Genomic DNA, 72,089 nt, shown 5'->3' on the forward strand with positions numbered 1-72,089 from the left:
CTGATAGTTCTACTTTCAGTCTTTTGAGGAACCTCCATGCAGTTGTCCACAGTGGCTGCACCATTTTACTTTCCCACCAACAGGGCACGAGGGTTCCCTTTTTACCACACTCTTGCCAACACATGCTGTCTCTTGTCCTTTTGATAATAGCCATCCTAATATGTGTGATGTCTTAATTGCAGCTTTGATTTGCATTTCCCTGATGGTTAGTGATGTTGAACACCTCTTCATATACCTATTTGCCAGTTGTATGTCTTCTTTGGGAAAATGTTTATTCGAACCGTGTGCCCTTTTATTAATTATTGGTTGATGTTTTTTTTTTGTTTTTTTTTTCTTTTGCTGTTGAGTTGATTGAATTCCTTTTATATTTTGCATATTATCCCTTCAACAGATAACATGATTTGCAAATATTTTCTTCTGCTTCATAGGTCAGTTGCCTTTTCATTTTGTTGATTGTTTCCTTTGCTGTGCAGAAGCTTTTGAGTTTGATGTAGTCCACTTGTTTATTTTTGATTTTGTTGCCTTTGTTTTGGTGTCATTTCAAAAAAATATCAAAGCCATAACCTATGTCAAGGAGCTTACCCCTGTGTCTTCCTCTAGGAGTTTCACAGATTCAGGCCTTACGTTTAAGTCTTTAATCCATTTTGAGTTCATTTTGAGGTATGGTGTAAGATAAGGCTCCAGTATAGTATCTTTGCACGTGGATATGCAGTGTTCCCAGCAGCATTTATTGAAGAGACTATCCTGTCCTCATTGTGTGTTCTTGGAGTTCTTGTCAAATAGTTGAACATATATGTGTGGGTTTATTTCTGGGCTCTATATTTTGATCCGTTGGTCTATATATATATATATCTGTTCTTATGCCACTACCATACTGTTTTCATTACTGTACCTTTGTCATATAATGAAATCAGGAACCATGATGCCTCCAGGTTTGTTATTTGTGGGGTGGTTCATCAAAGGGTACAAATGATCAGTTATAAGATGAATACATTCTAGGGATCTAATGCACAGCATGCAGATTTAATTTAAGATATTGTATGGTATGCTGGAGACTTGCTGAGAGAGTAGATCTTAGTTTTATACCACGCACCACCCCAAAAAACCTTTAGCTATGTGAGGTTATAAATGCATAAATTAGTTTGACTGTGGTAATCATTTAACAATGTGTACGTACATCAAGCATCACATTGTTCCCCTTCAATATACAAACTTTATTTGTAAATTATACTTCCATATAGTTGGAGGGGATGGGAGGAATGTGTATCCTGTTCACATGGCAAAAATTAATTACTATAAACTGTCAGAGGTGAAGCACAGTATTTGGGTTACTAGAAAAATACACTTTTAGTCAGCTGTCTTCAATAAACTCAATGAGCAAAAGGAAACAGTGATCAAAGAACTAGGAAACAATGAGAAAGATGTATCCCAAAGAGATAGAAATTATAAATAGGGACAAAAAAAAGTTCTTCAGGGGCTTCCCTGGTGGCGCAGTGGTTGAGAGTCCGTCTGCCGATGCAGGGGGCACGGGTTCGTGCCCCGGACTGGGAAGATCCCACATGCCACGGAGCAGCGTTGCCCGTTAGTCATGGCCGTTGGGCATGCGCGTCCAGAGCCTATGCTCCGCAACGGGAGAGGCCACAACAGTGAGAGGCCCACGTACCACAAGGAAAAAAAAAAAAGTTCCTCAGCTGAAAATCACTGTAAGTGAAATGAAAATTTAATAAAAGATGTCCAACAGCAAATTTGAACAGGAGAAAAAGAATCAGCAAAGTTTAAAAGGTTAGTTGAAATATCCAGTCTCTGGAAAGGAAAAGAGGAGCAGAAAAAGCAAAGAATGAAGAATAATGAGCAAATCCTATGGGACTTATATGCATCAGCAAGCTTATCAATGTACACATAATGACAGTGGCAGAGGCAGAGGAGAGAGAGAAAGGGGCAGGAAATCTTTAAAGAAATGATGCCTGAAAACCTCCAAACTCGGAGGAAAGACATGAATCTACATACCCAGTAAGTTCTACAAACTCCAAGCAGGATAGAATCAGAGATCCCCACCTAGGCACATCATGATCAAATTATCAAAAGTCAAAGACAAAGAGTGAACCTTGAAAACAGCAATAGAAACAACTCCTCATATACAAGTAATCGTCGGTAAGATTTGTGCCCATTCCTCTACAGAAACCACAGAGGACAGGTGGCATTGGAATGGCATATTAAAAGCGTAGAACAAATGAACCAAAATACCCTTTCAACCAAGAATTCTATATGTGGGGGAAATGAAGGGGAGTTAAAGACATTCCAAAACAAACAATAACTGAGAGAGTACATAGCTAGTAAGCTTGCCCTATAGAAAGTACTGAAAGGAGTCCTTCAGGCTGAATTGAAACAATGCTGGGCACGTATTTGAAGCAATATGAAGAAATAAACCACAAAGGCCAAGGTAACTACACAGGTAAACGCAGAAGCGAGTATTGCTGCACTTTTGGTTTATATCTCCTCTTTTTGTTCTCATATATGATTTAAAATACAAATGTATAAAGCATTAACTATAAATCTCTGTTAATGGGCACCAAATATACAAACATGCCGTGTGTCACCATAATTAAATAAAGAAATGTGGCAGAGCTAGGGAAAAGCAGAGGTTTTGAATACTATGGCAACTATCTCCGTATTAATACAAACTTGATTATTATAAAGCTAAGATACTAATTGTAGCTCCCAGTGTAACCACCGACACTACCCCACAAAAAGCTCCAGCACTAAAAAAAAAACTAAAAAAGTACAGCAAAAGGGGTGATGAAGGATCACCTTGTACACTATGAAACTGAAATTAATAACAGAAAATACAGTAATTGAGGAGTGAAGGAACAAAAAACGACTGACATGTGGAAAATAAATAGGAAAATGTCAGGAAAACTCTTTCCTTGTCAGTAATCAATACAATAACCATAGATAAAACTGTTCAACGAAAAGACAGCACCAGTGAGTGAACTTCAGGCAGTCACCTTAGCACTGGATGCTCTGGCCAACAGTTAGCACCATCTGCACATTTTCATAGACAATCAGGCCGTTGTCGTCGGTCTGGCTGTCTGGTCCGGCCCATGGCGGCAGCGACGTTTCCTTGTGTAAAACTGTCCCCTTTGGGGTAAAGAGCCTTGGGAATCTCTTGGCCCGCAGACTCCCAAATTATAAATCCTGGTCACACGTGTCTCTACATATACTAAAACCACTACGCAGGGCTTCGCCAAGACCCTCCTTATGGGCTTTGGAGTTCCGGGCCTTATTGATGGTGACCGAGGCATGCATTTTACTTCTCAGGATACACCACGCTGGGCTCTTGAACGGCCTTCAGTGGACCTTTTGCCTGCCTACCCGGCCTTAGGCTGCAGGACTCAGAGTTCCAGAGTGGCTTACTTCCACAAGTTCAGATTCCATTACACAAAAATGGCACGTTTCTGTCGCCTGTCACACGCCAGAGGTGAATTATAGTATAGGGTCTGACTGCATCCTTTGATGTTTGACTGCTGAGGGCTTTTAAACGTCAACCCTCCCTCTTCCCCAGTGCCCCACCCTCCACTCTCTCCTTTGGCACGGTTGTAGGGTGGAGGGCAGGAGGAGTGGGCAGCAAACGACACTAGCTACTGCCAGCACAAGGGAACTGTCATGCTGGCCCCATCCACTAGTCACAGTAGAACTCCCAAAGCAATTTCTTCCTTTCCTGACTCTCTGAAGTCTATTTTGGAGCAGCTTGAAAAGGCTGCCCTGCTCTCCCCCCAGAAGCCTCCTCACGTAAGGAATACACTTTGCATCGCGTCTCGGTAGTGTGTGTGTGTGTGTGTGTGTGTGTGTGGTTTCAGCAGACCTATTGACCGTTGAACCCAACTTGGGATAGGAGGAGTCCATAGTGACTCAGGGTGGCAACAACAGCTCTTCTCCTGAGCCTTCCCAGGAGCGCACTGCAGGATGTGTGCTTCCCATCTGTGAAACGTTAGGATCTGTCAAATTAGATGTCCTGGATCCCAACGCGGTGTGCTTATGGAAGTAAGGGACATAGCTTATGTTCTCCTAAACGTGAAGTTACAGCTAACACCCAGTCTTGCTTCTATGCCCATCCACAGTAGTAACTGGGATTAGCATAAAATAGTTGTCGATTTCTTCCTCATTTTCAGCATTCGTTACCCTTGACCACTCAGCTAAGTGGGGCTGAGTACAACAAAAAGTCTCGGACTGTTGACCGAGAAATGATTCTAGGAAGCCTGTGCTGTTAAGGTCTGCCATGCTGTATTAGTCTGCTCAAGCTGCCCTAGTAAAACGCCATAGGCTGGGCGGCTTAAACAAGACAGTTATTTATTCTCTCACAGTTCTGGAGGCTAGGAAGCCCAAAGTCAGGGTGTCAGGATGGTGGAGTTCTTGGTGAGGGCCCTCGTTTTGGCTTGAAGATAGCCACCTTCTTCCTGTGGCTTCACGTTGGGATGGTGGGAGGAGAGTACCATCTATGGTCTCTTCCTGTAAGGGCAATAATCCCAATGTGTGGACCCCAGCCTCCTGACCTTACCAAAACTGAATGACCTACCAAAGACCCACTCTCCAAATACCATCTCCTGGGGGTGGGGTGGGGCTGGGGACGGGCTTCTCGTATGAATTTGGGAGGCAAGGGGTGTGCTCAATCCAGTGCAGAGCAGGTGTTCAGACCAGTCTTTAAAAGAAATCTCTGTCTCTGTCTCTGTCTCTCTTCCCTCTCTCTCTCCGTCTTCATTTCTTGGAGGCTGCAATGGAATTGGGGAGCCCTGATGAAACACTCTCCAGCTCCTGTCTTTACTGCTTCTTCCACTCTCCATTCTCACTGCATCCATATCGACTCTGTATGTCCTTTTCTAAGGAGCCTTAACAGCATTAAAACCTCCAAATTCTCTTGCTGTCTCTTGTGGAAGGTTTTAAGCGTTGCGGAGATTTGATCTATACACCTTCTCTCACTCTCTCGGTTTTGAACTAAGTGTGTCTGTATCAGCGTGAGCTGCCCCACGGTGGCAATTGGGGAAAACATGCAGGATCCCATACCCCACGGCGCCGCCTTTAGGGGTATTGTAGTTTTGCTCTTGCAGTTGTGGAATGAAAAGACGGGATTCCTGTGCGATCACAGAGGCTGAGGGTGAGCTGGCCCTTTAAGGCCTCCAGGGAAAGTGAAGACCTTGATCACTCATTGGACGGTGGTGCTGTCAATCCTTGGCTGCTGGCAAATGAGCTTAGAGTCGGCGCTGGAGGAAGTGGCCCTTCGTTGACCCTTGTAAGGTCCGCCTCCCATCACCAGCCAATCAAACTCTTTCCCGCCTTGTGTGCAGCAGCCGCCGCCCAGTCTCGCTGGGGCGCTCCGCGGGCAGGCCGTCTGCACTTCCCTTAGCGGGGCTCGCAGAGGAATCTTCTCCGATTCTGGTGCCCTGGGCAGCCGGCTTCTCTGCAGCCCCCACCCCGTCCCGGTGGCCCAGCTGCCAACAGCGTCCGCTCCCTCAGCGACACTCAGCGCAGCGGCCGCCATCTTCCCCACGGTCGTCACTGCCGCCCGATCCGTGTCTGGCGTGTCCCTCCAGCCATGTCTGCCACCGAGGAGCGTGGGCCGATCCCAGGTGGCCAGGATAGAGCTGGTGGCAGGGCGGGTGGTGACCCCAGTCCCCTCGGGGTCCGTGCCTCCCCTTCTGGAGGGATGGATGGAGTCGAGGGGGCCGAGGCCCTTCTGGCTTCCCTGGGGCTCTCCAGAGCCCTTGACGGGGAGGATGGTGGGCAGGAGGCCGCCCAGGCCGCAGTGGCAGAAGACTGGGATGCAGAGCTGGTGGAGGAGGAGGCGGAAGAGTTTGAATTAGACACCGAGGACCGGGAGGAGGCTGAGTACCAGTCAGAAGAAGGGGAGGAGACTGAGGAAGAGGTCGAGGAGGAGGAAGAGACAGAAGAGGAGGACGAGCATGGGCAGGGAGGCGCGGGAGTGGTCGCAGGCCATGGGGCGACCGCGGTGCAGTTTCATTCCCTGCTCCGGGATGTGGCCCATTGTCTTCTGCACCACAGCCACTACAAGGACCGTGTCCTGGTCGGGCCCCACACCAGCCGCGTGATGGTCAGGCACCGCTCCCGATGGCCCTCGGACCCTGCAGAGGATGCCGCGCTTCCTCACGGGCAGGAAGACCTGGGAGAGGCAGGTGAGGTCTGGCGGGGCGAGTGTCAGGCAGAGGGCCCCCCGTCCTGGGAGCCGTGGGAGCCTGCGGAGGGGCTGGCATCCCAGAAGGCAGAGGAACCGGTGGCGGGGGCAGGGGAGGGTGAGTTCTGGGCGGGTGAGGTCCTGGCTGATGCCTCCGAGTCCTGGGTGGCTGGGACTTGTGGACCCATCGAAGGGGCCGAGGCTGGCTAGGGGAGGCCCAGTCCCCTGTCCCTTGCAGCCCCTGCTGCGGCATCGGCCTCTATGGCAGGATGCACTCACCGCTGGCCTCTGGCGGTTAAGCAGCGGGTCAAAGCTCTCAAAAACCTTCAGGCACGATATGCACAAGTAGAAGCCCAATTCTCTAAAGACCTTTAGGATCTTGAGAAAAAGTATGCTGCCTTCTACCAACCTAGGGGCAGACAAATGGCATACCTCACTTTTGGTTGACGGGCTTCTAAAAATGTTAAGATTTTCAGTACGATGACCTGAGAAAATGATGAAATGGCACAGGGGCACATTTCAGTGGCTGAGGAATCAATGAGATTCGAGGTTGAATTTGTCTTGAAATCGGGTGAACATTTTCCAGTGAGATTCTGGCAGAAATATACAAAAATCTGCTCAGAATCAAATGATTCCGATCCCTTCTCCAAAGGGCCAGAAATAATCAGCAGCACAGTGTGTGTGAGATCTACTGGAAAGAGGGGGAAAATGTTGTGAAAACTGTCAAGCAGCAGAAGTGTGAGGGCCAAGGAAGCGCTGTATCAACCAGTAGGAACATGACCAGCGAGTCTTCTTATTTATTTATTTATTTTCTGACACATTTCTCTTCTCCAGATCCTCCTGAGAGCAGAGAACTAGATTCTGCTGCTGATTTTAAATCAGGAAATGTTTCCCACCACCTTGTGATGCCAAAGTCCGTATCATTCGACACTAAAGAAGAGAGTGAATATCATTATGAAAATGCTGAGGAAGAGAAAGAGGATGGAAATGAAAAAGCAGAAGAAGGACCGAAGCTGGATATGGTCTCAGCAGAGGGCGGCTCTGGAGAATACAAGGTATTAATGTATGGTGCAACCGGTCCTGACATATACCTGTTACTGACAGCTTTATGTTTTGTTTTGTTTACATCCTTAATCTATTTTTTGTTTATCTTTTTAACATCTTTATGGGAGTATAATTGCTTTACAGGGGTGTGTTAGTTTCTGCTTTATAACAAAGTGAATCACCTATAGTATACCTATATCCCCATTTCTCTTCCCACTTGCGTCTCCCTCCCACCCTCCCTATCCCACCCATCTAGGTGGTCACAGTGCTGCGAGCTGATCTCCCTGTGCTATGCAGCTGCTTCCCACTAGCTATCTATCATGTTTTTAATTTGTTTTGTAAAGTAAATAAGAAAAACTTGTTGCAATTTAGTTTTGGAAAAACAGTTTAATGTTAATAATGTACTTGTATTCTAGATGGTATAGAAGGAAGTGTGTTCTGAAATGTATGTCATTTACAGTCACAAGTCCTTTGTCCTGTAGTTTTAAGTCTACTGCAGATGGGAAATTTATCAGAACTGGAAATAGGGACCTATATTTTCTTAGAGGTCTAAACTATAGAGACCTATAGTTTTAGAGACTGCTCACCAGGAGAAGCAGCTAAAGCGACTAAGCTGTGCACTAGCTGTACCTTCATCACCTGGACACAGAAATGAAGTCTCTTGGAATGACAATGCCTTTGAGAAGGTGACTCCTTACAAAGTAGTAAAAAGTTAAGGATTTCAAATAAGACTGCATTTCATGAGTAATTCACAAATATTAGTTCAATTTAGATGTTTTATTCAAAAGGAAAGAAAATTAGCCATAGTATTATTATTGGCTCTCACTGAGTTGGTAATTCAATCCTAGTTTCTCTTTCCGCTACCCATTCATCTTTTCCTTTCTCATCTCTCTCTCTCTCTCTCAGTATCACACTCTTTCTTTCTCCCTTTCTTAATTTTCACACCTGTGGATGTTTGATAACAGCCTCATTCTCATTTTACAGATACGGAAACTGAAGGTCTGGGATTATAAGGGATTTATGATTTGTGTAAGGAGCATAGGCTCTTAAGGTGGAAAGACGTTTAAATCACAGACTGACCTTTCAAGAAAAAAACCTAACATATATAGTGGTTGGCAAGAGAGAGATGTGGTTGGTGTGATGAAATGATGTGCACCCTGACAACCAAGGGTCTGGGTTACAAGAAGAAACATTTTGTTTTTTCCTTGGAGAGCCAAGAGATGTACATAGAATTGACTCCTATTTAGAAAGTCCCTGGTGCATGTTATTGGTGTACAATTGTTAATTGACTCTTATCCCATCCTACAGTTGGAAGACATAAAAAGAAGTGGACAGCGAAAGAAAAGAAGAATTTGTTCTTCACGGAGATTCTAGTTTTCATTAGCCCACAACACAGATTTTGTTTCAAAGTTCAACATCCCAAAATGATATTAACTGCTATCTGACTTTATTCTTACCTTTTACATATAAGTTTGACAGTATTGATCACATTGAAAATAAAAGCTTGTTTGACATGAATAAGCTGCAGAGGTTTTTGTTTTTTTAACATAAATAACACTGACTCCAATGTATCTTTGTTCCATTTATTTCGGCCTACCTTACTGTCATTGAAAGGGATTTCTTTCAAGTATTTGGTAAGCCTGTTTGACATCCTTTTATAGCAGCCTCAAATAAATTAAAATATTAGATTATAAACAACTTGTGTGATGATAGAGATGGTGGCCCAGCCTCTAGTATATGTTATTGAAAGAAACTGATGGATGACCTAGCTTGCCTGGGGACCAGATGGTGCTATTGGCCTGCCATGGAGCAGCAGCATCAGCATCAGCTGGGAACTTGTTTGAAGTGCAAATTCTCAGACCCTGCCCCAGACCTACTGGATTGGATATTCTGAAGGTAGGCTGCTAGCCATCAGGTTTTTACAAGTCCTCCACGTGCTACTGAAGCACACTGAAGTTTGAGAACCGCTGCTTTAGGGCAGTGGGGGAAACGTTTAACTACACCTACAGTAGAACCAGCCCTAACTCACTGACTTGGTACTATTGCAGGTAAACTGAACAGGATGGTAAGATCTGGACTGAGGAAGGTACTAGAATTCTCAGGGGCCTGAGACACAAAGACCTCCCGTAGGGAGGTGTTAGTTTCCTAGGTTTACCATAACAAATTACCACAAAACAGGTGGCTTGAAACAACCGAAATTTATTCTCTCACAGTTCTGGAGGCCAGAAGTCTGAGGTTGAAATGTGGGCAGGGTTGGTTCCTTCTGGAGGCTCGGAGGAAGAATCTGTTCCATGCCTCTCTCCTAGTTTCTTGTGGTTTCTGTCAATCCTTGGCATCACTCGGCTTGTAAATGCAGAATTCCAGTCTCTTTCTTCATCTTTACATAGTGTTTTCCCCTGTGTCTCTGTTTCTGTGTTCTTTCTCTTCTTATAAGGACACCAGTCATATTGGATGAAGGGCCCACCCTAATCCAGTATGACCTCATCTGATCTTTATTACACCGGCAAATACCCTATTTCCAAATAAGGTCACACTTACAGGTTCCGGGGTCACGACATCAACATATCTTTTGCGGGGACACAATTCAGCTTATAACAAGGGGCAAAGATTCAGTAGTGGAAGGGACAAATAGATAAAGGAAGAACCTACTTCCAACACGATAAAAGCATTATGATACCATGCACATATGAAGTTTAAAGGCATGCAAAATTATTAGTTTGAATATAGATACATCTGTTTGTAGTAAAAGGCATACATAGGAGTAATGCATGCATATGTAGTATGCAGAAAGGTGTGTATGAGAACAATAAACCTATTTAAGACAGTGGTTAAATCTATGGAAAAAGATGGAGAATTCAGTTGGGGAGGGGAATACTGGGTTTCAATTTTATTTGTAAGCTTACGTTTCTTAAGACGGCTGATGGTTTCATGGGCGTAGCATTCTCTGTACCTTTGTCGAGGTCTGAAATATGTCCTAATTTAAAGAAAATTAAAAGAGGAAATGGGCGTAGTATCTGGAACTTCTTTAAGGGAAAAGAGTGAAGTGGTACTTGAGGAGAGCAGACGATCAGAGAAGGGGAGGACCAGGGGTTTGAGGGCACAAAGCCTTATTTCTATATTTAGTTAAGGCTGCTTGAGAGCTTGCTAGTTAGCATCAATACATTTTCTGTTTTCCATGCTAGTTCCTCTCGTATCCTAGAGTAGATTAACATTATTTATTTATGTGTGTATCGCCCCAGCTCCCTAAAGTGTGAGCTTCTGACGTGTTCGGAACTTAAAGGCTTTGATTGATTTCTGTCTCCTAAAGCACTGTGTTTTCTTCTTCGTAGATGCTTGATAAAGTTCTGTTAAAGTGAAGTGAGTGTAAGGTATCCACAACCCTTTCCCCTGTCAGTGGGGTTGACATTTAAAAATGCATTATCATGTAGTAACACAGAGTATTCCTCATGCCAAAACAACAACAACAAAAGGCACGAGGCTTTTTGTCACCGTTGTTTAATGAAAGAACAGTCCAAGTAGAAATTTATCCATGTAGTGTCCCTTGAAATTTCTCACATTGGTTTGGTTCCATATGGTTCATGCCATGCCAGCAGGGTGTGTGTGTGTGTATTTCTGTGTTATATAGTTAGTGTATTAACTATAGTTAATAGTTAATATTAAAGGCCTTTACCTGCGCTTAAAATTTTTCGGAGGTTCACTTTATTTATTTATTTGTTTGTTTGTTTATTTATATTTTCGGCCATGTCATGTGGCATGCAGGATATCAGATCCCCGACCAGGTTTCGAACCCGTGCCCCTTGCATTGGGAGCACAGAGTCTTAACCACTGGACTGCCAGGGACGTCCCGGGAGTTTCAGTTTAAACAAACGCATGCATACCTCTTTTTGAGATAAGCCTTTTTTGGTGCATGCTCGGAGTCCTTATCCCTGCCCCTTACCGAGCTCCAGTTACCTAGGGCCCTGAATTTACTCCCCAGGTGGCCCCATGTCCCAAGCCCCAAGAGGCATGTGTGTTCCTCTTCACTGAGTCTGTGCTTCTGAGGGGTGAGTTGCACTGACAGTGTTATGCTCTCAGGACTGAGAGGTATCTACGAGGTGATGGCCATGTATACAGGTAACAGGACAAGTGGGCTACGTTATCCACATGTATGCACCTGAAGCCTCTCATGTTGAGCGAGGAAGCTCAGGATTGCTGCTCTGAGGGTTTGCTGTAGATCTAACATATCAGGCTTCTCTGAGTCTCTGAGAGACGGTCCCTAAATCAGGTCAGGGACAAATCCTGCGTTTCCTATCTCTCTGGGTGTTTGTGGGTTTGTCTGTATCCACATGTGTAAAATATGTTTTCAGTGAGTCCTTCAGCCTTGAAAACTCTGTGCTTTTTCTAGGAAGAGACCTGTCTTGTCCCTCCCTGCCTGGTCCAGGAAAGGTTAGGATGTTCTGATATTTTCCTTGGTTATGGCTCCATCTTCTGAAAGGATTTGATCCAAAAGTTCTCCTTTTATTCCACTACCTGAGAGGTGACCATTGGGAGAAAAACAGAGGGGTAGGGTGGGTGCCGGAGTTGGAAACAGTTTTCTGTACCAGTTAGGCGTATGCTAATGACACTAAAGTTAGTGATGAAGAATCACTTTTACTCTAAGCCACCTATTTTCAGATGCTTATAACTCCAAGGAATACAAATGAGTACACATTTACAAGTCTAACAGGGCAGGATTCTCAGACAATGGTGTTTTGTGAAATGTAGTATTATCCAGTCCTGTGAATCACATCATATAGTAGGATCCGTTTTGAGGCATAAAATATACATTTCTTAGATGTCTGAGCAATGAATTATGTGTGTTTATAGATAAGGAATTGATTTCATCCCCAATTCTATGAAGAAAATGAGTTTAAAATGATTCAAAGAGGCACCTAAAGGTTGGCTCTTCCCTCTCTCTCTCTGTCTGTCTCTGTCTCTCATCCAATTAGTTATTTACTCTGTTGCCTTTCTCTCCGTTTTCCTGCATTATTTTAGACCGCATCACTTCCTGACAAATTTTATGAACTGTTTCATGTATACAGAAGATAATACTGCATATATGTAAGGTGTATCTTAATAATATGTAAGCCTGTGTACTCACCACCAAGCTTGAGAACTAGAACACGGCTAATGCCTTGATAGCCCACCTGTGCCCTTCCAGGTTCATCTCCTCATTCCTTCCCAGAGGTAACCACAATCCTGAACTTGTTAATACTTCACTTTTTTATACATTTACTGTAGAGGAATGTTCCTTTAAATAATGTTATTTCTTCTCCATTTTGGACTTCATGTAGATCTAATTATACTGGATGTATTACTTGTCTTACTCTTTCTCTCCCCCCGAAATTTGTGTTTGTGAGATTTATCCATGTTGATGTGTAAAACGGTAGTAATCAGTTTTCATTGCTGTATAGTTATCCATCATATGAAAATTCCACAATTTGTCTATTTCCTGTTGATGGACATGTGGGTTGTTTCCACTTTTATGCTTTTCCAAATTATTTTGGGATGAACTTCCTCATTCATATCCCGCTATGCCCTTATACAAGAGTTTCTCTAGTTTCTCAGTTGAGAGCAATTTTCCGCACTGCCCCATCTGCCCCAGCCAGGGTGATATGTTATAACGTCTGGAAAGGTTTTGGGTGTCATAATTGAGGGTGTGCTACTGGCATCTAGTGGGTGGAGGCCAAGGATACTGCTGAACATCCTACAATGCACAGGACAGTCCTCTACAACCCAGAATTATCTTTTCAAAATGTCAACAGTTGAGAAACCCTGATCTACGGTATAGGCCTAGACATGAAATTTCCGGGTCCTAGGTTCTGCCCAAGTTCAGTTTACTAGGTAACACCAATTATCTTTCAAAACGGTTGTACTAGTTCATATTCCCAAGAGCAGGGGATGAGATTTCTATTTGCTCCACATTCTTGCCAACTCTTAGTATCATTACCTTCATTACTTCTTGCCTGAACTTTGCCCTAGACTCCTAACCTTCTCCTACCTCCCTGTCTTTCCCCACAGATACATGCTTCATATACTTGCTAAGTTAACCTTCCTAAAACCCAACTCTGGCCATGCCAAATTCCTGTAAGACAATTTTGATGACTCTACTGCATACACAATCAACTTGGCATTTAAGACGCACACAAAAGGGCCCACTAGCTCTGTAGTACTAGTATACCAACTTATTAGGTGGTTTTCAAATAAGCCCTGCCCTTTCTCTGCTCTCTGCAGCATGTGTGTTGTTGAAGACTTACCCTTTCTTAAGTCTGTTCTACCTTCATTTCTATGTCCATTAATTCAGCCAGTTATTAATTCTTTTTAATTTACTGAGTATTTGTCTTGCTCTGTCTCACTCATTTCTCTTAACATAATACCCTCCAAGTCCATCCATGTTGCTGCCAATGGCAAAATTCTTTTTCTATGGCTGATTAGTATTTCTTTGTATATATACCTGACATCTTCTTTGTCCATTCATCCGTTGAAAGACACAGATTGCTTCCATACACTGGCAATTGTAAATGACACTGCTATGAACATTGGGGTGCATGCATCTTTTTGAATTCGTGTGTTTGTTTTTTACAGATGGATGCCCAGCAGTGGAATTGTTGGGTCGTATGGTAGTTCTATTTTTAGTTTTCTGAGAAATATCCATACTGTTTTCCACAGTGGCTGCAACAGTTTACACTCCCGCGAAACTGTGTAGGATGTTTCCCTTTTCTCCACATCCTCGCCAAAATTTGTTATGTGTGTCCTTTGGTGAGGTGATGTCTCGTGATTTTGATTTGCATTTCCCTGATGATTAGTGATGTTGAACATGTATGCATGTGCCTGTTGGCCATCTGCATTTCCCCAGAGACAGCAGTGGAGACTTCATTCTTAAGGCTACAAGAAGCCGTCAAGGGGCTCTAATTTGGGAAATAATTTGTGTTTTAGAAATGTCACTCTGAAAGCAATGTGAAGAAAGGATCAGAGAGGAGCAAGAATGGAGTGCTCATTGTAGCAGTGATTTATGTGAGAGATGCTGAAGTCCTAGACTAAGGTAGGGGTATTGAAAGCACATGAAGAAGTGTATAGAACTGAAAGTCAACAGTTGATTGGCTATGGGTGATAACTGGATGTAGAGATACAGAAGGTGTTTTAAGCATAGAAGAATAAGTGGTGGTAGATGTATTGAGAACTTAGTATGTCAGAGTGGGAGCAGGAAAAGAAGGAAAAGAGGAGAAACCACAGGGAATTCCCTGGCGGTCCAGTGGTTCGGACTCGGCAGTGGCTGGGGGCCCGGGTGCGATCCCGGGTTGGGGAACTGAGATCCCAGCAAGCTGCGTGGCTGGGCCAGAAAAAAAAAATAGGGAAAACCCCAAACCAAATCAATAGTGACAGGAGGGAGAGACAGAAGAAGGAGAGTGCAGATGGGCAGAAAATAGAGAGGCCAAGGAATAGGAGGGCTCAGTGAGATAAAAGAACACGTGTAGAGAGAGTAAAAGAATGAGAGAGCAGCATGGCCAGGGGCTTGCGGTCCAACACTGGGATATCTTCCTTTTAGATGTGAGAGGTAGAGTAGTTTAGGGTGAAGAATAAACCAGACTGTGTCTGTGAGAGGGGTTGGCTAGTATGTTGTAAAGATGTTCATTGGAAATGAGAGCGTCAAATTGTTGAGTGATAGATGGGGAAGTTGGAGTCATGTAGAAGGTGGTAGGATGGGGCAGAGAGGAGTGGATGGCTAGGGTCAGTGGATGATAGCATGAGAGCGTTATAAAAGGTGGCGTAGCAGGATAGCTTAAACCTCAACGATAAAGTTTATGACTGTAGGGACTGATAGATACGTTAACAATGAGAGCTGGAGATTTTAACCCACCACTCTCAGAACATGAAAGTCCAAGCAAACAGAAATAAGCAGTGATATCAAAGGCCTAAACACAATAATACATTTGAGCTATTAGATACTATAAAACTTTATACCCAACAAGCAGAGAACATAAATTCTGTTGAGCATATTGACCGTTTACAGAAATAGACCTTACTAAGAAAAAGGAAGCCTCAATAAATTGCAAAGGATCACTGGCATGAAATCTAGGCTCTCTGATCATAATGCTTAACGTACAGGGTAATAACACAGAGATAGCTTTAAAACACCCAAATGTTTGGAAACAAAATAGCATACTACTAACTAATCCTTGGATTGGCGGAAATCAAGAAATATGTAGAACTGAATAACGGGAATATTCAGTATCCCTCAAAGTTTAAGATATATTTACCCTGGACCCACTAATACTACCACTAGGTGCTTCGCCTAGAGAATGCCCATGCAAAGCAGATGACAAGGCCAAGGATGCACAGAGCTGCATTGTATGTAATTGTCCAGAACTGGACACAACCCAAATTCAGAAACTACTTGGGTAGGTATATGAAGTGATATATCCATCAGTGGCATGTCATACAGCAAAGAAAATGAACAAACTTGGCTACATACACGTTAGATGAATCTTACGAATCAAGATATCAAGCCAAAAAAAAAAAAAAAGAAAGAACAGACACACACAAGAATACATTCTATAGGAGGCCATTTTTACAAAGTACAAAAACAGGCATGATAAATAAATTACAAGAGCCTACAAAATACCTGGGTGTATGAGGGAAAAGCACAAGAGACTTTTTCACGGGGGGGAGGGATGGTCATGTTTGTTTTAACTCAAGTAGTAGTTATAATTTCCAGAATTGTTTTCTTGAATAATACCCCAGAACTGGGACAATCAGGAGGGTGGAAAGTGAAGAAGACATTGGACCACTCTGTTTCTGCTGAGAGCATCACAAATTTTGGCTTTGAGACCACATTGCCTCCTTCTCCATCTATACCAAGTTAATGTCCCATGCCTTGCCCTTTGATAGCCACAAAACTAGGAACTGTACCCTGGCACCTCTATTATTACTGCTGCAGGAGAAGCGAAAGTTTCTGAGCCCATGCTCACTAAGAGAAACCAGAAACCACAGAGGAAGCAGCATAGACTCCACCTTCCTGCTCCTACCAAGTCTCATGGGGGTTTATTATCTGCTTGGCAGAGGCTAAGCTATGTGTGGAATCCAGGCCATAAGGGCGGGAGTTCAGGAAATGTAGACTTGGTCTGCAACCTCGACCAAGCCTTACCTGCTGTGATTGGGATTGTAATGGAGTCAAGTGAGCTAACCTACGATATTTGCCACAGGATATAAAACTGGAAGCGGGGAAGCCAATTAGGAGGCTATTGGAGTAGTCCACCTGAGAGACGATGGGAGCTTGGACCAGAGTGATAAAAGCAAGGCGTTATAAAGTGGTTGGATTTATATTTTACTCAGAAAATAGGACTTGTCTATAAATTATGGCAGGGTTGAGGGAAAGACATAAAAGTGTGAAGATTAATACTTCCTTTCACTCCTGCCCCAGACATCCAGTTTTCTCTGCAAACCCTCAAGCCTGGTTCAGGAGCCCCTCTTATGTATATCACTGTACCATGTGTTTTGGAATTCCTTGGCTCATCATCTATATTTCTACTAAAGTGTCGTTTCCCTGGGGGCAGACCGTGTGTGTGGCTGTGCATGGCACAGGACCTGGCATATGGCTCTCTCTCAATAAATAATGCTATCATGAGGAATGGAGAAATACCGGATCACCTTGAGTTCACCAACTCAGTGACCTGGGGAATTCCTCTGTATTAAGGGGCCCTATGACTCCTTGCTTATTTCCAGTGTTGCCAGATGGGGCTACATCTTCCAGTGTGCATTGTGAACACATTTGGGTAGTCAGAAACTGGAATCCAACCCCAAGGGAGGGGCACGGGACTGAGGCTTACTCAAGTCAACACACATTATGTTCTGCTAAATTTCCCCTTTGCTCTCCATGGGAGTGATTGCCCTAAGCACACTTATCCCTCATTATAGTAAATCAGAAACACAAAGACATTCTGCATTTTGCCCTGGGCTCCATTGTGAACAAGGCTGTATCCACATGAATATCTGAGACAAAGCTGCTGACAGAAAGGTATAAATGCTGAAGCTGCTCTAGGAACTACTTGAGAGTCTTAACTGAAAAGTAAAGGGGAAGGTAGTTTGATACGGACTAAGGGCTTTGAACCAAGTAATAGTTGAAACCGTTTACATTCTGTGATGACAACGGAACACGAAGTCCAGCCATTAGAAATTATAAGGTAAGGTGATAAGGTGGTTGCGTGTCACTCAGGGGTTTGACATCCCTACTGGGTAAGCCAGAAGCTGCTTCAGGTCTCCCAAAGAAAAACTATGATGAACAATCAGTTGCTTCATACATTGCCACTTGTAAATTAAGAGGGTAAACTAGTACTTTTAAAGTGAATTTATTGTGATTCATTGAGCTTAGTAATTTGTATATTCCTTGGGGTTCTAAACGCTTCCTGGAGCCTGTGTGGGAAAGGGCCTTCTCTCATCTCTGGGATTCCAGGAGCTTCTGGCTGGGCAGACACTTTTGGGACCTATCTTAGGCACTGGCTCCCCCTGGAGTGCCTTCTCCAACCCTTGTAGACACCTCCCCCTGCCCCCAGTCAGGGTCACACAGCTCATTTCAGGAACTATGGATAATAAGGCCAGGCTGCTCCCATGACCCACGTTTCTTCTTCTAGTCGGCTTCAGTGGTGCATATTTTCCCTTCTCATTCGTCGTATTGAGCGGCCAGAGACAAATGGCCACGTAAGTGTAGAAGAAGAAGATTTTCCATTTTTGGAGCACTGATTGTATGATTGGCCATAATAATTTAGGTGCTTTCCATGAATTAACTCATTGCAGCCTCTAAAGAAGTCCTATTTTTATCTTACTCTAGAGATGATGAAACTGAGGCACAGAAAAGCTATGTAACTTGCTTAAGATGCGCCAGCTAGTGGGTAGCACAGGTGAAATTCCAACCCAGGCAGTCTGGCTTCAGAGTCGAACCTCTGACATCTACTGTATCATCTCCCCTCCTGGCTGGAAAATGGGAAGAATAATACCTACCTTACAGAGCTGAAGTGAGGATTAAATTACTGTTATTCATCCTCTGGAGGAGGGTGGCCATTTTCTGATCAGTGGGTTGGGGTAGAGAGTACATTTTGTCAATTAAGGTCTACACATAATCCTCAAGGTGAAATAAGCATCTCCATTTATTTTTAACAAATTCAAAGTGAAGTTCTGTATAAGCAAGTTGCCATAATAATGCATTTCAGTGTAAAGATGCTCTCTTAATATGTTTGCATTAAATGGAACACAAGAAAGGTCACTCTGACTTCATTTCCATAGCTCACTCCTAAATAGGATCTGCAGATCCACACAGAAGTTTTTTCAGACCTAATAGCTTCTGGAATAGATTTATGCACTTGAAAATCTTCCTTAGCCCAATCAAGATGACACATAAAATTAACCGTCATAATTCCTATGGAGAATACTCACCCCTTTCATAGCCCATGAGATGACATACTTATAAGATGACGACCTTTCATGTATGACTAAGAAAATTTGAACAGCTCCTAGGTGTCAGGTTGCTCTAACAAATAGATTTGTTAGCAAATGTATTTTATTAATGAAGAATGAAATGGAGAATGTTTATAAAATAGTCGTTCATGGTAAGTCTGAGCAAAAGGTATTCTAAAGGCAAGCGTGTAGAGGCCCATCCCCTTGTCTTTATTTCTTTTGCTCCTGCCCAAGGTCAAGATTCATTATCTCTAACTTGGATCATTAATATAGCCTTCATTCTTTCTGATTTCCTGCACTTTCATTATGATGTGTCTAGGAGTGAATATCTGTTTTTTATCCTGCTGAGAATTCACTGGGCTTCTAGAATCTGTGGATTGGTGCATTTCATCTGCTCTGGAAAATTTCTGGCCATCATCTTCTCTCCCATTTCTCACTTCTGTCCTTCTAGGCTTTAAATTAAATGTATATTAGACTTCTTCACTCTATTCATTGTGTCTCTTATCCTACTTTTTTTTCATATAATTCATTTCTCCAGGCAAAAGTTTGGATGATTTCTTTGGTCTATCTTCAAATTCAGTAATTCTCTCTTAGGTTTATATCTCTTCATTGCATTTATCATCATCTAATGATTATGTATAGCCTTCTGTTAAACTCATCCATTAAACCCTCAATCGTTACATTGTTTATTCCTAGATGTCCTATTTGATTCTTTTTCAAATTGGCTATGCCACTTTTTAGGATTTTCTGTTCCCTGAAAATATTTTAAAGCTTTTTAAAAATTTTTTGAACTATAGTAGGCCATAGTGATTATAGTCTGTGTTTCATAACTCTGATATCTGAAATATTTGTGAATTTGTTTTCATTGTCTAATTTTTATTTCAGCTGTCACTTACAATGTATTTTTTTGCTTATGTGTCCACTTATCTTTGACTATGTGCCAATATATTATTGAAAAATTATTTATCAGACTGATTTCAGGCATAGGAAGACAGAACCTTCCTGCGGAGAGCATTTTTACTTGCTGCTGCTAAATGCCTCGGTCACTACCTGTCCAAGACCACTTTAATCCAAGTTCAGGGCTTGAAGTTCCCTGGATCACTCTGGTGATGGATATCTAGACTGCAATTCCATGCCAGGGCTTGTTGCTTCTGGTTCACCATTATCCCAAAGGGGTAGCCACTTATTTTAGAGTGGCTGGAGGGCTTATCAGATGTACTCACCGGGGATGAGAAGAACTTCAAGTTTTCATCTCTTTTCCATGAGGCCACCAAAAGCACAGCTCAGTGTCACAATTCTTTCTTCTGGATTTGCTAATGCCCTCAGGCAAAAGTGGCTTTGAGTGCTGGGCTTTCCTATTTGGGTTTTTGCTTTCTTCTAGATTTTAGCCCCAGAGTTTCTTAGCGCTTAATGAAGATAATTTCTTTTTCACATTTCACCCAGTATTTTTTAGTTGTCCTCATTGGGCTGGTGAGTGCAAATGACTTAGCCTGCCATGACTGGAAGCAGAGGTGTGCACCACCCTCCTAACTTCTCTCCTTGTCCCCAGTCTCTCTTTCTTCTAGTTCTTCCTCCAAAAAGTAACTGGAAGTTTCTTCCTGATGGTGTCATTTTCCTGCACAAATCCTCCAAAAGCTTACTGTTGAATGTAAGATGAAATTCAAATTCCTTTGTTTGGATGATGAGATCTAAATCTCTCTTTCTGAGAAACTAGTATATAGCACAGGGAACTCTATTCAATACTCTGTGGTGACCTAAAAGAAAAGGAAATCTGAAAAAGAGGGGATATACATATACATAAAACTGACTCACTTTCCTGTAAAGCAGAAACTAAAAGAACATTGTAAAGCAACTATACTTCAATAAAAATTAACTTTAAAAAAAGTAGAGGGCTTCCCTGGTGGCACAGTGGTTGAGAGTCCGCCTGCCGATGAAGGGGACTCGGGTCCGTGCCCCGGTCCGGGAAGATCCCACATGCCGTGGAGCAGCTATGCCCCTTAGCCATGGCCGCTGAGCCTGCGCATCCGGAGCCTGTGCTCTGCAGTGGGAGAGGCCACAACAGTGAGAGGCCTGCATACTGCAAAAAAAAAAAAAAAAAAAAAGACAGAAAGAAAACATAAAAGAAAAATAGAGGAGATGCAGATGAAAAATGGAGTATGTGGAATAGGTTATGGAGAGAAAGGTTGAAGAAGAAAGGTTCTCTGCCAGTCAATCAGAAGACTTTGAACTTTTTAAAGTAAGAAAATGATGTGATTTTATATGGGTTTAGACATGGCACTTTGTGGGCAGTGTGGAAATTGGGTAGGTATCCTAAATAGAATGTTTGCATTTTCCCCAAATCTGTGTGTTGAAATCCTAAACCCCAAAATAACGGTATTAGAAGGTGGTGTCTCTGGGAGGTGGCTAGGTCATAAGGGTGGAGTCCTCATGAATGAGATTAGGGCCTTATTTAAGGGAGTCCAGGGAGATACTTTGACCCTTCCACCAGTGAGTACATAGTGAAAAGTTGCCACCCATGATCCAGGAAGTGGCCTTCACCAGACACCAAAGCTGCTGGTACCTTGATCTTGGACTAACCAGCTTCTAGGACTGTGACAAATAACTGTTAGCTGCTTATAAGTAAAAAAATAAAATAAAATAAAATTCTCTTTCTTAGCTTCACATATTCACTGAGTAGTTATTTTCTGTGCACTGAATGTGCGGCCCTCACTAGGCCAGGTACTACCTATTCTTTTTCTTCTTACATGTTTTACCTCTTGCCTTACCTCCCAATCCACCTCATACTCTAGACAAACTGGAATACTCGCAGTCATGGGTCAGAGCTGGGTCAGAACACAGATGGGCTAACTCCTAGGTCAGTGCTATGTCCTCTACACCATGATCCCATATTCAGGTTTAAGTGCATTCAATCTGGATATTGATGTACATTCTAATAAATGAACTAGACAAAAACTCAACAAGTATAAATTATACTGGCTTTTTCATATTCCTTGCTGCCTTCTCGGCTCTTTGTCATGTGAGTGTGGGACGTAAGCTCTGGAAGTAAATTCATTCTTGCCATCAAGTTTTTGGCCATATCCATAGTCACAAGGATGCCTAGGAGAAAAACTTGAGGCTTGCTTTTCCTGTCAGTTGAGACACTGATTGAAGAATTTGATTCCAGGAATAGGAATAACCTGCTTTCAAACAAAACAATACCCACATGCCTGTGGCTGCCTGAAATAGCAGTCAAAGCTGAGTTTCACTAGAAAAACACACTTTTCTAGAAGTAGGCCAACCTGGAAATAGGGTTCTAGTTTCGCTTTTTGCCACTGTGTAACCTTGGGCCCATCGACCCTCCTTCTCTAGGCAGTCCCCACACCTCCTCGCCCATATACAATTCAGATGCTCAGACAAACTGAACTGAAATGGCCTTTTCATTTTTAACCAGCAAGCATTGTCTGTTCGAGGATGCCTGGCTGACCAGAGACAAGGGGTGCAGGATTAAGAGCAGTAGGGCTGGGCTCAACTGACCCACTGCTGTTGTGATGGTTTGTCATAGAGGGATCCCCCACCTAAGTAAGTGGGTTAGTTCTATGCGGATCTGCCCCATAAGTGAGAAGAGAGCACTTACTGCAATAGAAGGAAAAAGAGGGGGAAAGGAGAGCGAAAACGAAAGTGTGAAGATTCTCTGCTGGTAAAGAGAAGGAAGGAAATTAAGAGACACATTTTAAACATGTGTGATTCTAAAATCGTTTAAAAAAAAGACAGAAGAAGAAAGAGGGTGCTTGAGAAGAGGTCGAGGTGGGGTAAAGAGTTAAATTTTTAGCTGTACAAAACACTCAGCCACCCCAGAGAGTTCCATGCAAATAAAGCTGTGCAATATGCTGGGCACAAGCAGTACCAACTCTTTTCACCAAATACTGAAGGAAAGGGGAAGGGGGGGAATGTTTGTTTTGAATATTCTAGTTGACCAAGAGTGAACCTGAAATCCATTTTGATTTCAACACTTTTACATGGCATGCCTCACGAGGTCCAGCGCTGGTGAATATGACTGAGGTCTATCTGTTCATTGCCCATGTGGCTTATGTGCTCTGAAGAAGCCTCTTTCTGACCTTGCTTCATCAAGGTACCTGAGATGGGAAGGATGAAGGGTAGTGAATGAGTGGAAGCATTTCCTCTTTCTCTGAGATATTTCTACTCTGTGTGGCAATGTTCAGGGTAGCGGAAAGAAGAGAAGCCCTCTAGCAAAAACGTAAGGCTTTTTTTTCCCCCACATGCGGAGCCAGAATGCTGGAGCATTAGAGTGGCCTGCTCTCCGGGGGCTCACTGCCTTGAAGATCCGATACACTGACCGTTGCCTTCTTTTCCCCTTCAATGCTGTCAGCCAAGAACCCTCACTTCAACTGTGCATCCCTTAGCTATGGGAGGGGGGCTCCTGGAGCCCAATTTCGGTCCTGATGATGGGCCAGAACCGTGTCACAAAACGCACTGGTTGAACCTCCTCCATGCCTTCCAGAGGACAGGCAGTCTGGTTCACTGGAGGCCCGAGGGTCAGGGAGTGACCACCAGTCAACTAGGTCCTGATTCCTCAAAGGTGTCCAGTATTTTCAAAACGCAGATTGAGCCTGGGTGGTCAAATTACTACTTTCACCACAAAAAGCAAACTCTTGGGCATACACTGTTCCAAGTGAAAAGCACATTTTGCGTTTTTGCAAAGGGGAGGTGCAGGGCAGGGTGCCCCACGCCGCCGACCTCCGGCCCAGCTCTCCAGCTGCCAGGGAGCTGGAACTGCGGCTGACCCAGGAATGACTGCAGACGCCAGAAGGAGCAGAGGGCTGGGCGGCACACAGGCTGCGGTAGGAGGCTGGACCATGCATCTCGTTGAAAGGCTCCCGGCGCCTGCCTGATTGGCGAAGCTCGCTTGCCATAGGGGTGGGCGGAGCCAGTTGTGCGCCGGGCCTCAGGCCCGCCCAGCGGCCGCCAGAAGGGCGTCAGACCCAGCGCTGTCTGCAGCGGCTGGGTTCGTGGTCGGGGTGCTGCGTGGAGTGAAGTTGCTGGGCTGCTGCTCTTCTTGCCGCTCCCTGGCTCAGGGCCGCTGGTCGACCCGCACCCTCCGCGCTCCCCTTGGCCTCGATGTTGTCACCTTACAGGCGGCTCTTTGCAGAAGCACGACCTCCTCGCCCCGCTCCTCTTGGTTATCCCGCGCCCCCCTCGTCTATCGGCCTCCCGCTCTGCAGCGGTCTCCAGGGTTCTCGGACGGTCGGAGCTATGGCGTCCCGACATGCGGCGGGCCGCTGTGCGCCTACTCCCCATCAGGACCCGGCCCTTGGCGGGCGACGACCCCAATCCCAGGTGGAAATTCCACTTTGGCTTCTGACCTCTCCTCGCCTGATGTTCCTGACGTCGTTCTGGACTTCTTTGATTGGTGAGCGGGGTCGCCAGGCTGCCGTGAGCTGGGCGGGCAGAGGGTGAGTGGGCGACCTCTTAGAAGGAGACGGCTGGAGCAGACGTGGGTCTGGGCTTTTGAACCGCTGCCCACGCGCGCTGCCTGCTGGCCAGTCCGTAGAGGAGTTGGTGGTGGGGCTGGGCACGTGCAGCTGCGATGGAGCCCCCTTGTTTCAGCCCCTGTTTCGCTGTGGTACCTAATAGCGCTGAAATGGCGGGGGTCGGGGAGCTACTGCTCCAGGGTCCACCCCTCCATCTCCAGGGACTGAGTTCTCCTCAGCCAGGTATACTGGCCCCTGTGTGTGTGTGCGCGGGGGGAGGGGGTGATGGTGCGGTGAGGGCTAAAGTTAGTATTCCGTGCTGAGTTGACGGCTGGTAAAACTGGGAGGGCCTCGAACGGCCTAATCCCAGATTCCGCTCCCCACTCTGCTCCGCCAGGTAGGGTCCTCTAGCAACAACCCTTATTAAATGCACCGGATGGTTTTTTTGCTTCTTACCCCTGAATAGTGTTTCCTTGTCAGCCAGCTGAACGATTCAAACAAGCCAATCACATCCTTGCTTAGGCACCAGGGCGTACCTCACCCCCTTAGTACTGCAAAGCCCGCCTGCCACAGAGCCTTCTGGTTCACGCTGTTCCAGAATGCAACCCCCACGTGTCCTGCATGGCCTGCGATGTCCTCCTCTCCTGGGCTGCCCAAGAGGTGGGTCAGTGTGCCTCCGAACCTGTCCCCATAAGCCCCGAAAAGGTCTGGACCACTCATGATTAAATGGAGATAAAACCCACAGCTGTAAATTTGCCCTGCTAGAAATCTAAAATATTCTGAGGAATATGTATAGAGAGAAAAGACAAAATAATAATAATAATAATTCCATGCAACACAAGTGGCAGCACCATAGCAGAAAATGGTTTCAGTCCACCCACCTCTGGCTTGGGGGCCCAGCAATCTTCTGCTGTGCCACTCCTTTGCGTATGCCTCTGTTGCAGTAAAAATCCTGATCATCCTAATGATAGGGAAAAGCAACCATGGCACTTTTGTGACACGGTGATGAAATTAACCCCAACTTAAGCCAGAGTCCTTAAGACTTAGTAAGCAACCATTGCCATAGGGGTGGCTTCTATCCCTAATGAAACTGGTTTGATGCTCTCTGAAGGAAGAAATCTATAAATATGAGCAGATTAGAGAGGACACACCCTCACACACACACACAAAGTACATCCAGTGACAAACAAACAAGCAAAAAGAATCAGAGAGAAAGAAATCAGAAAACTTGAATACAGAGGGAGGAAACAATTTAAATTGATACAAAGGTCCACAGTTCAATCCAGTTGGAAGTCTAGAATTTGCTAAAAGAATTTATACCCTGGTGAGACCTTTGTCCTTGGCAGACAGCTGGCTTCTCACTGTGTCCTCACATGGCCTTTACTTTGTTCAGTGTGGGGAGAGAGAGAGTTCTGTGACGTCTGTTCCTCTTTTTATAGGGATACCCCCCTATTGGATTAGAGCTCCAAGCTTATGACCTTGTTTAACCTTAAGGCCATATCTCCAAATATAGTCACACTGGGGTTAGGGCTTCAACATACGAATTTGGGGGGAACAGAATTCAGTCCATTACATGTTTTTTTTTTTTTTTTTTTTTTTTTACTTTTGTCTGTGTTGGGTGTTCGTTGCTGCGCGCGGGTTTTCTCTAGTTCCCGCGAGTGGGGGCTTCTCTTCGTTGAGGTACACGGGCTTCTCACTGCGGTGGCTTCCCTTGTTGTGGGGCATGGACTCTAGGTGCCCGGGCTTCAGTAGTTGCCACATGTGGGCTCAGTAGTTGTGATTCGCGGGCTCTAGAGCTCAGGCTCAGTAGTTGTGGCGCATGGCTTAGTTGCTCCGTGGCATGCGGGATCTTCCCGGACCAGGGTTCTAACCCGTGTCCCCTCCATCGGCAGGCGGATTCTTTTTTTTGTTTTCGGTTCGCGGGCCTCTCACTGTTGTGGCCTCTCCCGTTGCGGAGCACAGGCTCCGGACGCGCGGGCTCAGCGGCCATGGCTCACGGACCCAGCCGCTCCGCGGCATGTGGGATCTTCCTGAACTGGGGCACGAACCCGTGTCCCCTGCATCGGCAGGCAGACGCTCAACCGCTGTGCCACCAGGGAAGCCCAGGACATTCTTGTAGGTCGCCATTGCCACAGTGCTGTCACAACATACTCATTATATTTATATGCAAACAATCACACATTCACTTATCCATATTGTCACAAACAGGAATTAACTCACGTAGGCACGTCAAAACAAACATGCTCACACCTCCCAAGAAGTTCACAAGTTATCTCAAACTCAGAAAAAAGTACACTCACACACATACTTCCATACATTCCCTTATACAAGTATACTTACATTCACATATCACACAAAAACACACATACACAATCATCACATAAGAAAATGCTGACATGCACTCAGATGCTCACCAATTCACTCATACAGATGAGTACACACAAAATATTCACTTAAACATACAGACTCCTTCACAATAACGCACTCTCAGCCGTGGAAAGGCTTGCATATACCCAGTAACGTACACTCACCTAGTAACAAGACGCTTTCACACATGAACTCCTAAGAACATGCTGATGAATTCCCTCATACATAAACACTCTCAGATGCACACATACACACACTGACACATTCACTGCACATAAACCTACTCAAGCAGTCATTCAACCACGTGAGCATGCTGACCGTTTCATGCACATAGAGACCTATATTCATTTTCCAACACACCCATTCACTTTTCATGCACCTGAACATGCTCACAATCAGGAACCTACATATACACTTGCACATAAACATGATCACACTCGTCACGAAGTGCAAGCATTCACTCACATAAACTCACAAACATACTCCCATGCTCACATTCCACTCATACAGTGTACTCACACTTTAACAAGCTCACATAAAGAAACACAATAAGCCCTGACACCTACATGAATATGCTATCATTCATGAACATGCTCACACATTCACATGCACACACAAATGCTTTTTCAATAAATTCAAACATTTCAAATATAATCACACTTGAAGACATGTAAAAGTTCATGTATTCATGCTCACAGTGTGCATGCTCACCAATGGACACACAATTGCCTTAACACATGTAGTGTTGACTCATCCAAATGAACATACTGACTAAAAACTCAATACTTCTCATTCACATTTGCACCATATACTCGCACGTTTTCTCAGGTATGCTCACAACTTCACTCATTTCCATGAGCGTGGTCAGACATTGACTCCCTCACTTGAACATGCTCACAATTTCACTGATGTACATACTCAGAGCTGCTCATACAAACACACTGATACATTCACTCCATAAAAATGAGCTGACACCTTCACTCAGTCGCATACCATGATTACCGTTTCTCTCACAGGGATACCCAAAAATATACTCTCCAGGGCTCCCATTTAGCTACCCACATTAACATGCTCACTATCAGGAACATGCTCACGTACGCCCTTGCACACAAATATGCTCGTGCTCACCACAAAGCTCACGCATTCATTAATCCATACGCTCACATGAACTCAAGTCATGCACTCACATTTCACCCACACAGTATACATGCATGAATATGAGCATAAAATACAATCATACACACCCGTGAACATGCTTTCATCCAAGCATACGGTCACAAGGTAACGCATACACATGAACACCAAGAAACCTTTCCTTGACCACTCAAATATTCTTCCGTGAGCATACTCCAAGACACGTACACATTCACATAATCACTTTCAAAAATGTGCATCCTCACATATACGCACAGGATCACACACTGACTGACCAACATTAAGATGAGTATAGTTCACTTCTTGCTGTGAACATCCTGACGAGTTCCTCACATATGTAAACATGCATACATTTGCACTCACACACACACTTCCCTTCACTCACACAATCATGCCGACAGCTCAGTGAGTCACAGAAGTATTACCACACATTCACACAGATGAACATGATAAAAAATTCATTCATACCCCATACAAATTAGGTTTACAGTTCCACAATCACACATTCACTTTCAATATTATGCAAATTCTCATTGTCCCAAACGGAAACATGCTTACACATTCACTTGCACAGAAATCTTCTTACAGTCACCAAGAATCTCACAAAATCTTACAACACGTAAAACACTTTCCCTTACAACACACTTTCACACATGACCTTACTCAGATGTACTCCCACATAAACAAGATAAAAAAGGAAACCCACCATATAGTCACTACACAGATACATGCTAACGTGTCTGTACATGCTCAAAATCCATACATACAATGAGTGCAACGAAACATCACTTGAAAAATGCTTGCTCACAATGGAGGAGCATGAGCAGGCTCACACATACACTTACACAGAGACATACGTATATACACACACTCACACATTCATCACTCAGCAAAAAGTTTAAGCATTCACGCATTGAAATATGCCCACAAAGTCACTCATATTCAAAGACATGCATTCACACACGCAGACTGACACATTCAGTCACACAACGTGGTGACATTCACTCAGCCACATGACCATGCCCACATTCATTCACACAGAGGCTCCCACTGAGACATTCTCTTACACATGCAGATTAACATTGAGAAGATCAGGATCATGCTTGTAAGAACCCTCACACAAAAACATGCTCACATCCAGTATGAAACATACACTTTAAAACACACATATGTCAACTTTCAAATGCCATCCTGACACACTGTCACATGTATAAGTTTACACATTCATTCTCACGAGTGTACATGCTTACATATGTTCACATGCTCAAACATTCCCTCAGTCCTGTTAACATGCTTATAGTTCACTCACTCAAATGCACATACAAACTGGCTCACACACATACCCATACTAACATATGCACACTCAGATCCTCAAACATTCCCACAAAGTAGCTCGTACCACACTCGCATAAGCATAATCACATACTCACTTATACACACGAAAGTGATTACAAATTCCCTCACATTCTAGACACATTCATTGCATGTATATGCACACACTCACACATTCACTTTTCCATGCAAATTATCATTGTCACAAACACAGCATGCTTACACACTCACTTGCTCAAGAACATACACTAAGAATCTCATCCATTCGCTCAGTTACATAAAATCACATTCACTCACACATGCTCTCAGAGTAGGTTATTCAAATATAGTTGTACGTTATCAGGATCACATGAAAACCACCTGCTCATACCCGCTAATATGCTAATAGGATTGCACATGCTAACAAATGGATGCATAGAGATGGGAACACAAATATTCACTTTGTAAACACAAATTTACACTTAAGAACACAATCACCCATGAGCAGGCTCACACTTAAACCGTCATAGAAGACATGCTTGCGTACATAAACATGTTCACACAGTCACTCACAAAACATACTCAAACACTCATTCAAATATGCCCACAATGTTGCTCACATTCAAAGACATAGAAACATTCATGCATACCGACACATTCACTCCTTCGCACAAACCTACTCAAACGGTCACTCAATCACATGAGCGTACCCACAAATTCATTCACATGGGGACTCAAACATATATACTAAGATGCTCCCACTAACACATTCACTTATACATGCACATTAATATTGTGAAAATCAGGAACATGCTCCCATGGACACTTACACATAAGTGTGCTCACTTCTAGGTGAAGGTCCAGTAGTCACTCACAGAAGAATATACACTCACATGCACTTACACTCATGTTCGTATTTCACTCGCAGAAATACACTGAACGATTCAACTCACAGTAATAATCTATGCATATTCACTAACTCAGAGAAACATGATGACCGCTGTACACATGGTCACAAATTTAAACATACAGTTGAACACACAAACATGTCAGCATACACAGATGTACAGGTTCACATGTTCACTCTAAAGAAGATAAATGCTCGCATAGAAGCACGTGGTTACACATTCACTCACATTACCACTTGCATTCACTATGCAAATGCATATAGTGACAACTTACCCACATCCATACACATGGTAACTAACGTACATTCACGCCCAAATGTTCATACTTTCACACACTCACAAAAAGTATCCCACACCTCACTCACTTTCATGAGCTGAACTACGTATTCATTCACTCATGAAAGTGATTACAAATTAACTCACTTGCAGATATGCTCATTGCAGTTATAAACACCCATTCACGCATGCACATTATTATTGTCACTAAGAGTAACAAGCTCATATATTCACTTGCACACAGATATGGTCACACCAAGCTCACAAATTCACTCAATTACACTACTTAAGAATAGTTGCATTCACTCACTCACATGCTCACAAATTACTTTATTCAAATATATTCACTCATTTATGAGATCACTTGAAAAACAAACTCACTGACTGAGAACTCAGCATTATACTAACCTGCATTCACATGCTTATAAATTTGTTTATACAGATGAGCACACATACATGTTCATTGTAAGTGTGCAAATTTACAGCCAGGAAATTACTCTTGCCCCTAAACCGTCTCACACATAGCCTGTTGCACACAGATATCCTGACTTACATAGAGGTACACATTCACTCAGAAAGCACACCAAATATTCACAAACTCAAACTCAAAACTGACTCACATTCTAAAACACATATGCATTTACACTCACACGCTGACACATTCACTCTTTCACACAAACATGCTCCAACGTGCATTCAATCAAACGACCATGCTCACACATTCTCTCGACCTGGGATACGAATATATACAGTCAGATGCTCCCACTCACACCTTCACTTACACATGTCATTCAGAGTCTTAACCTCCAGAATATGCTCACACGGATGCACGAACACAAACATACTCACATCCACCTTGGAGCTCAAACATTTGCTCACAGAAGAAAATACACTCACATGTCCTTCCATGTACACACCCATAATTTACACGAATGGTCACACTATCTTAACTAGCTGAAAACAGTGAATCTGATACTTATTCCCTAACGTGCTAACATCCATACACATGGTCACAAATTAAAAGATGCACTTGAGGGCTTCCCTGGTGGTGCAGTGGTTGAGAGTTCGCCTGCCGATGCAGGGGACACGGGTTCGTGCCCCGGTCCGGGAACATCCCACATGGCGCGGAGAGGCTGGGCCCCTGAGCCATGGCCACTGAGCCTGCCTGTCCAGAGCCTGTGCTACGCAGTGGGAGAGGCCACAAGAGTGAGAGGCCCGCGTACCGCAAAAAAAAAAAAAAAAGATGCACTTGAACATTCACGAACATGTACATCAACACAAATATTGTCTCAGATCTACATGTTCATATATTCAGTGTTGTGAGTGGACGAACTCAGATATACGCATACTTTCAAACATTCATTCACTAATATTAACATGCTTAAATTTCACTATTCAAACACGTGTAGTGACCAATTTACTTACACATATACACATATGCACATATATTCCCCTTCAGACACTCAGGCATTCATATACCTACCCCAAATTTCCCACATCACACTTGTGAGCAAATGCACACATTCACTTATACACACAAGAGTGATTACAAATTCGCTCACATTCCAGACATGCTCATTGTGTGTATATGCACAAACCTACGCATTCATTTACTCATGCACCTTTTTGGTCATAAACATTAACATAGTCAGAAATATAATTGCACACAAACATGCTGACACTGACTTAGAAGCTCACAAATTCACTCATTTATATAAAAACCCTTACATTGACTCACACGTATGGGCATGAATGACCTCATTCGAATATACAGCTGACCCTTGAACAACAAGAGTGTCACCTGTGTGGGTCCACTTATATGCAGATTTTTTTCAATAAATATATGGCTAGCCCTCTGTATCAATGGGTTTTGCTTTCACAGATTTAACCAGCTGCATATCACGTGCTATGTTTATGATCCACAGTCGGTTGAGTCCACGAATGCAGACTACGGGGATAGAGAGGGCTGACTATGGGACTTGGACACTCTCAGATTTTGGTATCCTTGGTGGGTGCTGGAATGAGTCCCCCGTGAATAGTCTGCAACTACTGTAGTCACATATTAACAAGGTCACAAGAAAACATACTTGCTCATCCACTATACGTGAATATGCTAACATGATTCGCAGGCTTACAAGTTCATTTATACAGATGAGCATACAAAAGTGTTCACTTTAAGTGTGCCAATGTAGATCCAAGAGATCACTCTCACCCACGAACAGGCTCACCTACACACTGTCACAGACAGATGGGCTCACATACATACACTCACACATTCACTCACTGACAAAACACTTAAACACTCAGACATTCTCAAACTTGCCCACCAATTCACTCCCACTCACAGACACACATACATTCACACGTACATACTGACATTCACTCCTTCACACGAACGTGCTCAAACACTCAATCACATGACCATGCCAAGAGATTCATTCACACAGGGACACAAATGCATACATTCAGGAGCTCCCACTCACACATTCACTTACACATGCACATTTTCACTCTTAAAATCAGGAACATGTTCACATAGGTATTCACATACAAACACGCTCACATCCTCCATGAAGCTCAGAATATCCACTCAAAGAAGCAAATACACTCACATGCACTTCCACTCATGTTTATTCAGGTTTCACTTACACAAATATACTCACCTGTGAACTAGCTCACCACAGTGAACCTGATACACGTTCACTTACTCATACAAACATGCTAACCCCCATGCATATGGCTGCAAATTCAAGGGTGCGCTTGAACATACATTTACAGCAGTCCTCAGAGACTGAAATACTAGCACACTTTGAGATTACAAGGCCGCATATTTACTCTCACAAATGCACAAGCTCACGTACATGCTCATTTGTTCACTCACAGTATCATGCTTACAGATAACTCACTCAAACACATATACTGGCAAAGGTACTCACACATACTAACATACATTCACACTTGGTGGCTCACAGTTCACACACACACAGTAGCCCCACCTCATTCAGATTATCATCATCAATCATGCACTTAAAACATAAGCATGGTTACAAGTTCACTCACACTCCAGGTACACTCATTTCATTTACACATGCACACACCCATTCCCTTACCCATATAAAATATCCTTGTCACCAACAGTAATATGCTTACATATTGAGTTGCACAGGAACATGCTCACAATCAGCAAGAAGCTCATGATTTCATTCATTCACTTAAAAAACCATTACATGCATTCCCATATACATGCTCCCTTTTTCAAATATATTCACACATAAACAAGAACACACAAAAAACACATTTACCCCAATGACTCAGAATTATGCTAATCTGCCTTCACGTGCTTACAAATTCATTCGTACAAGTGAACACACTTAAATATTAATTTTAAACACAAATTTGCACCTACGAAAACACTCTCACCCATGAACATGTTCACACTTACAATGTCACACAGAGATATGCTTACACACAGTCACATGTTTGCACACTCCCTAAACACGCTCAGATTTGCCTACAAATTGAAATTTAAAAACACGTACATTCACATGCATCCACTTATACTTTCACGGCTTCACATAAACATGCTGATATATTCAGTTAATTTCATGACCATACTCATAAGTTTACTCACATGGGGACCCGAGTATAAACACTCAGATGCTTCCCGATGCTGTCACTCACACTTTCACTTGCACATGCACATTCTTGAAATCAGGAACATGCTTACGTACAGATGTACACACAGATATGCTCACATCCACCGTATAGCTCCAACATAAGCTCACAGAAGAAATTCGCTCATATGGACTCACATTCTCACATTCTCTCACATGAATATGCAGACACATTACCTAGCTCAGCAATGATCCGGACACATTCTCTCACTCACAGGAACATAGTAACATCAATATTGTCAATAAAAAAGTATGCCATATGGAGTTTAAGGCATGGAAGGCTTTTTTCAGGACCATTGTAATAGGGGCCAGGGACTATTGCCATAGGGAAAATAAACTCAACTCCACATACAAGACAGACAGATGACAGTTTATGGCCAACAGGGAGGGTGAGGGAGTTAGTGAATGGCAGATTACTGAGGGGAACTTAGGTATTGTGTTGGTTAATTTTAGGTGTCTATTTGATTTGAGTAAAAGATGCCCAGATTGTTGGTGAAACATTTCTTGGTGTGTCTGTGAGCAGGATTCCGGAAGAGATTAGCATGTGAACTGGCAGACTTAGTAAAGAAAATTGCCTTCATCAATGCAAGTGGGCATTATCACAATCTCTTGAGGGCCTGAATAGAACAAAAAGGCAGTGGAAGGATGAGTTTTCTCTTTGCTTGAGCTGGGACATCCATATTATTCTGCTCTTAGACATCACTACTCCTAGTCTGGGACCTTTGGACTTGGACCAGGATTTGCAGCATCAGTCCCCTGATTCTTGGGCCTTCAATCTTGATCTGGGACTTTCCTGTTTGTCAGGCCTTCAGACTTAGAGTGGTTTATACCACTGGCTTTCTTGGTTTCCCAGCTTACAGACAGCAGATTGTAGGACTTCTCAGCCTCCATAATCTCATGAGCCAATTACTATAATAAATCTCCTCATCTATATCTATATCTATATCAACATCTATATCTCTATATAACAGAGAAATAGCATTAATATAAAGATACATCTATAAATATACAGATATTAGATATCTGACATAGCTATCTAGATATATATACCTACCATTGATATTGATCTGTAGATATAGATAGATAAGCTATCTATATGCCTATCTGTTTCTTACTGGTCCTGTTTCTATGGAGAACCCTGACTAACACAAGGATGAAGGGAGGCTGGGGGGTGGAACTTGATTAGACCTCAAGAGGAGGGATGAAGAACTTAGATACGAAGGAGGGGGGGATTCTTGCTAAACTGGCCTAGGAGGATTTTTGCTAAAACTGGGCTTGGCAGGCCAAAGATAGGATCAAGCTTGAGGCCTAGTGAAGAAGAGGACTCAGAATGGCCTCAAGTTTGGTTAAGAAGGGAGTTACTTTGAGTTCCCCTTCTTGTGCAAGGCAACAAGAGGCATTCTTTTTTCCTGTGAACAATATAAGTCCATTTCTCATTCAGTCACCTTTTGTTCATTAAGGAACAACTGAGCCATCTGCTGATGTTTGGTAGTAGAGGATATTTGCTGGATCATGCCAGGAATGAGGCATTTAATGAGGAGGGTTTCTAAGAAAAGAAAAAGAAAGATTAATGTTTGTAGTGGACTATTTGAAGCCAGCTTCTGAGTCCAGAAGGACAGCCCATTGAAGATGCTGGGCTTGACGCATGTTTAGATGGTGGAGTGAGGATGGCAGTGGCAATCTGATGGATTTCCTAGTTTACAGTGGATGTTTTCTGATGGCCTAGACATCAGTTAGGTTTGGGTAAGATCATCCACAGTCACGATTATTTCGTGGAGCAGAGCATGGAAGATAAAGTGAATTTCCCGAGTGGCCCACACGGCAGCAGTTCCAGGCATGAGGATCATACATGATCTGCTGCAGGGAAGAGTCCTTTGAAGTTTACATCAAGTTGTCCAACTTCAGCTCACAGGGCTTCTTTAGATCCTGTGAAACAAAGCCAGTTAGAAGAAAACCTAAGGATCCAGTAAGAATCTGGGTGGTCAGCTTTGAGTTCTCTGCGATGTCAAATCAGGAGGGTTGGAGAAAAATTGGAAACATTAGTTTGAAGAGTTGCAGCCAGATGTTGAAGGAAATTGGAAGAATTGAGAATTTGGTAAGGACTGACAAAATGTGTGAGATAGCAGGAGCTAGTCCAATTTACATGTAGGTAACACAAACACGTAGTTTACAAAGAAGTGCAAATTAGCTGAAAGATAATGAACGGGACCAGAATCTCATCCCTCACAAGGGTGTGTTTTGTATTGAAATATAAAATTTCACTCAACCGTCACTTCCTTTTTTTTTTTTTTTCTTGCGGTACGCGGGCCTCTCACTGTTGTGGCCTCTGCCATTGTGGAGCACAGGCTCCGGGCTGCTCCGCGGCATGTGGGTTCCTCCTGGACCAGGGCACGAACCCGTATCCCCTGCATCGGCAGGCAGACTCTCAATCACTGCACCACCAGGGAAGCCCCGTCACCTCCCTTTTGATCAAAGATAATCAAAGTAAGATTATTCTTGCTTATAGAGTGTCTGGTCTTATTAGATTTGGCTTGCTTATTTGCACAATTGCAGCAAGGATGATAATTGACCACATAGGCCATTTTTAGTTTACTCTGCTGGAACTTTTCATAAGGAGTCTCACTCCGACTGGACTTTTAAAAGCCTCTCAAAGCTAGGAAACCAAGCCCAAATCTCACCACCACAATTCCCCTGCAGTACCTATAGATCTGGGTAAATTAATCTCTTCTTGAAGGCCCCCAAAATATCCTAAGTTTCCTAGGCCTGCCAGGAGGTGGCCTCTCCCGCTCACCTGTAAGGCTGAGAAAGCTGTAATCCAGGTGCCAGGCCCATTTTCCCAAGAAGACTTCATAAGCATTGGCTCCATAAAATCACCTTTAGTTCCTTAAGACTATCTGGTCATATCTGATTATATATATTGTTCTCAGCTATGATAGTCTGGGACTTCCCTGGTGGTCCAGTGGCTAAGGCTCTGTGCTCTGAATGCAGGGGGCCCGGGTTTGATCCCTGGTCAGGGAACTAGATCCCATATGCCACAACTACGAGTTTGCATGCCACAACTAAGGATCCCACATGCTGCGACTAAAAGACCCCACATGCCACAGCTGAAGTTCCCGCATGCCGCAACGAAGATCGCTCGTGCCGCAACTAAGACCTGGTGCAGCCAAGTCAATCAATCCATCACTATTTTTAAAAACACTGTATTCTTTCAAAACATGACAGTCCACTCAGAGCTTTGGTCATATAGTCAAATCAATTATGTTCTGTTCCCAGGAGGAAGGATTCTTATGGAACCTAAGCAGTTCATTGTATTACTGTGAAAATAAGAATACTTAGTAAGAATATTCAAATTCTAGAGTGATCAGGCAGGCAAAAAAAGATAAATACTTCATTTCTGCTTACAGAAGTACGATCTACTAAACTGTTATGAATTGTAGATAGCTGAAGTTAGAAAAGTAGGCAGTTCTTTATATCCAGAAAACAGAACATTAAAGCATCAGCAGTAGTCCAAGCAAAAGCCATAATCGTCCTTGATCAATTCATTCAGCCCTATGTAATTCTTGTTCTGCTTGATCTTGGGTTAGCCATCTCATGAACTTATCAGCTTCTCCAGGAGAATTCTGGAAATCCTGACTCAGGCCGGTGGTACGGTCTCAAAGTTATTTAAGCAATGCCATTAGGAGTTCTGTGCCTCAAGAGTACCTGGCATAGTCCTTTCTGTGGGACTCCAAGATAGTCCCATTTTGTTGAAGATAATTACTGTGGCCTGTAGCTGATTGCAAGAGCTTTCAGGGAGGCATCAAACTAAAACAAGTGTGGATGACAAAAGAGTGAAAATGGCCATGGTAAAAGACGTGATGAAAGTTCATTATAAAAATGATGCAATTGCCAAGGACATTTGGTTGTTTCTGTGGCATACAACATTTTAAGACACTAACTGGCATGACAGCTGATAACATTATGCTGATGTTGTCTGATTCTAAGGCAAAGCAGCGCCAAGATACGTCATGGACAGCAAGGGCACTGACATTTATAGGAATTAATACAATTTCTGAAGTATTTGTATTAATAACATTTTACACATAGAAATATAAACTAGAGAAGGTTAAGCATCTCTTCATATTTGGCAGTGCTTCCTGTGCAACTCAACTTATCAAATAAACCTACTTATTGTAACATCTCTCATTTACAAGGTGAAAGAACAAACTCTGGATTTTCCGCAGGCCCTCTGGGAAATATCAGTGTCAGTATGAGATCAAGCAGATTTCATTTAGGATTTGAATTTGGAAAGACCAAATATCACTAGTTGTTAGAAATGGCAAAAGATTTGTACACTTGGCTAAATAGAATCATGGGTCACTAAGAAACTATTTGGCCACCTATTTAACCAGAGTACTAATATAAGATTTCAAAAGTAAATATTGGAAGTAATGTGATTAAAAAGAGCCTTCTCTCTTTTAGAAGTAAGAAGACTCATTTATCTTACAAATAAAGGACATGATAAATCAACAAGAAGCACAGGAAATTATTCTGATAAGACACAGAATCTCTGCTTTCTATGGAGATTACTTAGAAGGTAAGGAAAAACCTATTATCATCTCTTATTAAGAGCAAACCTAAGAGGGTTTTGTCTTAGCAACTTTCAAATATACAATATAGTAGTATTAACTGTAGTCATCACGCTGTACATTACATCCCCATGACATTTATTTTATAACTAAGAGTTTGTACCTTTTTTGTGGCTTCATAGCTGCGTTTCATTTTTTAATATATTTTTATTGAAGTGCAGTTGATTTACAATGTTATGTTAGTTTCTGGTGTACAGCAAAGGGATTCAGTTATATATATATATATATATATACACAAAGACACACATTCTTTTGCATATTCTTTTCCATTATGGTTAACAACAGGATATTGAATATAGCTTCCTGTGCTATGCAGTAGGACCTTGTTGTTTACATATTCTATGTATAGTAGTTTATATCTGCAAATCCCAAACTCCTAATTTATCCCTTCCCCACCCCCTTTCCCCTTTGGTAACCATAAGTTTGTTTTCTATGTCTGTGAGTCTGTTTCTGTTTTGTAAATATCAATAAGTTCATTTGTATCATTTTGTATTAGATTCCACATGTAAGTGATATCACATGATACTTGTCTTTCTCTGTCTGACATACTTCACTTAGTATAATAATCTCTAGGTCCAACGATGTTGCTGCAAATGGCATTATTTCATTATTCTTTATGGCTGAGTGGTATTCCATTGTATATATGTACCACGTTTTCTTTATCCATTCACCTGTCGATAGACATTTAGGTTTCTTCCGTGTCTTGGCTGTCGTAAATAGTGCTGCTGTGAACATTGGAGTGCATTTATCTTTTTGAATTAGAGTTTTCTCTGGATATATGCCCAGGAGTGGAATTGCTGGATCATATGGCAACTCTAGTTTTAGGTTTTGAAGGAACCTCCACACTGTTTTCCATAGTGGCTGCACCAATTTAATTTCCCACCAACAGTGTAGAAGGGTTCCTTTTGCTCCACACTTTCTCCAGCATTTAGTGTTCGTAAACGTTTTTTTAAATTTTATTTTATTTCCTTTATTTATTTGGCTGTGCTGGTTCTTAGTTGGGGCACGTGGGATCTTTGTTGCCCCGTGCAGGATCTTCATTGCACGTGGGATCTTTTAGTTGTTGCATGCAGGATCTTTAGTCGTGGCATGTGGGCTCTTTGGTTGTGACATGTGGGATCTTTTAGTTGTGGCATGTGGGCTCTTACTTGTGGCATGCGGGGTCCTTTAGTTGTGGCATGTGGGATCTAGTTCCTCGATGAGGGTTTGAACCTGGGCTCCCTGCTTTGGGAGTGTGGAGTCTAAACCATTGGACCACCAAGGGAAGTCCCTGTTTGTAAACTTTTTGATGATGGCCATTCTGACCGGTGTGAGGTGATACCTCATTATAGTTTTGATTTGCATTTCTCTAATAATTAGTGATGTTGAGCATTGAAGAAGATGTCTTCTAATCCTAGTTTTTTTGAGAGCTTTTATCATGGAAGTTTCTTGAATTATGCTAAAGGCTTTATAAATGTCTCTTAAGATGATCATGAGGATTTTTCTGGTATTCTGTTAGATGTATTACACTTTGATTACTTTTCTTAATATAAATTTATTTATTTTTATTTTTCTCTGCGTTGGGTCTTCATTGCTGTGCGTGGGCTTTCTCTAGTTGCGCTGAGCGGGGGCTATTCTTCATTGCAGTACGCGGGCTTCTCCTTGAAGTGGCTTCTCTTGTTGCGGAGCACAGGCTCTAGGCGTGCCGGCTTCAGTAGTTGTGGCACGTTGGCTCAGTATTTGTGGCTCAAGGACTCTCGAGCGCAGGCTCAGTAGTTGTGACACACGGGCTTAGTTGCTCCGGGGCATGTGGGATCTTCCCGGACCAGGGCTCGGACCCGTGTACCCTGCATTGGCGGGTGGATTGTTAACCACTTCTCCAGCAGGGAAGTCCGTACACTGTGATTTCTTTTCTTTTCTTTCTTTCTTTCTTTATTTTTTGCTGCTGTTGCGTCTTCGTTGCTGCATGCGGGCTTTCTCTAGTTGCAGTGACTGCAGGCTACTCTTCGTTGCAGTGTGCGGTCTTCTCATTGCGGTGGCCTCTCTTGTTGCGAAGCATGGGCTCTAGGCACGCAGGCTTCAGTAGTTGTGGCACATGGGCTCTAGAGCGCAGGCTCAGTATTTGTGGCACATGGGCTTAGTTGCTCCGTGGCATGTGGGATCTTCCCAGACCAGGGCTCAAACCTGTGTCCCCTTCATTTTTGGGTGGATTCTTAACCACTGCTCCACCAGGGAAGTCCCTACACTGTGATTTCTTAATGTTAAATCAACATTATATTCCTGGGATACAAATCCAAATCAACATTATATTCCTGGGATAAAAATCCTTTGGTCAGGGCATACAATCTTTGTGTATGTTCTTGGACTGCTACAGGCATTATACCCAAGGAGTCTAGGTCGTTTACAGGGAGAGTCCAAAACGGGTTCCAAACAGGCAAGTACAAACAGGCAAGAAACTCATACAATATGGAAGATTCTCTTCTATCATTATACACAATCATGCATGAAGTGAATCTTTTCTTAGAATGAGAAAAAGTTCATAATGAAAAAAAGATAACAACTACCATGAACAAAAATTACAAAATATCACACACACACACACACACACACACACACACACACACACACACAATGCCACATATGACATGATTCCATTTCTATGAAATGTCCAGATTAGGCAAATCCATAGTGGCAGAAAGGAGATTAGTGGTTGCCAGTGTTTGAGGATAGGAGGGAATGGGGTATGACCGCTTCCTGGGTATAGGGTTTCTTTTTGAGTTGATGAAGATGCTCTGCAACTAGATAGGGGTGATGGTTGCACAGCATCGTGAATGTACTAAAAGAACTGATTTGTACATTTTATTTTTAGAACTTTTTATTTGATTTGTCCATTTTAAAGTGACTAAAATCATTAATTTTATGTTATTTTATTTTCACTTTAGTTTAAAAATAATAAAGGAAGAAACGTGCAACCCCGTCTTAACAGAGAAGAGGCTTCTTGTAAAAAAAAAAAAAGCCTGAGTTGGGACGTTAAGGATGATTAGGGCTTAGAAAGTCAGTTTTGGCCAAAGCTATGCATAAGGTCTAGTTAGAGGAATGAAGATGGGCAAAGATCCATTAGAAGAAAGAGAACATAGCATATTTGAAGAATTAAAAGATGATCTGTGCAGCTACAGCAGTGAGCATGGAATGTGTTCATTTTGTGATGTATCCAGACATTAATTTGCACTTACTCTGTGCCAAGCTCGACATCAAGTAGGCCCTTGTAAAGTATTAGCTCATTAAATCTGTACAGCAATCCGATGAGGTTGAGACTATTTTTCACCTCATTTACTGATGGAGAAATTGAGAATTATTATAGAAGACAGGATTTGAGATATTAAATCCTGAGCCCAAGATCTCACAGCCTGTAAGTGAACTGGAACTTTTATCCAGGCAGTCTGGTTTGAGAGCTCACACCCTTTAACTGCCACAGCTGCCCAAAGACACCAGGTCCTGCCTCTGCAGGGCAGCTCATCTCATGAGTTTAAAGACACAGGGGATTGGAAAGTGTTTCTGTGTAGAGTTTATGTTTACAGTTTGCCTAAAGTTCAGCCGAAATAATCTTTACCCATACACTCACACACACCCACTCAACCCTCCAGATACGTTTCTGAGTCATACAAGGTTTTTGCTTCTACATAGTGTTTGCACAGATTTTACCTTTAGACCTCCCAATTCCTCCCAAATCTTAAGGGTATTTTGAAATCCTTCAGGTAGAAACACTGCCTCACCTGAGAGTGGTGTTCCATCAGGGGCGCAGGCAGAGGTGTTGAGTATATCTGAGGCTAGGATATTAAACCAACATATGGGGAAGGAAGCATTTTTCCTAATCTCTGAGTTTCCTAGGTGGCCATGGGAGAAAGAAGAGAAGTCATTATGTACATGAAATTTTCTACATCAAAATTAATGATATATGTAAATTTCATTAAAATCTGTCAGTGGTTCCCTATTTACTATCTAAACATGAGTACACTCCCTAAGAAAGGTCTTAAATTTTGTTTTTGTGTTTTTGGAAGTGGGTGTTACTGATGTTATAGTCACTTCTGTGTTTATTTTGTGTCAGAAGGCACACTGTTTGCATTCTTTGTCAGGATATATAAGAGGAAGTAGATGCAGGGTAAGTAAAATTTGTTTAATATCTGAGCTCAAAATTCTATAACCTGTTCTAAGTTTCTGGGTCTCTGTCAACCCTATTTTGCCTTTCCGGCTGGCTCACTATTAAGCTGTGCCTGTAGAGATTTCCTGAGAGAGACAAGACGTCTGAAGGAAGGAGAATCTACCATGTCTTGTCTCTGTTCCTGTTCCTCTCTGTATCACCCCCAAAGACAAGAATAGTCTTGCAAATGAACATTTATTACTTTATTTATTTTGTTTTTATTTATTTATTATTTTTGGCTGTGTCAGGTCTTCGTTGCTGCGCATGGGCTTTCTCTAGGTGCGGCGAGCGGGGACTACTCTTCGTTGTGGTGCGTGGGCTTCTCATTACGGTGGCTTCTCTTGTGCAGCACGGCCTCTAGACTTGCGGGCGTCAGTAGTTGTAGCACGCGGGCTCAGAAGTTGCAGCTCACAGGCTCTAGAGCACAGGCTCAGTAGTCGTGGCTCACAGGCTAAGTTGCTCCGCAGCGTGTGGGATCTTCACGGACCAGGGCTTGAACCCATGTTCACTGCGTTGGCAGGTGGATTCTTAATCACTGTGCCACAGGGAAGCCCTCTGATGAATTTTTAAGAAGAATTCTTTGATATGTCTTTTATATAATTGTGATATGTTCTTTATCCTTTCATCTGCCCAGAACACTTAGCTTGTCTCCATTGCTTGGCTCTTGTGAATAATGCTGCAATGAGCATAAGGGAGCAGAGCAGGAATCACCTCCTTTGGATCTGTTTTCAGGAGTGGGATTGCTGGCTGATCTGATAGTTCTACTTTCAGTCTTTTGAGGAACCTCCATGCAGTTGTCCACAGTGGCTGCACCATTTTACTTTCCCACCAACAGGGCACGAGTGTTCCCTTTTTACCACACTCTTGCCAACACATGCTGTCTCTTGTCCTTTTGATAATAGCCATCCTAATAGGTGTGATGTCTTAATTGCAGCTTTGATTTGCATTTCCCTGATGGTTAGTGATGTTGAACACCTCTTCATATACCTATTTGCCAGTTGTATGTCTTCTTTGGGAAAATGTTTATTCGAACCGTGTGCCCTTTTATTAATTATTGGTTGATGTTTTTTTTGTTTTTTTTTCTTTTGCTCTTGAGTTGATTGAATTCCTTTTATATTTTGCATATTATCCCTTCAACAGATAACATGATTTGCAAATATTTTCTTCTGCTTCATAGGTCAGTTGCCTTTTCATTTTGTTGATCGTTTCCTTTGCTGTGCAGAAGCTTTTGAGTTTGATGTAGTCCACTTGTTTATTTTTGATTTTGTTGCCTTTGTTTTGGTGTCATTTCAAAAAAATATCAAAGCCATAACCTATGTCAAGGAGCTTACCCCTGTGTCTTCCTCTAGGAGTTTCACAGATTCAGGCCTTACGTTTAAGTCTTTAATCCATGTTGAGTTCATTTTGAGGTATGGTGTAAGATAAGGCTCCAGTATAGTATCTTTGCACGTGGATATGCAGTGTTCCCAGCAGCATTTATTGAAGAGACTATCCTGTCCTCATTGTGTGTTCTTGGAGTTCTTGTCAAATAGTTGAACATATATGTGTGGGTTTATTTCTGGGCTCTATATTTTGATCCGTTGGTCTATATATATATATATCTGTTCTTATGCCACTACCATACTGTTTTCATTACTATACCTTTGTCATATAATGAAATCAGGAACCATGATGCCTCCAGGTTTGTTATTTGTGGGGTGGTTCATCAAAGGGTACAAATGATCAGTTATAAGATGAATACATTCTAGGGATCTAATGCACAGCATGCAGATTTAATTTAAGATATTGTATGGTATGCTGGAGACTTGCTGAGAGAGTAGATCTTAGTTTTATCCCACGCACCACCCCAAAAAACCTTTAGCTATGCGAGATTATAGATGCATAAATTAGTTTGATTGTGGTAATCATTTAACAATGTGTACGTACATCAAGCATCACATTGTTCCCCTTCAATATACAAATTTTATTTGTAAATTATACTTCCATATAGTTGGAGGGGATGGGAGGAATGTGTATCCTGTTCACATGGAAAAACTTAATTACTATAAACTGTCAGAGGTGAAGCACAGTATTTGGGTTACTAGAAAAATACACTTTTAGTCAGCTGTCTTCAATAAACTCAATGAGCGAAAGGAAACAGTGATCAAAGAACTAGGAAACAATGAGAAAGATGTATCCCAAAGAGATAGAAATTATAAATAGGGACAAAAAAAAGTTCTTCAGGGGCTTCCCTGGTGGCGCAGTGGTTGAGAGTCTGCCTGCCGATGCAGGGGGCACGGGTTCGTGCCCTGGACTGGGAAGATCCCACATGCCACGGAGCGGCGTTGCCCGTGAGCCATGGCCGTTGGGCATGCGCGTCCAGAGCCTGTGCTCCGCAACGGGAGAGGCCACAACAGTGAGAGGCCCACGTACCGCAAGTAAAAAAAAAGTTCTTCAGCTGAAAATCACTGTAAGTGAAATGAAAATTTAATAAAAGATGTCCAACAGCAAATTTGAACAGGAGAAAAAGAATCAGCAAAGTTTAAAAGGTTAGTTGAAATATCCAGTCTCTGGAAAGGAAAAGAGGAGCAGAAAAAGCAAAGAATGAAGAATAATGAGCAAATCCTATGGGACTTATATGCATCAGCAAGCTTATCAATGTACACATAATGACAGTGGCAGAGGCAGAGGAGAGAGAGAAAGGGGCAGGAAATCTTTAAAGAAATGATGCCTGAAAACCTCCAAACTCGGAGGAAAGACATGAATCTACATACCCAGTAAGTTCTACAAACTCCAAGCAGGATAGAATCAGAGATCCCCACCTAGGCACATCATGATCAAATTATCAAAAGTCAAAGACAAAGAGTGAACCTTGAAAACAGCAATAGAAACAACTCCTCATATACAAGTAATCGTCGGTAAGATTTGTGCCCATTCCTCTACAGAAACCACAGAGGACAGGTGGCATTGGAATGGCATATTAAAAGCGTAGAACAAATGAACCAAAATACCCTTTCAACCAAGAATTCTATATGTGGGGGAAATGAAGGGGAGTTAAAGACATTCCAAAACAAACAATAACTGAGAGAGTACATAGCTAGTAAGCTTGCCCTATAGAAAGTACTGAAAGGAGTCCTTCAGGCTGAATTGAAACAATGCTGGGCACGTATTTGAAGCAATATGAAGAAATAAACCACAAAGGCCAAGGTAACTACACAGGTAAACGCAGAAGCGAGTATTGCTGCACTTTTGGTTTATATCTCCTCTTTTTGTTCTCATATATGATTTAAAATACAAATGTATAAAGCATTAACTATAAATCTCTGTTAATGGGCACCAAATATACAAACATGCCGTGTGTCACCATAATTAAATAAAGAAATGTGGCAGAGCTAGGGAAAAGCAGAGGTTTTGAATACTATGGCAACTATCTCCGTATTAATACAAACTTGATTATTATAAAGCTAAGATACTAATTGTAGCTCCCAGTGTAACCACTGACACTACCCCACAAAAAGCTCCAGCACAAAAAAAAAAACTAAAAAAGTACAGCAAAAGGGGTGATGAAGGATCACCTTGTACACTATGAAACTGTAATTAATAACAGAAAATACAGTAATTGAGGAGTGAAGGAACAAAAAATGACTGACATGTGGAAAATAAATAGGAAAATGTCAGGAAAACTCTTTCCTTGTCAGTAATCAATACAATAACCATAGATAAAACTGTTCAACGAAAAGACAGCACCAGTGAGTGAACTTCAGGCAGTCACCTTAGCGCTGGATGCTCTGGCCAACAGTTAGCACCATCTGCACATTTTCATAGACAATCAGGCCGTTGTCGTCGGTCTGGCTGTCTGGTCCGGCCCATGGCGGCAGTGACGTTTCCTTGTGTAAAACTGTCCCCTTTGGGGTAAAGAGCCTTGGGAATCTCTTGGCCCGCAGACTCCCAAATTATAAATCCTGGTCACACGTGTCTCTACATATACTAAAACTACTATGCAGGGCTTCGCCAAGACCCTCCTTATGGGCTTTGGAGTTCCGGGCCTTATTGATGGTGACCGAGGCATGCATTTTACTTCTCAGGATACACCACACTGGGCTCTTGAACGGCCTTCAGTGGACCTTTTGCCTGCCTACCCGGCCTTAGGCTGCAGGACTCAGAGTTCCAGAGTGGCTTACTTCCACAAGTTCAGATTCCATTACACAAAAATGGCACGTTTCTGTCGCCTGTCACACGCCAGAGGTGAATTATAGTATAGGGTCTGACTGCATCCTTTGATGTTTGACTGCTGAGGGCTTTTAAACGTCAACCCTCCCTCTTCCCCAGTGCCCCACCCTCCACTCTCTCCTTTGGCACGGTTGTAGGGTGGAGGGCAGGAGGAGTGGGCAGCAAACGACACTAGCTACTGCCAGCACAAGGGAACTGTCATGCTGGCCCCATCCACTAGTCACAGTAGAACTCCCAAAGCAATTTCTTCCTTTCCTGACTCTCTGAAGTCTATTTTGGAGCAGCTTGAAAAGGCTGCCCTGCTCTCCCCCCAGAAGCCTCCTCACGTAAGGAATACACTTTGCATCGCGTCTCGGTAGTGTGTGTGTGTGTGTGTGTGTGTGTGTGTGTGTGGTTTCAGCAGACCTATTGACCGTTGAACCCAACTTGGGATAGGAGGAGTCCATAGTGACTCAGGGTGGCAACAACAGCTCTTCTCCTGAGCCTTCCCAGGAGCGCACTGCAGGATGTGTGCTTCCCATCTGTGAAACGTTAGGATCTGTCAAATTAGATGTCCTGGATCCCAACGCGGTGTGCTTATGGAAGTAAGGGACATAGCTTATGTTCTCCTAAACGTGAAGTTACAGCTAACACCCAGTCTTGCTTCTATGCCCATCCACAGTAGTAACTGGGATTAGCATAAAATAGTTGTCGATTTCTTCCTCATTTTCAGCATTCGTTACCCTTGACCACTCAGCTAAGTGGGGCTGAGTACAACAAAAAGTCTCGGACTGTTGACCGAGAAATGATTCTAGGAAGCCTGTGCTGTTAAGGTCTGCCATGCTGTATTAGTCTGCTCAAGCTGCCCTAGTAAAACGCCATAGGCTGGGCGGCTTAAACAAGACAGTTATTTATTCTCTCACAGTTCTGGAGGCTAGGAAGCCCAAAGTCAGGGTGTCAGGATGGTGGAGTTCTTGGTGAGGGCCCTCGTTTTGGCTTGAAGATAGCCACCTTCTTCCTGTGGCTTCACGTTGGGATGGTGGGAGGAGAGTACCATCTATGGTCTCTTCCTGTAAGGGCAATAATCCCAATGTGTGGACCCCAGCCTCCTGACCTTACCAAAACTGAATGACCTACCAAAGACCCAGTCTCCAAATACCATCTCCTGGGGGTGGGGTGGGGCTGGGGACGGGCTTCTCGTATGAATTTGGGAGGCAAGGGGTGTGCTCAATCCAGTGCAGAGCAGGTGTTCAGACCAGTCTTTAAAAGAAATCTCTGTCTCTGTCTCTGTCTCTCTTCCCTCTCTCTCTCCGTCTTCATTTCTTGGAGGCTGCAATGGAATTGGGGAGCCCTGATGAAACACTCTCCAGCTCCTGTCTTTACTGCTTCTTCCACTCTCCATTCTCACTGCATCCATATCGACTCTGTATGTCCTTTTCTAAGGAGCCTTAACAGCATTAAAACCTCCAAATTCTCTTGCTGTCTCTTGTGGAAGGTTTTAAGCGTTGCGGAGATTTGATCTATACACCTTCTCTCACTCTCTCGGTTTTGAACTAAGTGTGTCTGTATCAGCGTGAGCTGCCCCACGGTGGCAATTGGGGAAAACATGCAGGATCCCATACCCCACGGCGCCGCCTTTAGGGGTATTGTAGTTTTGCTCTTGCAGTTGTGGAATGAAAAGACGGGATTCCTGTGCGATCACAGAGGCTGAGGGTGAGCTGGCCCTTTAAGGCCTCCAGGGAAAGTGAAGAGCTTGATCACTCATTGGACGGTGGTGCTGTCAATCCTTGGCTGCTGGCAAATGAGCTTAGAGTCGGCGCTGGAGGAAGTGGCCCTTCGTTGACCCTTGTAAGGTCCGCCTCCCATCACCAGCCAATCAAACTCTTTCCCGCCTTGTGTGCAGCAGCCGCCGCCCAGTCTCGCTGGGGCGCTCCGCGGGCAGGCCGTCTGCACTTCCCTTAGCGGGGCTCGCAGAGGAATCTTCTCCGATTCTGGTGCCCTGGGCAGCCGGCTTCTCTGCAGCCCCCACCCCGTCCCGGTGGCCCAGCTGCCAACAGCGTCCGCTCCCTCAGCGACACTCAGCGCAGCGGCCGCCATCTTCCCCACGGTCGTCACTGCCGCCCGATCCGTGTCTGGCGTGTCCCTCCAGCCATGTCTGCCACCGAGGAGCGTGGGCCGATCCCAGGTGGCCAGGATAGAGCTGGTGGCAGGGCGGGTGGTGACCCCAGTCCCCTCGGGGTCCGTGCCTCCCCTTCTGGAGGGATGGATGGAGTCGAGGGGGCCGAGGCCCTTCTGGCTTCCCTGGGGCTCTCCAGAGCCCTTGACGGGGAGGATGGTGGGCAGGAGGCCGCCCAGGCCGCAGTGGCAGAAGACTGGGATGCAGAGCTGGTGGAGGAGGAGGCGGAAGAGTTTGAATTAGACACCGAGGACCGGGAGGAGGCTGAGTACCAGTCAGAAGAGGGGGAGGAGACTGAGGAAGAGGTCGAGGAGGAGGAAGAGACAGAAGAGGAGGACGAGCATGGGCAGGGAGGCGCGGGAGTGGTCGCAGGCCATGGGGCGACCGCGGTGCAGTTTCATTCCCTGCTCCGGGATGTGGCCCATTGTCTTCTGCACCACAGCCACTACAAGGACCGTGTCCTGGTCGGGCCCCACGCCAGCCGCGTGATGGTCAGGCACCGCTCCCGATGGCCCTCGGATCCTGCAGAGGATGCCGCGCTTCCTCACGGGCAGGAAGACCTGGGAGAGGCAGGTGAGGTCTGGCGGGGCGAGTGCCAGGCAGAGGGCCCCCCGCCCTGGGAGCCGTGGGAGCCTGCGGAGGGGCTGGCATCCCAGAAGGCAGAGGAACCGGTGGCGGGGGCAGGGGAGGGTGAGTTCTGGGCGGGTGAGGTCCTGGCTGATGCCTCCGAGTCCTGGGTGGCTGGGACTTGTGGACCCATCGAAGGGGCCGAGGCTGGCTAGGGGAGGCCCAGTCCCCTGTCCCTTGCAGCCCCTGCTGCGGCATCGGCCTCTATGGCAGGATGCACTCACCGCTGGCCTCTGGCGGTTAAGCAGCGGGTCAAAGCTCTCAAAAACCTTCAGGCACGATATGCACAAGTAGAAGCCCAATTCTCTAAAGACCTTTAGGATCTTGAGAAAAAGTATGCTGCCTTCTACCAACCTAGGGGCAGACAAATGGCATACCTCACTTTTGGTTGACGGGCTTCTAAAAATGTTAAGATTTTCAGTACGATGACCTGAGAAAATGATGAAATGGCACAGGGGCACATTTCAGTGGCTGAGGAATCAATGAGATTCGAGGTTGAATTTGTCTTGAAATCGGGTGAACATTTTCCAGTGAGATTCTGGCAGAAATATACAAAAATCTGCTCAGAATCAAATGATTCCGATCCCTTCTCCAAAGGGCCAGAAATAATCAGCAGCACAGTGTGTGTGAGATCTACTGGAAAGAGGGGGAAAATGTTGTGAAAACTGTCAAGCAGCAGAAGTGTGAGGGCGAAGGAAGCGCTGTATCAACCAGTAGGAACATGACCAGCGAGTCTTCTTATTTATTTATTTATTTTCTGACACATTTCTCTTCTCCAGATCCTCCTGAGAGCAGAGAACTAGATTCTGCTGCTGATTTTAAATCAGGAAATGTTTCCCACCACCTTGTGATGCCAAAGACCGTATCATTCGACACTAAAGAAGAGAGTGAATATCATTATGAAAATGCTGAGGAAGAGAAAGAGGATGGAAATGAAAAAGCAGAAGAAGGACCGAAGCTGGATATGGTCTCAGCAGAGGGCGGCTCTGGAGAATACAAGGTATTAATGTATGGTGCAACCGGTCCTGACATATACCTGTTACTGACAGCTTTATGTTTTGTTTTGTTTACATCCTTAATCTATTTTTTGTTTATCTTTTTAACATCTTTATGGGAGTATAATTGCTTTACAGGGGCGTGTTAGTTTCTGCTTTATAACAAAGTGAATCACCTATAGTATACCTATATCCCCATTTCTCTTCCCACTTGCTTCTCCCTCCCACCCTCCCTATCCCACACATCTAGGTGGTCACAGTGCTGCGAGCTGATCTCCCTGTGCTATGCAGCTGCTTCCCACTAGCTATCTATCATGTTTTTAATTTTTTTTGTAAAGTAAATAAGAAAAACTTGTTGCAATTTAGTTTTGGAAAAACAGTTTAATGTTAATAATGTACTTGTATTCTAGATGGTATAGAAGGAAGTGTGTTCTGAAATGTATGTCATTTACAGTCACAAGTCCTTTGTCCTGTAGTTTTAAGTCTACTGCAGATGGGAAATTTATCAGACCTGGAAATAGAGACCTATATTTTCTTAGAGGTCTAAACTATAGAGACCTATAGTTTTAGAGACTGCTCACCAGGAGAAGCAGCTAAAGCGACTAAGCTGTGCACTAGCTGTACCTTCATCACCTGGACACAGAAATGAAGTCTCTTGGAATGACAATGCCTTTGAGAAGGTGACTCCTTACAAAGTAGTAAAAATTTAAGGATTTCAAATAAGACTGCATTTCATGAGTAATTCACAAATATTAGTTCAATTTAGATGTTTTATTCAAAAGGAAAGAAAATTAGACATAGTATTATTATTGGCTCTCACTGAGTTGGTAATTCAATCCTAGTTTCTCTTTCCACTACCCATTCATCTTTTCCTTTCTCATCTCTCTCTCTCTCTCTCAGTATCACACTCTTTCTTTCTCCCTTTCTTAATTTTCACACCTGTGGATGTTTGATAACAGCCTCATTCTCATTTTACAGATATGGAAACTGAAGGTCTGGGATTATAAGGGATTTATGATTTGTGTAAGGAGCATAGGCTCTTAAGGTGGAAAGACGTTTAAATCACAGACTGACCTTTCAAGAAAAAAACCTAACATATATAGTGGTTGGCAAGAGAGAGATGTGGTTGGTGTGATGAAATGATGTGCACCCTGACAACCAAGGGTCTGGGTTACAAGAAGAAAACATTTTGTTTTCTCCTTGGAGAGCCAAGAGATGTACATAGACTTGACTCCTATTTAGAAAGTCCCTGGTGCATGTTATTGGTATACAATTGTTAATTGACTCTTATCCCATCCTACAGTTGGAAGACATAAAAAGAAGTGGACAGCGAAAGAAAAGAAGAATTTGTTCTTCACGGAGATTCTAGTTTTCATTAGCCCACAACACAGATTTTGTTTCAAAGTTCAACATCCCAAAATGATATTAACTGCTATCTGACTTTATTCTTACCTTTTACATATAAGTTTGACACTATTGATCACATTGAAAATATAAGCTTGTTTGACATGAATAAGCTGCAGAGGTTTTTGTTTTTTTAACATAAATAACACTGACTCCAATGTATCTTTGTTCTATTTATTTTGGCCCACCTTACTGTCATTGAAAGGGATTTCTTTCAAGTATTTGGTAAGCCTGTTTGACATCCTTTTATAGCAGCCTCAAATAAATTAAAATATTAGATTATAAACAACTTGTGTGATGATAGAGATGGTGGCCCAGCCTCTAGTATATGTTATTGAAAGAAACTGATGGATGACCTAGCTTGCCTGGGGACCAGATGGTGCTATTGGCCTGCCATGGAGCAGCAGCATCAGCATCAGCTGGGATCTTGTTTGAAGTGCAAATTCTCAGACCCTGCCCCAGGCCTACTGGATTGGATATTCTGAAGGTAGGCTGCTAGCCATCAGGTTTTTGCAAGTCGTCCAAGTGCTACTGAAGCACACTGAAGTTTGAGAACCGCTGCTTTAGGGCAGTGGGGGAAACGTTTAACTACACCTACAGTAGAACCAGCCCTAACTCACTGACTTGGTACTATTGCAGGTAAACTGAACAGGATGGTAAGATCTGGACTGAGGAAGGTACTAGACACAAAGACCTCCCGTAGGGAGGTGTTAGTTTCCTAGGTTTACCGTAACAAATTACCACAAAACAGCTGGCTTGAAACAACCGAAATTTATTCTCTCACAGTTCTGGAGGCCAGAAGTCTGAGGTTGAAATGTGGGCAGGGTTGGTTCCTTCTGGAGGCTCGGAGGAAGAATCTGTTCCATGCCTCTCTCCTAGTTTCTTGTGGTTTCTGTCAATCCTTGGCATCACTCGGCTTGTAAATGCAGAATTCCAGTCTCTTTCTTCCTCTTTACATAGTGTTTTCCCCTGTGTCTCTGTTTCTGTGTTCTTTCTCTTCTTATAAGGACACCAGTCATATTGGATGAAGGGCCCACCCTAATCCAGTATGACCTCATCTGATCTTTATTACACCTGCAAATACCCTATTTCCAAATAAGGTCATATTTACAGGTTCCGGGGGTCAAGACTTCAACATATCTTTTGCGGGGACACAATTCAGCTTATAACAAGGGGCAAAGATTCAGTAGTGGAAGGGACAAATAGATAAAGGAAGAACCTAGTTCCAACACGATAAAAGCATTATGATACCATGCACATATGAAGTTTAAAGGCATGCAAAATTATTAGATTGATTATAGATACATCTGTTTGTAGTAAAAGGCATACATAGGAGTAATGCATGCATATGTAGTATGCACAAAGGTGTGTATGAGAACAATGAACCTATTTAAGACAGTGGTTAAATCTATGGAAAAAGATGGAGAATTCAGTTGGGGAGGGGAATACTGGGTTTCAATTTTATTTGTAAGCTTACGTTTCTTAAGACGGCTGATGGTTGCATGGGCGTAGCATTCTCTGTACCTTTGTCGAGGTCTGAAATATGTCCTAATTTAAAGAAAATTGAAAGAAGAAATGGGCGTAGTATCTGGAACTTCTTTAAGGGAAAAGAGTGAAGTGGTCCTTGAGCAGAGCAGATGATCAGAGAAGGGGAGGACCAGGGGTTTGAGGGCACAAAGCCTTATTTCTATATTTAGTTAAGGCTGCTTGAGAGCTTCCTATTTAGCATCAATACATTTTCTGTTTTCCATGCTAGTTCCTCTCGTATCCTAGAGTAGATTAACATTATTTATTTATGTGTGTATCGCCCCAGCTCCCTAAAATGTGAGCTTCGGACTTGTTCGGAATGTAAAGGCTTTGATTGATTTCTCTCTCCTAAAGCACTGGGTTTTCTTCTTTGTAGATGCTTGATAAAGGTCCATTAAAGTGAAGTGAGTGTAATGTATCCAAAACCCTTTCCCCTGTCAGTGGGGTTGACATTTAAAAATGCATTGTCATGTAGTAACACAGAGTATTCCTCATGCGTAGAACAACAACAACAAAAGGCACGAGGCCTTTTGTCACCATTGTTTAATGAAAGAACAGTCCAAGTAGAAATTTATCCATGTAGGGTCCCTCGAAAATCTTCAAATTGGTTTGGTTCCATATGGTTCATGCCATGCCAGCAGGGTGTGTGTGTGTGTATTTCTGTGTTAATATAGTTAGCATATTAACTATAGTTGATAGATAATATTAAGGGCCTTTACCTGAGCTTAAGAATTTTCGGAGGTTCACTTTATTTATTTATTTATTTGTTTGTTTGTTTATATTTTTGGCCATGTCATGTGGCATGCAGGATATCAGATCCCCGACCAGGGTTCGAACCCGTGCCCCCTGTATTGGAAGCACAGAGTCTTAACCACTGGACTGCCAGGGAAGTACCGGGAGGTTCAGTTTAAACAAACGCATGCACACCTCTTTTTGAGATAAGCCTTTTTTGGTGCATGCTCGGAGTCCTTATCCCTGTCCCTTACCGAGCTCCAGTTACTTAGGGCCCTGTATTTACTCCCCAGGTGGCCCCATGTCCCAAGCCCCAAGAGGCATGTGTGTTCCTCTTCACTGAGTCTGTGCTTCTGAGGGGTGAGTTGAACTGTCAGTGTTATACTCTCAGGACTGAGAGGTATCTACGAGGTGATGGCCATGTATACAGATAACAGGAAAAGTGGGCTACGTTACCCACATGTATGCACCTGAAGCCTCTCATGTTGAGGGAGGAAGCTCAGGCTTGCTGCTCTGAGGGTTTGCTGTAGCTCTAACATATCAGGCTTCTCTGAGTCTCTGAGAGACGGTCCCTAAATCAGGTCAGGGACAAATCCTGCGTTTCCTATCTCTCTGGGTGTTTGTGGGTTTGTCTGTATCCACATGTATAAAATATGTTTTCAATGAGTCCTTCAGCCTTGAAGACTCTGTGCTTTTTCTAGGAAGAGACCTGTCTTATCCCTCCCTGCCTGGTCCAGGAAAGGTTAGGATGTTCTGATATTTTCCTTGGTTATGGCTCCATCTTCTGAAAGGACTTGATCCAAAAGTTCTCCTTTTATTCCACTACCTGAGAGGTGACCATTGGGAGAAAAACAGAGGGGTAGGGTGGGTGCCTAAGTTGGAAACAGTTTTCTGTACCAGTTAGGCGTATGCTAATGACACTAAAGTTAGTGATGAAGAATCACTTTTACTCTAAGCCACCTATTTTCAGATGCTTATAACTCCAAGGAATACAAATGAGTACACATTTACAAGTCTAACAGGGCAGGATTCTCAGACAATGGTGTTTTGTGAAATGTAGTATTATCCAGTCCTGTGAATCACATCATATAGTAGGATCCGTTTTGAGGCATAAAATATACATGTCGTAGAAGTCTGAGCAATGAATTATGTGTGTTTATAGATAAGGAATTGATTTCATCCCCAAATCTATGAAGAAAATGAGTTTAAAATGATTCAGAGAGGCACCTAAAAGTTGGCTCTTCCCTCTCTCTCTGTCTGTCTGTCTCTGTCTCTCATCCAATTAGTTATTTACTCTGTTGCCTTTCCGTTTTCCTGCATTGTTTTAGACCGCATCACTTCCTGACAAATTATGAACTGTTTCATGTATACAGAAGATAATACAGCATATGTGTAAGGTATATCTTAATAATATATAAACCTGTGTACTCACCACCAAGCTTGAGAACTAGAACACGGCTAATGCCTTGGAAGCCCCCCTGTGCCCTTCCTGATTCATCCCCTCATTCCTTCCCAGAGGTAACCATGATCCTGAACTGGGATGATAATTCACATTTTTATACATTCACTGCAGAGGAATGTTCCCTTAAGTAATGTTATTTCTTTTCCATTTTGGAGTTTATGTAAATCTAATTATACTAGATGTATTACTTGTCTTGCTCTTTCTCTACCCCAGCAATTTTGTGTTTGTGGTATTTATCCATGCTGATGTGTGAAACTGTAGTAATCATTTTTCATTGCTCTATAGTTATCCATCATATGAAAATTCCACAATGTGTCTGTTTCCTGTTGATGGACATGTGGCTTGTTTCCAGCTTTATGCTTTTGCAAATTATTTTGCAATGAACTTTCTCATTACTATCCTGCTATGCCCATATACAACAGCTTCTCTAGTTTCTCAGTTGAGAGCAATTTTCTGCACTGCCCCGTCCGCTCCAGCCAGGGTGATATTTGATAACGTCTGGAAGCATTTTGGGTGACATAATTGAGGGTGTGCTACTGGCATCTAGTGGGTGGAGGCCAAGGATACTGCTAAACATCCTACAATGCACAGGACAGTCCTCTACAACCCAGAATTATCTTTCCAACATGTCAGCAGTTGAGAAACCCTGATCTACAGTATAGGCCTAGACATGAAATTTCTGGGTCTTAGGTTCTGTCCAAGTTCAGTTTACTAGGTAACACCAATTATCTTTCAAAACGGTTGTACTAGTTCATATTCCCAAGAGCAGAGGATGAGATTTCTATTTGCTCCACATTCTTGCCAACTCTTAGTATCATTACCTTCATTACTTCTTGCCTGAACTTTGCCCTAGACTCCTAACCTTCTCCTACCTCCCTGTCTTTCCCCACAGATACATGCTTCATATACTTGCTAAGTTAACCTTCCTAAAACCCAACTCTGGCCATGCCAAATTCCTGTAAGACAATTTTGATGACTCTACTGCATACACAATCAACTTGGCATTTAAGACGCACACAAAAGGGCCCACTAGCTCTGTAGTACTAGTAATACCAACTTATTAGGTGGTTTTCAAATAAGCCCTGCCCTTTCTCTGCTCTCTGCAGCATGTGTGTTGTTGAAGACTTACCCTTTCTTAAGTCTGTTCTACCTTCATTTCTATGTCCATTAATTCAGCCAGTTATTAATTCTTCTTAATTTACTGAGTATTTGTCTTGCTCTGTCTCACTCATTTCTCTTAACATAATACCCTCCAAGTCCATCCATGTTGCTGCCAATGGCAAAATTCTTTTTTTTTTTTTTTTTCTTTTTGCGGTATGTGGGCCTCTCACTGTTGTGGCCTCTCCCGTTGCGGAGCACAGGCTCCGGAGGCGCAGGCCCAGCGGCCATGGCTCACGGGCCCAGCCGCTCCGCGGCATATGGGATCCTCCCAGACCGGGGCACGAACCCGTATCCCCTACATCGGCAGGCGGACTCTTAACCACTGCGCCACCAGGGAGGCCCTAAAATTCTTTTTTTTATGGCTGATTAGTATTTCTTTGTATATATACCTGACATCTTCTTTGTCCATTCATCCGTTGAAAGACACAGATTGCTTCCATACACTGGCAATTGTAAATGACACTGCTATGATCATTGAGATGCATGCATCTTTTTGAATTCGTGTTTTTGTTTTTTACATATTGATGCCCAGCAGTGGAATTGTTGGGTCATATGGCAGTTCTATTTTTAGTTTTCTGAGAAATATCCATACTGTTTTCCACAGTGGCTTCAACAGTTTACACTCCCGCGAAACTGTGTAGGATGGTTCCCTTTTCTCCACATCCTCGCCAAAATTTGTTATGTGTGTCCTTTTGTGAGGTGATGTCTCACTGTGGTTTTGATTTGCATTTCCCTGATGATTAGTGATGTTGAACATGTGTGCATGTGTCTATTGGCCATCTGCATTTCCCCAGACACAGCAGTGGAGACTTCATTCTTAAGGCTACAAGAAGCCGTCAAGGGGCTCTAACTTGGGAAATAATTTGTGTTTTAGAAATGTCACTCTGAAAGCAATGTGAAGAAAGGATCAGAGAGGAGCAAGAATGGAGTGCTCATTATAACAGTGATTTATGTGAGAGTTGCTCAAGTCCTAGACTAAGGTAGGGGTATTGAAAGCACATGAAGAAGTGTATAGAACTGAAAGTCAACAGTTGATTGGCTGTGGGTGATAATTGGATGTGGAGATACAGAAGGTGTTATAAGCGTAGAAGGATAAGCGGTGGTAGATGTATTGGGAACTTAGTATGCCTGAGTGGGAGCAGGAAAAGAAGGAAAAGAGGAGAAACCCCAGGGAATTCCCTGGCGGTCCAGTGGTTCGGATTCGGCAGTGGCTGGGGGCCCGGGTTCGATCCTGGGTTGGGGAACTATGATCTCAGCAAGCTGTGCGGCACAGCCAGAAAAAAAAAAAATAAGGGAGAACCCGAAACCAAATCAATAGTGACAGGAGGGAGAGACAGAAGAAGGAAAGTGCAGATGGGCAGAAAATAGAGAGGCCAAGGAATAGGAGGGCTCAGTGAGATAAAAGAACACGTGTAGAGAGAGTGGAAGAATGAGAGAGCAGCATGGCCAAGGGCTTGTGGTCCAACAGTGGGATATTTTCATTTTAGATGTGAGAGGTAGAGTAGTTTAGGGTGAAGAATAAACCAGAGTGTGGCTGTGAGAGGGGTTGGCTAGTATGTTGTAAAGATGTTCATTGGAAATGAGAGCGTCAAATTGTTGAGTGATTGATGTGGAAGTTGGAGTCATGTAGAAGGTGGTAGGATGGGGCAGAGAGTAGTGGATGGCTAGGGTCAGTGGATGATAGCGTGAGGGAGTTATAGAAGGTGGCATAGCAGGATAGCTTAAACCTCAATGATAAATTTTTTGACTGTAGGGACTGATAGGTACGTTAACAATGAGAGCTGGAGATTTTAACCCGCCACTCTCAGAACATGAAAGTCCAAGCAAACAGAAATAAGCAGTGATATCAAAGGCCTAAACACAATAATACATTTGAGCTATTAGATACTATAAAACTTTATACCCAACAAGCAGAGAACATAAATTCTGTTGAGCATATTGACCATTTACAGAAATAAACCTTACTAAGAAAAAGGAAGCCTCAATAAACTGCAAAGGATCACTGGCATGAAATCTAGGCTCTCTGAAGATAATGCTTAACGCACAGGGTAATAACACAGAGATAGCTTTAAAACACCCAGATGTTTGGAAACAAAATAGCATACTACTAACTAATCCTTGGATTGGAGGAAATCAAGAAATATTTAGAACTGAATAGCGGGAATATTCAGTATCCCTCAAAGTTTAAGATATATTTACCCTGGACCCACTAATACTACCAATAGGCGCTTCGCCTAGAGAACCCCATGCCCATGCAAAGCAGATGACAAGGCCAAGGATGCACAGAGCTGCATTGTTTGTAATTGTCCAGAACTGGACACAACCCAAATTCAGAAACTACTTGGGTAGGTATATGAAGTGATATATGCATCAGTGGAATGTCATACAGCAAAGAAAATGAGCAATCTTGTCTACATACAAGTTAGATGAATCCTATGAATCAAGATATCAAGCCAGAAAAAGAAAAAGAACAGACACACACAAGAAAACATTCTATAGGAAGCCATTTTTACAAAGTACAAAAACAGGCATGCATAAATAAATTACAAGAGCCTAAAAAATACCTGGGTGTATGAGGGAAATGCACGAGAGACTTTTGCATGGGGGGTGGTGGTCATGTTTGTTTTAACTCAAGTAGTAGTTATAATTTCCAGAATTGTCTTCTTGAATAATACCCCAGAACTGGGACAATCAGGAGGGTGGAAAGTGAAGAAGACATTGGACCACTCTGTTTCTGCTGAGAGCATCACAAATTTTGGCTTTGAGACCACATTGCCTCCTTCTCCATCTATACAAAGTTGATTTCCCATGCCTTGCCTTTTGATACCCACAAAACTAGGAACTGTACCCTGGGACCTCTATTATTACTGCTGCAGGAGAAGCAACAGTTTCTGAGCCCATGCTCACTAAGAGAAATCAGAAACCACAGAAGAAGCAGCATAGACTCCACCTTCCTGCTCCTACCAAATCTCATGGGGGTTTATTATCTGCTTGGCAGAGGCTAAGCTATGTGTGGAATCCAGGCCATATGGGCGGGAGTTCAGGAAATGTAGACTTGGTCTGCAACCTCGACCAAGCCTTACCTGCTGTGATTGGATTGTAATGGAGTCAAGTGAGCTAACCTACGATATTTGCCACAGGATATAAAACTGGAAGTGGGGAAGCCAATTAGGAGGCTATTGGAGTAGTCCACCTGAGAGACGATGGGAGCTTGGACCAGAGTGACAAAAGCAAGGTGTTAGAAACTGGTTGGATTTATATTTTACTCAGAAAATAGGACTTGTCTATAAATTATGGCAGGGTTGAGGGAAAGACATAAAAGTGTGAAGATTAATACTTCCTTTCACTCCTGCCCCAGACATCCAGTTTTCTCTGCAAACCCTAAAGCCTGGTTCAGGAGCCCCTCTTATGTATATCACTGCACCATGTGTTTTGAAATTCCTTGGCTCATCATCTATATTTCTACTAAAGAGTTGTTTCCCTGGGGGCAGACCGTGTGTGTGGCTGTGCATGGCACAAGACCTGGCATATGGCTCTCTCTCAGTAAATACTGCTATCATGAGGAATGGAGGAATACCGGATCACCTTGAGTTCACCAACTCAGTGACCTGGGGAATTCCTCTGTATTAAGGGGCCCTATGACTCCTTGCTTATTTCCAGTGTTGCCAGATGGGGCTACATCTTCTAGTGTGCATTGTGAACACATTTGGGTAGTCAGAAACTGGAATCCAACCCCAAGGGAGGGGCACGGGACTGAGGCTTACTCAAGTCAACACACATTATGTTCTGCTAAATTTCCCCTTTGCTCTCCATGGGAGTGATTGCCCTAAGCACACTTATCCCTCATTATAGTAAATCAGAAACACAAAGACATTCTGCATTTTGCCCTGGGCTCCATTTTGAACAAGGCTGTATCCACATGAATATCTCAGACAAAGCTGCTGACAGAAAGGTATAAATGCTGAAGCTGCTCTAGGAACTACTTAAGAGTACTAACTGAAAAGTAAATGGGAAGGTTGTTTGATATGGACTAAGGGCTTTGAACAAAGTTATAGTTGAAACCATTTACATTCTGTGATGACAATGGAACACGAAGTCCAGCCATTAGAAATTATAAGGTAAGGTGATAAGGTGGTTGCGTGTCACTCGGGTTTGACATCCCTACTGGGTAAGCCAGAAACTGCTTCAGGTCTCCCAAAGAAAAACTATGATGAACAATCAGTTGCTTCATACATTGCCACTTGTAAATTAAGAGGGTAAACTAGTACTTTTAAAGTGAATTTATTGTGATTCATTGAGCTTAGTAATTTGTATATTCCTTGGGGTTCTAAACGCTTCCTGGAGCCTGTGTGGGAAAGGGCCTTCTCTCATCTCCGGGATTCCAGGAGCTTCTGGCTGGGCAGACACATTTGGGACCTATCTTAGGCACTGGCTCCCCCTGGAGTGCCTTCTCCAACCCTTGTAGACACCTCCCACTGCCCCCAGTCAGGGTCACACAGCTCATTTCAGGAACTATGGATAAAAAGGCCAGGCTGCTCCCATGACCCATGTTTCTTCTTCTAGTCGGCTTCAGTGATGCATATTTTTGCTTCTCATTCGTGCTATTAAGTGGCCACAAAAAAATGGCCTCGTAACTCTAGAACAAGTAGATTTTCCATATTTTGAGCACTGATTGTATGATTGGCCATAATAATTTAGGTGCCTTCCATGAATTAACTCATTGCAGCCTCTAAAGAAGTCCTATTATTATCTTACTCTAGAGATGAGGAAACTGAGGCACAGAAAAGCTATGTAACTTGCTTAAGATGCGCCAGCTAGTTGGTAGCACAGGTGAAATTCCAACCCAGGCAGTCTGGCTTCAGAGTCTAACCTCTGACATCTACTATATCATCTCCCCTCCTGGCTGGAAAATGGGAAGAATAATACCTACCTTACAGAGCTGAAGTGAGGATTAAATGATTATTATTCGTCCTCTGGAGGAGGGTGGCCATTTTCTGATCAGTGGGATGGGGTAGAGAGTACATTTTGTCAATTAAGGTCCACACATAATCCTCAAGGTGAAATAATCATTTCCATTTATTTTTAATAAATTCAAAGTGAAGTTCTGTATAAGCAAGTTGCCATAATAATGCATTTCAGTGTAAAGATGCTCTCTTAATATGTTTGCATTAAATGGAACACAAGAAAGGTCACTCTGACTTCATTTCCATAGCTCACTCCTAAATAGGATCTGCAGATCCAGACAGAAGCTTTTCCAGACCTAATAGCTCCTGGAATAGGTTTATGCACTTGAAATTCTTCCTTAGCCCAATCAAGGTGACACATAAAATTAACCGTCATAATTCCTATGGAGAATACTCACCCCTTTCATAGCCCATGAGATGACATACTTATAAGATGACGACCTTTCATGTATGACTAAGAAAATTTGAACAGCTCCTAGGTGTCAGGTTGCTCTAACAAATAGATTTGTTAGCAAATGTATTTTATTAATGAAGAATGAAATGGAGAATGTTTATAAAATAGTCGTTCATGGTAAGTCTGAGCAAAAGGTATTCTTAAGGCAAGTGTGTAGAGGCTCATCCCCTTGTCTTTATTTCTTTTGCTGCTGCCCAGGGTCAAGATTCATTATATCTAACTTGGATCATTAATATAGCCTTCATTCTTTCTGATTTCCTGCACTTTCATTATGATGTGTCTAGGAGTGAATATCTGTTTTTATCCTGCTGAGAATTCACTGGGCTTCTAGAATCTGTGGATTGGTGCATTTCATCTGCTCTGGAAAATTTCTGGCCTTCATCTTCTTTCCCATTTCTCACTTCTGTCCTAGGATTTAAATTAAATGTATATTAGACTTCTTCACTCTATTCATTGTGTCTCTTATCCTACTTTATTTTTTCATATAATTCATTTCTCCAGGCAAAAGTTTGAATGATTTCTTTGGTCTATCTTCGAATTCAGTAATTCTCTCTTAGGTTTATTTCTCTTCATCGCATTTATCATCATCTAATGATTATGTATAGCCTTCTGTTAAACTCATCCATTAAACCCTCAATCGCTATATTGTTTAGTCCTAGATGTCCTATTTGATTCTTTTTCAAATTGGCTATGCCACTTTTTAGGATTTTCTGTTCCCTGAAAATATTTTAAAGCTTATTTTTTAATTTTTTGAACTATAATAGGCAATAGGGATTATAGTCTGTGTCTCATAATTCTGATATCTGAAATATCTGTGAATTTGTTTTCATTGTCTATTTTTTCTTTGGGCTGTCACTTACAATGTATTTTTTTGCTTATGTGTCCACTTATCTTTGACTATGTGCCAATATATTATTGAAAAATTATTTATCAGACTGATTTCAGGCATAGGAAGACAGAACCTTCCTGCAGAGAGCATTTTTACTTGCTGCTGCGAAATGCCTCGGTCACTACCTGTCCAAGACCACTTTAATTCAAGTTCAGGGCTTGAAGTTCCTTGGATCACTCTGGTGATGGATATCTAGACTGCAATTCCATGCCAGGGCTTGTTGCTTCTGGTTCACCATTATCCCAAAGGGGTAGCCACTTATTTTAGAGTGGCTGGAGGGCTTATCAGATCTACTCACTGGGAATGAGAACTTCAACTTTTCATCTCTTTTCCATGAGGCCACCAAAACCACAGTTCAGTGTCACAATTCTTTCTTCTGGATTTGCTAATGCCCTCAGGCAAAAGTGGCTTTGAGTGCTGTGCTTTCCTATTTGGGTTTTTGCTTTCTTCTAGATTTTAGCCTCAGAGTTTCTTAGCGCTTAATGAAGATAATTTCTTTTTCACATTTCACCCAGTATTTTTTAGTTGTCCTCATTTGGATGGTGAGTGCAAATGACTTAGCCTGCCATGACTGGAAGCAGAGGTGTGCACCACCCTCCTAACTTCTCTCCTTGTCCCCAGTCTCTCTTTCTTCTACTTCTTCCTCCAGAAAGTAACTGGAAGTTTCTTCCTGATGGTGTCATTTTCCTGCACAAATCCTCCAAAAGCTTACTGTTGAATGTAAGATGAAATTCAAATTCCTTTGTTTGGATGATGAGATCTAAATCTCTCTTTCTGAGAAACTAGTATATAGCACAGGGAACTCTACTCAGTACTCTGTGGTGACCTAAATGAAAAGGAAATCTAAAAAAGAGGGGATATATATATACATAAAACTGACTCACTTTCCTGTAAAGCAGAAACTAAAAGAACATTGTAAAGCAACTATACTTCAATAAAAATTAACTTTAAAAAAAAGTAGAGGGCTTCCCTGGTGGCACAGTGGTTGAGAGTCTGCCTGCCGATGCAGGGGACTCGGATCCGTGCCCCGGTCCGGGAGGATCCCGCATGCAATGGAGCAGCTCTGCCCCTGAGCCATGGCCGCTGAGCCTGCGCATCCGGAGCCTGTGCTCTGCAGTGGGAGAGGCCACAACAGTGAGAGGCCTGTGTACCACAAAAAAAAAAAAGAAAGAAAGAAAGCAAACAAAAAACAAAAATAGAAGAGATGCAGATGAAAAATGGAGTATGTGGAATAGGTTATGGAGAGAAAGGTTGAAGAAGAAAGGTTCTCTGCCAGTCAATCAGAAGACTTTGGACTTTTTAAAGTAAGAAAATGATGTGATTTTATTTGGGTTTAGACATGGCACTTTGTGGGCAGTGTGGAAATTGGGTAGGTATCCTAAATAGAATGTTTGCATTTTCCCCAAATCTGTGTGTTGAAATCCTAAACCCCAAAATAACGGTATTAGAAGGTGGTGTCTCTGGGAGGTGGCTAGGTCATAAGGGTGGAGTCCTCATGAATGAGATTAGGGCCTTATTTAAGGGAGTCCAGGGAGATACTTTGACCCTTCCACCAGTGAGTACATAGTGAAAAGTTGCCACCCATGATCCAGGAAGTGGCCTTCACCAGACACCAAAGCTGCTGGTACCTTGATCTTGGACTAACCAGCTTCTAGGACTGTGACAAATAACTGTTAGCTGCTTATAAGTAAAAAAATAAAATAAGATAAAATTCTCTTTCTTAGCTTCACATATTCACTGAGTAGTTATTTTCTGTGCACTGAATGTGCGGCCCTCACTAGGCCAGGTACTACCTATTCTTTTTCTTCTTACATGTTTTACCTCTTGCCTTACCTCCCAATCCACCTCATACTCTAGACAAACTGGAATACTCGCAGTCATGGGTCAGAGCTGGGTCAGAACACAGATGGGCTAACTCCTAGGTCAGTGCTATGTCCTCTACACCATGATCCCATATTCAGGTTTAAGTGCATTGAATCTGGATATTGATGTACATTCTAATAAATGAACTAGACAAAAACTCAACAAGTATAAATTATACTGGCTTTTTCATATTCCTTGCTGCCTTCTCGGCTCTTTGTCATGTGAGTGTGGGACGTAAGCTCTGGAAGTAAATTCATTCTTGCCATCAAGTTTTTGGCCGTATCCATAGTCACAAGGATGCCTAGGAGAAAAACTTGAGGCTTGCTTTTCCTGTCAGTTGAGACACTGATTGAAGAATTTGATTCCAGGAATAGAAATAACCTGCTTTCAAACAAAACAATACCCACATGCCTGTGGCTGCCTGAAATAGCAGTCAAAGCTGAGTTTCACTAGAAAAACACACTTTTGTAGAAGTAGGCCAACCTGGAAATAGGGTTCTAGTTTCGCTTTTTGCCACTGTGTAACCTTGGGCCCATCGACCCTCCTTCTCTAGGCAGTCCCCACACCTCCTCGCCCATATACAATTCAGATGCTCAGACAAACTGAACTGAAATGGCCTTTTCATTTTTAACCAGCAAGCATTGTCTGTTCGAGGATGCCTGGCTGACCAGAGACAAGGGGTGCAGGATTAAGAGCAGTAGGGCTGGGCTCAACTGACCCACTGCTGTTGTGATGGTTCGTCATAGAGGGATCCCCCACCTAAGTAAGTGGGTTAGTTCTATGCGGATCTGCCCCGTAAGTGAGAAGAGAGCACTTACTGCAATAGAAGGAAAAAGAGGGGGAAAGGAGAGGGAAAACGAAAGTGTGAAGATTCTCTGCTGGTGAAGAGAAGGAAGGAAATTAAGAGACACATTTTAAACATGTGTGATTCTAAAATCGTTTAAAAAAAAGACAGAAGAAGAAAGAGGGTGCTTGAGAAGAGGTCGAGGTGGGGTAAAGAGTTAAATTTTTAGCTGTACAAAACACTCAGCCACCCCAGAGAGTTCCATGCAAGTAAAGCTGTGCAATATGCTGGGCACAAGCAGTACCAGCTCTTTTCAACAAATACTGAAGGAAAGGGAAAGGGGGGGAATGTTTGTTTTGAATATTCTAGTTGACCAAGAGTGAACCTGAAATCCATTTTGATTTCAACACTTTTACATGGCATGCCTCACGAGGTCCAGCGCTGGTGAATATGACTGAGGTCTATCTGTTCATTGCCCATGTGGCTTATGTGCTCTGAAGAAGCCTCTTTCTGACCTTGCTTCATCAAGGTACCTGAGATGGGAAGGATGAAGGGTAGTGAATGAGTGGAAGCATTTCCTCTTTCTCTGAGATATTTCTACTGTGTGTGGCAATGTTCAGGGTAGCGGAAAGAAGAGAAGCCCTCTAGCAAAAACGTAAGGCTTTTTTTTCCCCCACATGCGGAGCCAGAATGCTGGAGCATTAGAGTGGCCTGCTCTCCGGTGGCTCACTGCCTTGAAGATCCGATACACTGACCGTTGCCTTCTTTTCCCCTTCAATGCTGTCAGCCAAGAACCCTCACTTCAACTGTGCATCCCTTAGCTATGGGAGGGGGGCTCCTGGAGCCCAATTTCGGTCCTGATGATGGGCCAGAACCGTGTCACAAAACGCACTGGTTGAACCTCCTCTATGCCTTCCAGAGGACAGGCAGTCTGGTTCACTGGAGGCCCGAGGGTCAGGGAGTGACCACCAGTCAACTAGGTCCTGATTCCTCAAAGGTGTCCAGTATTTTCAAAACGCAGATTGAGCCTGGGTGGTCAAATTACTACTTTCACCACAAAAAGCAAACTCTTGGGCATACGCTGTTCCAAGTGAAAAGCACATTTTGCGTTTTTGCAGAGGGGAGGTGCAGGGCGGGGTGCCCCACGCCGCCGACCTCCGGCCCAGCTCTCCAGCTGCCAGGGAGCTGGAACTGCGGCTGACCCAGGAATGACTGCAGACGCCAGAAGGAGCAGAGGGCTGGGCGGCACACAGGCTGCGGTAGGAGGCTGGACCATGCATCTCGTTGAAAGGCTCCCGGCGCCTGCCTGATTGGCGAAGCTCGCTTGCCATAGGGGTGGGCGGAGCCAGTTGTGCGCCGGGCCTCAGGCCCGCCCAGCGGCCGCCAGAACTGCGTCAGACCCCGCGCTGTCTGCAGCGGCTGGGTTCGTGGTTGGGGTGCTGCGTGGAGTGAAGTTGCTGGGCTGCTGCTCTTCTTGCCGCTCCCTGGCTCAGGGCCGCTGGTCGACCCGCACCCTCCGCGCTCCCCTTGGCCTCGATGTTGTCACCTTACAGGCGGCTCTTTGCAGAAGCACGACCTCCTCGCCCCGCTCCTCTTGGTTATCCCGCGCCCCCCCCTCGTCTATCGGCCTCCCGCTCTGCAGCGGTCTCCAGGGTTCTCGGATGGTCGGAGCTATGGCGTCCCGACATGCGGCGGGCCGCTGTGCGCCTACTCCTCATCAGGACCCGGCCCTTGGCGGGCGACGACCCCAATCCCAGGTGGAAATTCCACTTTGGCTTCTGACCTCTCCTCGCCTGATGTTCCTGACGTCGTTCTGGACTTCTTTGATTGGTGAGCGGGGTCGCCAGGCTGCCATGAGCTGGGCGGGCAAAGGGTGAGTGGGCGACCTCTTAGAAGGAGACGGCTGGAGCAGACGTGGGTCTGGGCTTTTGAACCGCTGCCCACGCGCGCTGCCTGCTGGCCAGTCCGTAGAGGAGTTGGTGGTGGGGCTGGGCACGTGCAGCTGCGATGGAGCCCCCTTGTTTCAGCCCCTGTGTTGCTGTGGTACCTAATAGCGCTGAAATGGTGGGGGTCGGGGAGCTACCGCCCCAGGGTCCACCCCTCCATCTCCAGGGACTGAGTTCTCCTCAGCCAGGTATACTGGCCCCTGTGTGTGTGTGCGCGGGGGGAGGGGGTGATGGTGCGGTGAGGGCTAAAGTTAGTATTCCGTGCTGAGTTGACGGCTGGTAAAACTGGGAGGGCCTCGAACGGCCTAATCCCAGATTCCGCTCCCCACTCTGCTCCGCCAGGTAGGGTCCTCTAGCAACAACCCTTCTTATTAAAAGCACCGTATGCATTCCTGCTTCTTACCCGTGAATAGACCAGGGTTCTAACCCGTGTCCCCTCCATCGGCAGGCGGATTCTTTTTTTTTTTTTTTCCGGATCGCGGGCCTCTCACTGTTGTGGCCTCTCCCGTTGCGGAGCACAGGCTCCGGACGTGCAGGCTCAGCGGCCATGGCTCACGGACCCAGCCGCTCTGCGGCATGTGGGATCTTCCCGAACTGGGGCACGAACCCGTGTCCCCTGCATCGGCAGGCAGACGCTCAACCACTGTGCCACCAGGGAAGCCCAGGACATTCTTGTAGGTCGCCATTGCCACAGTGCTGTCACAACATACTCATTATATTTATATGCAAACAATCACACATTCACTTATCCATATTGTCACAAACAGGAATTAACTCACGTAGGCACGTCAAAACAAACATGCTCACACCTCCCAAGAAGTTCACAAGTTATCTCAAACTCAGAAAAAAGTACACTCACACACATACTTCCATACATTCCCTTATACAAGTATACTTACATTCACATATCACACAAAAACACACATACACAATCATCACATAAGAATATGCTGACATGCACTCAGATGCTCACCAATTCACTCATACAGATGAGTACACACAAAATATTCACTGAAACATACAGACTCCTTCACAATAAGGCACTCTCAGCCGTGGAAAGGCTTGCATATACCCAGTAACGTACACTCACCTAGTAACAAGACGCTTTCACACATGAACTCCTAAGAACATGCTGATGAATTCCCTCATACATAAACACTCTCAGATGCACACATACACACACTGACACATTCACTGCACATAAACCTACTCAAGCAGTCATTCAACCACGTGAGCATGCTGACCGTTTCATGCACATAGAGACCTATATTCATTTTCCAACACACCCATTCACTTTTCATGCACCCGAACATGCTCACAATCAGGAACCTACATATACACTTGCACATAAACATGATCACACTCGTCACGAAGCCCCAGCATTCACTCACATAAACTCACAAACATACTCCCATGCTCACATTCCACTCATACAGTGTACTCACACTTTAACAAGCTCACATAAAGAAACACAATAAGCCCTCACACCTACATGAATATGCTATCATTCATGAACATGCTCACACATTCACATGCACACACAAATGCTTTTTCAATAAATTCAAACATTTCAAATATAATCACACTTGAAGACATGTAAAAGTTCATGTATTCATGCTCACAGTGTGCATGCTCACCAATGGACACACAATTGCGTTAACACATGTAGTGTTGACTCATCCAAATGAACATACTGACTAAAAACTCAATACTCCTCATTCACATTCGCACCATATGCTCGCACGTTTACTCAGGTATGCTCACAACGTCACTCATTTCCATGAGCGTGGTCAGACATTGACTCCCTCACTTGAACATGCTCACAATTTCACTGATGTACATACTCAGAGCTGCTCATACAAACACACTGATACATTCACTCCATAAAAATGAGCTGACACCTTCACTCAGTCGCATACCATGATTACCATTTCTCTCACAGGGATACCCAAAAATATACTCTCCAGGGCTCCCATTTAGCTACCCACATAAACATGCTCACTATCAGGAACATGCTCACGTACGCCCTTGCACACAAATATGCTCGTGCTGACCACAAAGCTCACGCATTCATTAATCCATACGCTCACATGAACTCAAGTCATGCACTCACATTTCACCCACACAGTATACATGCATGAATATGAGCATAAAATACAATCATACACACCCGTGAACATGCTTTCATCCAAGCATACGGTCACAAGGTAATGCATACACATGAACACCAAGAAACCTTTCCTTGACCACTCAAATATTCTTCCGTGAGCATACTCCAAGACACGTACACATTCACATAATCACTTTCAAAAATGTGCATCCTCACATATACGCACAGGATCACACACTGACTGACCAACATTAAGATGAGTATAGTTCACTTCTTGCTGTGAACATCCTGACGAGTTCCTCACATATGTAAACATGCATACATTTGCACTCACACACACACTTCCCTTCACTCACACAATCATGCCGACAGCTCAGTGAGTCACAGAAGTATTACCACACATTCACACAGATGAACATGATAAAAAATTCATTCATACCCCATACATATTAGGTTTACAGTTCCACAATCACACATTCACTTTCAATTTTATGCAAATTCTCATTGTCCCAAACGGAAACATGCTTACACATTCACTTGCACAGAAATCTTCTTACAGTCACCAAGAATCTCACAAAATCTTACAACACGTAAAACACTTTCCCTTACAACACACTTTCACACATGACCTTACTCAGATGTACTCCCACATAAACAAGATAAAAAAGAAACCCACCATATAGTCACTACACAGAAACATGCTAACGTGTCTGTACATGCTCACCATCCATACATACAATGAGTGCAACGAAACATCACTTGAAAAATGCTTGCTCACAATGGAGGAGCATGAGCAGGCTCACACATACACTTACACAGAGACATACGTATATACACACACTCACACATTCATCACTCAGCAAAAAGTTTAAGCATTCACGCATTGAAATATGCCCACAAAGTCACTCATATTCAAAGACATGCATTCACACACGCAGACTGACACATTCAGTCACACAACGTGGTGACATTCACTCAGCCACATGACCATGCCCACATTCATTCACACAGAGGCTCCCACTGAGACATTCACTTACACATGCAGATTAACATTGAGAAGATCAGGATCATGCTTGTAAGAACCCTCACACAAAAACATGCTCACATCCAGTATGAAACATACACTTTAAAACACACATATGTCAACTTTCAAATGCCATCCTGACACACTGTCACATGTATAAGTTTACACATTCATTCTCACGAGTGTACATGCTTACATATGTTCACACGCTCAAACATTCCCTCAGTCCTGTTAACATGCTTATAGTTCACTCACTCAAATGCACATACAAACTGGCTCACACACATACCCATACTAACATATGCACACTCAGATCCTCAAACATTCCCACAAAGTAGCTCGTACCACACTCGCATAAGCATAATCACATACTCACTTATACACACGAAAGTGATTACAAATTCCCTTACATTCTAGACACATTCATTGCATGTATATGCACACACTCACACATTCACTTTTCCATGCAAATTATCATGGTCACAAACACAGCATGCTTACAGACTCACTTGCTCAAGAACGTACACTAAGAATCTCACGGGCCTCCCTGGTGGCGCAAGTGGTTGGGAGTCCGCCTGCCGATGCAGGGGATACGGGTTCGTGCCCCGGTCTGGGAGGATCCCATATGCCGCGGAGCGGTTGGGCCCTTGAGCCATGGCCGCTGAGCCTGCGCGTCCGGAGCCTGCGCGTCCGGAGCCTGTGCTCCGCAGCGGGGGAGGCCACAACAGTGAGAGGCCCGCATACTGCAAAAAAAAAAAAAAAAAAAGAATCTCACCCATTCGCTCAGTTACATAAAATCACATTCACTCACACATGCTCTCAGAGTAGGTTATTCAAATATAGTTGTACGTTATCAAGATCACATGAAAACCACCTGCTCATACCCGCTAATATGCTAATAGGATTGCACATGCTAACAAATGGACGCGTAGAGATGGGAACACAAATATTCACTTTGTAAACACAAATTTACACTTAAGAACACAATCACCCATGAGCCGGCTCACACTTAAACCGTCATAGAAGACATGCTTGCGTACATAAACATGCTCACACAGTCACTCACAAAACATACTCAAACACTCATTCAAATATGCCCACAAAGTTGCTCACATTCAAAGACAT

The sequence above is a fragment of the Mesoplodon densirostris genome, chromosome X (assembly GCF_025265405.1).
Source record: "Mesoplodon densirostris isolate mMesDen1 chromosome X, mMesDen1 primary haplotype, whole genome shotgun sequence".
NCBI lineage: Eukaryota > Metazoa > Chordata > Mammalia > Artiodactyla > Ziphiidae > Mesoplodon > Mesoplodon densirostris.